The following is a 72,089-nucleotide window of genomic DNA, read 5'->3' on the forward strand; positions in this document are numbered from 1 at the left end:
TGAGAGAATTCAAAGCTGCCCATGTGATTGCAATGGAGAATGATTAAGTGGCAACTCATACTGGATCATTCTGGATTCCACCCTCTGCACTCATTTCCTTTGCTGATTTTTATCTGTGTTCCGTCACGGTCATGTACCACAAATGTTATAGTGTATGACAAATATGCCAGAAAATTAATAAACTCAACAGATTGGAACTCACAGTACTCCTCTACTTGAATTTCTAGTTTCAAAGCCTCTAGAGAAACCTGTAGATCAACTCCAAAGATTTATGCTGATCTATCAGGCAACATGTGTATAAATCTGGAGTAAACATTGATTTATATCACTAGGAAATTGTGTATACTCATCACTTCATTCCAAATAAAATTCAGGCACATTAGAAACCTTAGCTTTAGCTCAGATTACTCTTAAACAATCTGAAACAAAATTTGATGCGTGTATAGTTTATTTTCAAATGTCTTAATTAAAATAGATGTATTAATAGAGGATTAAGAAGGAACAAAATTAGTTAAAAACAGACTGGGGAGATGACTCAAAACTTAAGAGATCTTACTGCTCTTACAAAGGACCAGAGTTTGATTCTCAGCACCCATGTGAGGTTTCTTAAGATCTCCTGTGACTCCTGCCCCAGGAGGATCTGATGCCTCTGGCCTCCATGGGTATTGGCACTCAGGTGAACACATATGCATACATAAAATAAAAATAGAACATAAATATTTTATAAAAATATAGTAACTAAAAGGAAAGTGAAAACATAAAGACTGTCAAATACCAAGAGTATCTTGGTCTCGCTCATAGCTAGCCTTTTGAGGATGAATAGGAAATGTGTCTCAGAGGGGTTTCCCTGGTGATATTAGCAGAAAATACTTCCTATTAGCACCATAATTCCACTGGCAAACCCGGGGCCTTTGAGAATTAACTACCCTGTACTTCAAGGTTCCACACATGCCTCAAGAGGTCATGGGGACCTCAGAATGTGTCATTAAATAACTCTAAAACAATGAAAAGAGAGGGGGAGGACAGCTGTGAATTAGAATCGGGGTGCACAATGGACAGTTTCCAACTGAATTATCAGATGAGGAGTGCACATGGAAAACTCAGTACAATCCACCAACACGTCCCAGTAAACCCGCAAGAAATATGGTAAAGGACAGAGTGACCGGAGACAAAAGCCCCACTGAGTAGCAGATCTGTGACTAAGTTCCTTAAAGGTAGTTTGTGAGGAAAGAACCTGCACTCAATTTTAAATGAAACCAATTGATACCAGAGACTGAAATTTGGGGTAATGTAGTCCTGGCACTACCCCAGAGAGAGATGGCTGGTCAGATACTAGCAGAGAGAGAAGGGATGGGGGAACACAGTTGAAAAAGCCATACCTTCTCAGCCCATTCTCTACCTATGTTATAAGACAGTGAATCAATTCCAACAATCTACCTTAAAGTAGTATGTGTTGTCTTTCCACTGATTCCTTCCTTTCTCCTCTTGTCTTCACAGTTCTTGTCCCTCCCTCCCTCCACCTGCCCACCTTTCTCTCCTCCCTGAAGCTATGGATCTATTTATAAAAAATAACAATGTACAAATGAACACCAACTATGAAAAGAGAGTCTTGGAGAATAAAGTGGCTTAGAAAAATGTGTGGAAGGACCTGAGTATTGTGACTGAGACTGGGGTAACAGGTTCATGGGATGTAACATAGAGGTAGAGTTTTGTGGATATTCAGGCTTCCTAAAGGCAATGTCTAGTAAGAGATGGCATATTGAGGGCAACTGTGCAGTAGAAACCTAAGGTTAAGTCTATTATAGTCAAAGAAAATATGTGGACTATAAGCTCACAGAATCAGAGATTTTCTTGTTTCTGTGTTACACAAGAGAAGGCTGATACCACCAGAGTGGTAGCCTTTGATATTGTTTCATACTATGATACATCTAGGTGATTGACACTGTCCACACTTAGTGACATCTATAAACCATAGTAAACATGGTGTATGTAATGAACATCACACTTGGTAGACCAAGTCAGCATACCAAGACACACAGAAATATCCAGGGCTCTCAGACTAGGTTGAAGTACTCAGCTTTCTTAGCATTCTGATGTGATTCATAGAAAGTTCACTCTGGTCTCTGCTCAAGCAAAAAGGAGGAATAAACATAATGACTAGAACACATGGTACAAAGCAGAAATAAAATAAGGAGGCAGAAGTCACAAAAACCAGTGTACAGATTTTAGTGGTGGTACAACATTCCTTCCAGCAACAACACCCAGGAAGAGATTCCAGCTAACAGCATATCACATCTGAAATGCTGATTTGGTCACTCCCAGAACACTTGGAATGGTAACTGGATTCTTCTATAGCCAGTCTCCAGGTGCAGCCTCACTCTATAACCAGTGGCCCACCCAAGAAATGAAAAGACCCTTATGATGAATTTTAACAACTAATAGGCAATTACCTGAGAGTTTTCTCCAGCCTCAGCCTCCACAGAGAGCAATTCAAGCTGGAAATAATAACAAAACTCAGGAGTTATTTTTGTCATACCAAAGAGTTTAGTCAACATTTGCCTCAGCCTTTTACAATAGTTGACCTTTTCATCCTGAGCTATGAAACCATAGCACCCCCACATAATTCCTTTTAACTGTTGGGCTCCAATAGCGGTATCATTTGGTAAAGAAATACATTCCACAGCTATTATGGCTTAAATGTGAACTATCCCTTGATGCCCATTTGTTGATCACTGGGTTCTGAAATGGAAGCTATCTTCAAAGACTATGGAGCCTTTTGGACATTGAGCCTAGCTGGCAGTTATAGGGCCTAGAGATATATCACTTTGAGTATCACATGTGTGTCTCACTTCTGGTTTGGCTCTCTGCATCTTGATTTACTGAGATGTTGACAAACCACACCACAACACAGCAATCCTAGCTTCTGTGTCTTCTGTGCTACAATGGTATGTTTAAGAGACAAGATGCAAAATAAACCAGCCCTCCTTTAAGTCGTTTCTGTTCAGTACTTTGCCTCAGTGATAAGAATAGTAACTAATATAGTGACCCAATGGAGAAAAGACAATTTCAGTATCCAGCAGCTCTAATTACTTGCAGTGCTCAACTAGTGAAGTTTACCAGACAACTGAACAAAGCCCAGTGTTCCATCTGAGTTCAGAAGTTCATGCTACTGGAGACCCTGAAAGCAAGGAGTGCCTGGCCAAGGCATTGCCTGCTGGTCTCAGCAGAAGCTAGAATAGAATACATAGTGAGTTTCTATCAGTTTCAAAACTACCTTCAGGCTCAGAAATGTGATTGTCTCCTAAAATAAGTTACCAAAGTAAGAAACACAAAGATAATAAATCACAGCACCTTATATGTAGACAGCTATATGGCGGTCACAAAAAGTGCTAAAGCTAATAGACCAATTCTATAACAATACAAGAAATAAACTCATCATAATGTTCTACATATGTATAGCATATGTTCTATCAAAAAGAATTATAAGAACGATCCCATTTGCAATATCTATAATAATAAAATACCTCTTAATAAACTTAATAATAAGATGAAAAATACCTACAATGGATACTATGAAACACTCTTATAAGAACTTGAAAATGATACAAACTCAATGAAAGATATTCCATGACCATGGATGGTATGTATTTATCATGTTAAAATATCTAATACCTATCAAAATAGAAAAATTGGAATACCAAAAATCCTGAAATTTGTAATATCATAAAAGTCCCCCAAATAGTCAAATTGTCTAGAAAAATAAACTTAAGGCATCACAGTATTTTACTTAATGTACACTGCAAGCCTGCAGAAACTAAAACAGCATGATACTGGCATAAACCCACTCTTACTGCCCAGTGTAACAGCATAGAAAGCTCAGAAATAAACCCCATGCACTTACAACCAAGTGTACTGAGCAAAGGAGCAAAGAGCATGGCACAGCAGGGGAAGACTCCTCAATAAACAATGACCAGTTCTGGGCAAACACTTATGTATGCTGAGGAATTACACCAGACTCTCTGTCCCTCATTGGTTATAGAGGTCAACTGTGAATGGATCAAAAGAACTTAAATATGTGGTGAAAATTGCTGGAAAAAAGCATGGGAAATTCTTCATGACATTGGCCTAGGCAAACACTATTGGATATCATACAAAACATAAACAACTTTTGGAATTTCATTTATTTCTATCTTGTATATGAGTGCTTTGCATGTATACCTGCATGCCAGAGAGGGCATTTGATCCTATTATATACAGGTGTGAGCCACTACGTTGTTGGTGGGAATTGAACTCAGGACCTCTGAAAAAGCAACCAGGGCTCTTAACTGCTGACCCATCTCTACAGCCCCTTAAATTTCCTTTTGGAATTTTATTTATTTCTATTTTGTGTGACAAAAACCAGAGGCCTTGAACCAGCCAGTGACTCGTTGCAATGAACATTTGCCAGTCAAGCTGATGGGACAAAGGGGTATTCTTTTTTTAAAAATTTTTTTATTAGTTCAAGGTAAGGAGTTTCACATGTAAGTCCCTTCTCCCTCTCCCTCAAAGGGGTATTCTATATGCCACACCAAAGCCTCCAATGCCACCAGGATGGATGAAGAAGTGGAGGAGGGACAAGAGAGAAGGAGAAGCAGGGATTTTTCTGTTCCTGGTGTGGTTTTTTGTTCTCTTTTGGTTTTGGGGGGGTTTGGTTTTGCTTTTATTTGCTTGCTTTCTTACTTTGTTTTGTTTTCTTTCTTTTCAGGAATGAGAGAAGATATGGGGTGTCCAGATGGTGAAAAGAATCGAGTGTATGATGTAAAATCCCCAAATGAATGAAGAAGTTTTAAAAAATATAAAGAACACAAGCCAAAGTGGACAAATGGGATGAAATGTAACCCAAAAGCTTCTGCACTGTAAAATAAAATAAAAAAGCAGCAGTGCTAAGTGACAATTTCAGAACTGAAAAAAAATATCTTTAAACTGTATATCTGAAAGGACGTTAATAACCATACCAAATAAGGAACTAAAATCACCACTCAATAGAAAGAAATGACCTAATGACCCAATAAAACTACTGGATAAAGTACTGAATTTCTCAAGTGAGGATATGAATAACTACATTAAAAAGAAGTTCAGCCCTCCTAACCATCAGAGAAACTCAAATCAAAACTACAAGGAAATACCGCATCACCCCAGTAAAAATAACCATTATCAACAAGGCAAAAATCAACAAACTCTGGTCAGGATACAGAGGAAGAAAAGTTCATCTACACTATTCGTGGGAATGTAAGTTAGTACAGCTTTTCCAGAAACAGAAAAGGGCTGAAAGTACTATTACTTTATAACCCTGCAATCCCACCACTAGGCATGTCCCCTCAAGAAATGAACCAACATTTTAAAGAAACACTGAACTCCGAAGTTCACTGAAGCCCTATTTACAATTAATGATATGGGATACACATACACAATGGGATCATATCCGGCCACAGCGAAGGATGGAATCCTTTCATTGGTAACAATATGGATAGAACAGGGGATCATTGTGGTAAGTAAAATGGGAAAGACAAATAACACATGAGCTCGTTCATATGTAAAATCTAAAACACGTGGTTTTATGGAAACAGAAGGTAGAGTTGTGCTGATCAGAGGCTGGAAATAGTAGTAGGGATGGGGGTGTTTAATAGCACCATGGGGTAGTGAACAGCAATGCATAGCATATTTTAAAATGGCTGAGAGGATTTTTGAGTGCATTTGCCCTGAAAAGGAAACAAAAGGTCTGAAGGGCTACATGTACTGGTAGCCCTGATTTGATTTTCACACAATGTTTGCATGAAGCAAAACACCACTTTGTTTTGAGGGTGCATTATATTAGTTGGTAATCAGAAGTTTTCAATTTACAATTTTTAAAAACCAGACTGTCATTTTAAGGGTTTCCTTCACAGTGAAAAGAACTGGTTTCCAAAACTCTCATACTTTCAGCTTCTTATTTGCCCTCACCAGCAGGACTTCACTGACACATGAGTTCTTCATTGCCATTTCCCTATGACCTACCAGAAGAACTAGAAATACCTCTTTATCCACTCCAAACACCGAAAAGCTGAATTGGATTAGTGGATAGGGTTGTTTCTAGTCCAAGACATCTATCACTGCCATTTGATTTAATGCATCACCTCCAAAGAAGCCTGATCCCCATCATAGCAGCCACACCATGAGGGTGGATAATGAAGTCAGGCCAGGTGACATCACCATCAGACAGTAAGCATGAATACAATGTTAAACCACAGATTTTCATTCACAAAAGCTGGAATGAAGGCAGAGCAACTCCAAAAAATCCACTTCCTTAAGGAAGGGCTCATTTTCTGTATAAAAATCCAGCTGGCCAGAGATCTCTCAACACATCCAAGAGTCCAGAGAGCCTCATCATCTGAGGTAAGACTCCGCACTTAGAACTTTCTAACAGACACTCTGTGAAGCTGATCTTGGTTGGCAACTCTTGACAACCTAAAGGTTTGTCCTCTTTATTCTCACTGCAGATGTTTCACTTACCTCTCAAACAACAGCTGTAGAATTGAGGATCAGAAAAGGGGGGTGACCTATAAAGAACAGCATTAGGCAAACAGGAAGTTGTGGGTGACAACAGGACCAGGCATCCTCTAATCTTGTTGAGAATTTTCATCATCAAAGATACTGCTCTATACATTTTGATGCTCAAATCTTAAAATCTTCCTTGCTCCATGAACCTATAATCCATCATGAATATAATACAGGATTTACTGGAAACAAAAGAGATATGTTCTTGCTAGGATAAAGAAGGGAAGATTTGGAATCTAACAGAGGCCTCGGGTGGGAAGCCACAATGAGCTTGTGTGAACAAACAGCAGTGCAGTGAGAACACACACTAAACAAGTGTAGAGGAAAAGTGTGAATTTGGGCTCATATGTGACTCCTGCAAGCACGAGGGGTGGTTCACAGGGAGCCTTCCTATGAGAATTCCACTCTAGACGTTTTTGTCTTATGATTCTCTGAAGTGACAGAAAACCTGGGGATTCACAACAATCCTAGGCACTTACTGTTGTTTGGTTTGAGTTGTTCTGCTCTCTTTATGGTCTGTACGTAGATTTTAAAAAACACCATAGAGGAAAAAACTGTAAAAGGGCTCTAGTCACACAGATGTGAAAAAATAATAAATTCAAGAGACTAGTAAAGAGGGAGCAGTTTTTAATGTACTATTCTGCAGAAAGGGATGCCAGCAGAGAGAAAAGACAATGGTGTCCATGTGTTGGACTAATACAAGACTAGCTCTTGAGAAATTCCTGACCTTTCTTCCCTTAGGCCAAGACTTGCCCCCTCCCCAAATATCCCATACTTTTGGTTTAGGACATAGAGTCTTATGTAATGAATAATTTGCAGCTGGAGGCTGCCCCCTTTTCTGCTTGTGGGCTCAGTCACAAAGCAAATTGCCTGTAGCTATCTATTTCCAGACAAGCAGCCAGCCAGAGGAGAATGGGTTCTAATGTCTCCTGAGATCTATAATTCTGACAATGTGAAGTGTGCCTAATAATGAAATTGACTATAGCTGGGCAGCGGTGGCCCATGCCTTTAATTCTAGCACTTGGGAGAAAGAGGAAGGAGAATTTCTGTGAGTTCAAGGCCAGCCTGGTCTACAGAGTAAGTTCCAGGATAGCCAGAACTGTTCACAGAGAAATCCTATCTCAAAGAAACTGAGAGAAAGAACAAAAGAAAGAAAGAAAGAGAGAGAGAGAGAGAGAGAGAGAGAGAGAGAGAGAAAGAAAGAAAGAAAGAAAGAAAGAAAGAAAGAAAGAAAGAAAGGAATCAACTATAACCATATATTTCTTATACAGAGACCATAAAATTCCCATAATCTTTTTTCCTTAAAAATAAGTAACAACTATACAAGCAAGGTGCGATTTCCATCCAGCTCATGGAAATAGAAGCATCTTTAATTCATAGGGGAAAAGCAATAAAAAATATTGGGATTCTACCAATTCCCTCAAAACTACCCAATCAGTTGTCCTGTCTCTAGGGTCAGCAGCCTTTGAAGCATGAGTTCCTACCAGCAGAAGCAGCCCTTTGTCGCACCTCCTCAGCTTCAACAGCATCAAGTGAAGCAACCTTGTCAGCCTCCACCACAAGGACAATTTGTTCCCATAACCACCACGGAACCATGCTGCACAGATGTTCCACAACCAGGAAACACCAAGATTTCAGAGCCATGCAACACCAAATTGCCTGAGCCAAGCTACAAGGCTGTCCTTGGGCCAGATTATACCACAATGCCTGGGCCATGCTCTACCAACATCCCTGAGCCAGATTATACCACAATGCCTGGACCATGCTCTACCAACATCTCTGAGCCAGATTGTACCACGGTTCCGGGGCCATGTTCTACCAAAGCCACTGAAATAGATTATACAACAATTCCGGGGCCATGCTCTACCAACATCCCTGAACCTGGACCAGCTTGCACCATGGTTCCTGCACCATGTTCTACCAACATCCCTGAACCTGGGCCAGCTTGCACCATGGTTCCTGGGCCATGCTCTACCAACATCCCTGGACCTGGGCCAGCTTGCACCATGTTTCCTGAGCCATGTACCACCAATAACCCTGACACAGGTCATACCATGATTCCTGGGCCATGCTCTATCAATGTTTCTGAACCTGGCTATGTGAACACTTCAGAGCCCAACTATACCAAGGTCCCTGATCAGGGCTACACCAAGGTACCAGAGCCATGCCAGTCCAAGGTTACTGAGGTGTACCCTACAAATGTCACTCCAGAGCTAACTCAGCAGAAGACGAAGTAGAAGTAACATAGTCCATAGCCAGTCAGGTCCTTGAAGAGCCAACCACCTGATCCTGAACCCCTTCCTGTCTGTTTCTGTCCCCATTGTCTAGGGACCAGGTAGCAATATTTTGCCGCACTCTCTATTGCACTCTAAAAATGTGTGTCGTAGTGTCTTCCTCCAAGCCCTCCAAGATGTCTTTAGAGCCTCCGAGTTAAGCAGAATGTCTCAGTGCCTTAAATGCTCTTCGATTCCTCAGGAGCTTCTCTGAAGCAGAACTCTATGGGATTGTCTATGGGAAAAAAATGCATCTTTTCTGCTTTGCCCCATTAAATTGCTTTTATCTCCACTTTTGTCTCTGTGTGATACGTGCTGCATATTTCTCCTTCCTTTACCTCCCTTTGTGAGTCAAGATCTATATACTGGTAAGAATCCATAAAGATGCAGTCTCACTGGTATTAACTCTGTCACAGCGCACACCCAAGAGGTTGTGAGGACACATTAGGAGGCTCCCATGGAAGAGTGTTCAGATATTGTTTACTGGCACTCAAAGCCTGTAACTTTGGAAAACTAGTTTGAACAAGGTCTTTCTTCTGTATTTGACTGAGCCATACCTAACCACTTTCTCTGCCCTAAGCCACTTCCTCTCATCCTATTGTACGTAGAAGTCAAGATTTCCTGTGTGCACTTCAGTTTTCCTCTTTGTTCTTTCATTTCCCCTTTTAGTTAGCCCTGATACGTATCAGTTCACTCTTTCTCTGCACATCTCTACATACTCTCATGACCAGCTACACAAATTCTACCCTCATTAACTTAGGCAATGTTCCCTTTCTCCAGACACCTAGCACATAAGGAAACTGCATCTGGAGACACGGGAGAAAAGAATGCTTAGTGCATACCTTGAAGAGATCTGTTTCCCCTAGAGATCATGATATTCTATGTCCTTGTCATGCAAACATGCACACACTATGTCCTTCCTCTGCATATCCTGCACTCCTTCTTAATAGTCTTATCCATTCAGGAGTAATGCACAGAACATTTTATCCATTGATTAAAACAGGGGGCGAGTTTTAAGCAATGGAATGGACTCCACAATCCAGATGAGGGAATAAGTATGTACTAAGCTAGGAAAGTGCAGGTCACTGAGCTGTGAAGTCTCAGGAGTGAACGCGGGACTAGAAGTACTCTAAGTACAGCTGCTCCATGGTTCCATGAAAGAAGATAAACATGCCTTTGCCTCACACCTAGAGCTTAGAGTCCCAGCTCCCAGCAGTCATCTACAATGCTATCTTGGTTTCAGGGATGACAAACAGATGAGTCTGTGTGCAGAGGATGAGGTAAAGGAGATCCATCTCCAGAAGCAGACAAGACATAAATTTTAGAAAAACTGCAGCAGTCTCCCGGGAACAGGCTGTGTTTTGGGAAAATTCCACCACATCAGAGGTATGAGTCAGGCGACAAGCAGAAGCAGCTTGTTAGACAAGCACTTCAAGTAGGTTTCACAAGAGTTCCCTAGACATATGGAAGCTCAAGGAGAAAACTCACCCTCCAAATCATCACAAGGGGATGAGAAGTCGTTAGGTAGGAGAGGACATCACCCCTCACACCTGTTAGGTACATACGTGCTGAGGTGGCTTCACATCACGACTGGTTTCAATGGTGGAAAAGTCTAGAGATGAGTGTAGGATGAGTCACTATTAAGTAAGATAATGCTAAGTGCCGATGCACAATGTGTGCTATGCAGCTGTTGTGAATATAGAACAATGTACTTTTATTGATCATATCATTTGGAGCTTTTCAAAACTTTTCAAAACATATCATTCAAAAAATGTTACCTGTTAAGGTAAAGTGTACAGTTCTGTGGCATCAACTCAATTTGCAGTGTGTACCTTTGTTAAAATGCATGCAGATGAGTTTAAGAAACATGAAAATCCCTAATGCTAAATTCAGCAAAATATAAATGGTAGTCACTCCTGTCAGTTCTTTGTTAATGCTCATTTTTGTCTGTCTTTCAGACAATTTTCATCATGTGATGCTATCTTGTACTTATTTTCCGACTTTTATTGTGGTACTATTATATAAGCCCACTGAGTTAGCAATTAGCTAAAGGACACACATGTGTTCTGCCCTTTAGAAACCACTTAGCACAGATCCCCTATAAGGAGCTCAAGCACCCTTCTGGAGTCCTTACTGAAAGAGTCCCTGGTAGCTTTCCTTTCCACACACCCTTTCAGTTATTACATTTTATTTGTTGTCTGTGTATATGCATGTGGATGTATGAGCCCCACACAGTGTGTGGAGGTCAAAGGACAACCTTCAGAAACAGGTTCTCTTCTTCTACAATCCGGAAATCAAACTCAGATTATCTGCCTTGGTGACACTGAGCTTCTCCCTGGGCGTCCTTCCATCTGTATGTCTCCGTCTTCTCTTGTGGAACCGGGAGGATCCACAGCCACTGAGACAACAGCCCCAGAATTTCCAGCTCAACCAGCTGGTCAGGCTATTTCTATAAAGCTCCTTCATTTCTATTAAACTGTAACAATTATGTAGCTAAAGCGATTATGCATCTCTGGATTCTTGCCTTCTCTGCCCAATTAACCCCCCAATGGCCAGGGAAGATGTTTATCCATCAACTATCATTCTTTAACTGACTACTCCCTGGTTACCCCAGCACTGACCAACTACAAACCAAAAGGGGGAATTTCCAATCTCCTTCCCAGATCACTTCCTGTGAAAACAGGGAAAAGGGACCCTACTACGCCACAGGGGCTTGAATTCTCCTCAGAGCTCACCCCTTCCTCCCACTGTGCTGCTGTCCGTCTGTCTGTGACATTAATACTCTTCTCATAACCTTCTTACTCCAAAGGATAACCTCTCCTCCGTGTCCCCTAAGAACTCCAAAATCAAATCTTTCAGGCTTGTTCCCTCCCACCAGGCTTTTCTTCTGTGGTTAGCAGACTCGCTCCTGCCCCCAGTGTTAGGCTAATGTTTGAAGGGCAAAGTGCTGCTTCTACGTGGAAACCCTGAACTTCAAGCCAGCCATGTGTACACAATTTGGCAAATTTCAGGTTGACATTTCAGATCACTGGATCACTATCTTATTCTACATATAAATAAATGACAGGTGCCCCCCCACCGTGGCTCTGCTTTGTTCTCTACATCTTTCTTTCCTCCTCCTTCTGGGCCCATAATCTCTATGGCTGATTTTTTTAAGTCTATTTTTTGGTTCAGGTAAAAATAGTTGTTGAAGCAATTTCCAGTGCATCTGTATTTCTGACTGAGAAAATCTTTAGGTGGGTCTAGATCAACTACTCTCCCAAACTTATCCCCAGCTCAATTTTCCAGGTTCCACCCTCTCTCCCCTGCTGTGTTCCATTGTGCTCTAGAGTTGATCTCCTGCCTCATATTTACCGTCTCATAAACTTCAAAAAAGGCAACCACTTAGCCTAAGTAATTGATCAAATGTGCCACAACCTATAGCAAACTACTTATACATCTCACACTGCCTTCACCAAACTTATTCCTAGATTCACATTGGATCTCTCCTGGCTTGCAGCCCATAAAGCCAGGGATCTTTGCTATCTAGCTCAGGACTCCTCTGTCAACTAAGAGCCCAATCCACCACCCAACAAATGGCTGGGTCATTTAACATTGGGTGAAGTGGTGAGAGGTTTATCCCTTTGCTGAATAATGTAGTGGATTTGATGACAGTGTCTGCACTACTTTCTTCTATACTGGCCCCTCCTATACTGAGAACGCCCTGGGGCCTGATTCTTCCCAGCCTCACCACTCACTCTCCTCCCCAATCCTAAATTACTTTTCTTTGGGAGTGACAAAATGTATGCAAAAGCAACTCAATACCCACCTCTCAAAACCCTTCCTCACCTCTCTCTCTTTCTAATACACACACACACACACACACACACACACACACACACACACACACTTTTAATTAAAAAAAAAAGACAAAAAAACAAAAAACAAAATAGGGCTAGCCTGGCTTGTAACCAAGCCCAACAAGCCTGATAGATTGAGTTTGATCTCTGGAACCCAAAACTGAAAGAAGAAAAGAAGCAACTCCTGCATGTTGTCATCTGATTTCCACATGGACACCATGGCACATGTGCACACACACAAAAAAAAAGAAATATTTTTTTTTTTTAAATTTGGGATTTATTTTCATTTTTATGTCTGTATAGTATGTGTGTGTGTGTGTGTGTGGCGTGTGCTCAAGTGGCGTCACTTGATGTCAAATGAGGGTGTTAAATCCCTTGCAGCCACAGTTACAGGTGGTTATCAGCTGCCTGGTGTGGGTTCTGGGAACCAAACACATGTGCTCCGGAAAAGCAGTAAGTGTTCTTAACCATGGAGGCATCCCCCCAGCCCCAAAATTTTTTTAAAGGAACTTAATAGGAGAAGTTTATTTGGATCGTGATTTCAGAAGGTATAGTGCATCATAGTGGGTTGGTTCCATTGTGGCAGGAGCATGTGACAAAGCCCCTGATGTGGCAGCAAGAGTAGGAAGTAAAGAGATAGAACATATCCAAAAGAAGATATAACCTTCAAAAACCCCTTTGGTAGCCTATGTCCTACAACTAAACCTCACATTCCAAGAGTTCTACAGTCTCCCAAAGTCATGCTACTAGCTGGGGAACAAGTGCTTAAACACTTGAAATTAGGAGTCGGGAGCCAAGTGAGGAATTATTGGACCAAAGCAAGACCAAACACCAGCCTGTCAGACTCCATGCTCTTCATCTCCATGTCTGATGTCAAAGTTCTCTTCAGATATCCAACTTCTTTTAGCTTTGTTGACTGTAACACACTTCTCTCACTTGGGCTGGTTGCACTCCCTGTTAACAGCTTTCCTCACCAGATATCCCATGGCTCTGGCATCTCCAACATCTTAGGGTCTCTCGCTTTCACCATGTTCAGTGACAAAAATAAGTTGTTCCTTTAATAATAGAGCCTTACTATTAGCCTGTGGAGAGTAACCAATACCATTGGCAATAGCCTGTGGCACCCCTTTAGCCAGTGACTCAGATATATAACCCATTCCTGGCACAGAAGGTTTTACTTGGTGGCATAAGTTGCCTAGTTGGTCCTGTGGTTAGGGGTCCCTCAGATAGACCCAGATACACAATTGTCTCCCTCATGCAGAGGGCCTAGTTCTGTCCCATGGAGGCTTTACAACTGTAGTACAAGTATCTATCCCTGGTGCATGAGCTATCTTGTTGGAGCCCATTATCTATGGTGGGATGCTATACTCAACCCTACTGCAGGGTGGAGGGATTTAGCCCTGCCTCAATTTAATGGGTCAGGATTTGTTGGACCTCCTATGGGAGCCCTTACTTTGTGGGAGGAGTGAATTGAGGGTGGACTGGGGGGAGCGAGAGGGACAGGAGGAGGGGTAGGAGAGAGAACGGTGGTTGGAATGCAAAATGAAATTTAAAAAATAAATGTAATAAAAAAGAACTAAAAAAATAAGATGCCTAGTTGGGGCACTGTCGCTCCAATTATATGCTGACTTCATTTTAATTTGTTTCATATGTGTCTGTATTTCAGGAAGCTTCTAAGTAGTAAGCTTCCATGTTGATTTTCAAAAGGCTTTTAGTGTCAGTTGCCCCTTCCCATACCCCCTCCTTTACCTTTCTTTCCCATACCTCTCTCCATTTAATCCTCCTATTCTAGTGTGTTTTTCTCTCCAAAACATTATATTATATTTTCTCTTCCTTGAAGATCACCTCTCCCTCACCCTGGTCCCTTACTAGCTACCTAACTTACGAAATTATTCAGATTGAAACACACATATCAAAAGCTTAAAAGCTAGCATGCATGTAATAAAGCAAATATTTGTCTTCTGGAGTCTGAGCTGCCTTCCTCAGCATGACTGTTTCTAGTTCTATCCATTTACCTGAAAATTTAATAATTTCATTTTCTAATCAGATGAACAATATTCCATTATATAAATGTGCCACACTTTCTTTATCTATTCATCAGTTGGTGGACAGCTAGGCTGTTTATGATTTCTAGCTGTTATGAATAGAGCAGCAATGTAGATGAGTGTCTCTGTAGTAAGATACAGAGTCTCTTGGCATATTCCCAAGAGTAGCAGAGCTGGATTTTTGAGGTCGATTGATTTTCAGCTTTTTGAGGAAACTTCACACTGATTTCCACAGTGGCCATACCAGTTTGCACTTCCACCAGCAATGAGTAAGTGTTCCCTTTCCCTCCATCTTCATTAGCGTGTGCTGTCATTTGCTTTATTTAACTTGGCCATTCTGACTGAGGTAAGCTAAAATCTCATAGTCTTGATTTGCATTTCCATAATGGTTAAGGATGTTGAACAGTTTTAAGTGTTTCTCTGCTATTTGTCTTTCTTTCTTTCTTTCTTACTTGCCTACTTTCTTTCTTTGACTTTCTATTAAGTTCTATACCCTATTCTTTTAGTTGGATTGTTTGTTTTCTTGATGTTCAGTTTTTAAGTTCTTTGTATATTGTGGACACTAACCCTTTGTCAGATGTATAATTAGTAAAGATGTGTTTCCCATTCTGTAGGCTGCTGCTCTGCTAGAGTGATGGTTTCTTTTGATATACAGGAGCTTTTTAGTTTCATGAAGTACCATTTATTAATTGTTAGTCTTAATGTGTGCTCTCTCAGTATCCTATTCAGAAAGTCATTTCCTACATCAATGAGTTCAAGCCTAACCTCCACTTTTCTACTATCAGATTGAAGGTATCTGATCTTATGTTAAGGAATTTTATCCATTTGGTGCTGTTTTGTTCAAGGTGAAAAATACAAATATATTTTTATTCTTCTACATGCAGTTGTCCAATTTGGCAAGCACCATTTGCTGAATATGTCTTTATTCAGTATATATTTTTGTTTTTTTATTAAAAACCATGTATCTGTAGATGTGGTGAATTATATCTGATCTTTATTTCTATTCCATTGATCAATGTGTCTGTTTTTATGTCAATTCCATGCTGTTTTTATTATTATAGTTCTGTAATACAACTTAAAATCTGAGATGGTATTACCTCCAACAGTTATTTTATTGTTCAGGATTGTTTTAGTTATCCTGGTATCTCTCTCTCTCTCTCTCTCTCTCTCTCTCTCTCTCTCTCTCTGTGTGTGTGTGTGTGTGTGTGTGTGTGTGTGTGTGTGTGTGTGTGATATTCTATATACAGATTTTTTCCAATTTCTATGAAGAATCGTGTTAGATTTTTGATGGGGATTGCATTGAATCTCTAGATTGGCTATTTTTTCACAATATGAACTTTCTTGAACTTTTCATTTGTCTTTTTGTTCTAGTTAAGACTTGTATACTATGTTGAATTTCAAACAATAGAAGTTCTAATTGAACCGAAATAGCAAAGAAAACAAAATAGGTGTCAGGTGACTAGTAATAAATGGTATATTTGGCCAATTCCCAAGTATTCAGCTGCCATTATACCAGCATGCCTATTTTCATCACATTTTCATATACTTGTCATACAAGATGTAACATAACTGTATTGAAAAAAGAGGATTTTTTTTTCAAAATCCATAATTCTTTGTTGAGGACTGGGCTGATCCAAGGGTTCTCCCAAGGTTCCATGTATGGAGAAGAAGCACATCTCCTCCTCTAAAGCTAGAAATAGGTTTTGCAGAACCATAATGGCCTGAGGCCTTGAGAGAGCCAGGCTTTGGATACTGAGAACCCAATTCTTGTCACCATGCTTAGCTAACATTGTTAGTCTCAAGGCCTCTGTGTGCTCCATCTATAGTATTCTTGAGATACTCTGTGTTCCCTTGTACAACATTTCATGATTTTCTTCCTTCTGACTTTATCCCATTGTATGATAGCTTCTACTGTCCCTCCCATTTCTGCCCTGGAAATAATGTATAAGATGTTGTATTTCTTAATAAGCTACCTTGTCATAAGATATAGCTTTGCAAGACCTCCTAATTCCAAACTTTCCTATCCCCTGATCTCTCTCTCTCTCTCTTTCTCTCTCTCTCTCTCTCTCTCTCTCTCTCTCTCTCTCTCTCTCTCTCTCTCTCTCTCTCTCTGTCACTGAAGGATGACCTGCTAGTCCAGGTCAATTCTATGTTTAACAAATTAAGTAACTCACTGGTCCTATTATCACATGAATACTAACTTACAAAGTTTGCTAAAAACAAATAATAGATAAACCCCCTATAGTAAAATAATTTTAGATGTGAATTTAATCTACTCGTATATGCAACTCTTTCACAATAGAGCAGAAACTCTCACAAACAAAAACAAAACATTAAGGAACATGACATTTGGGCAACTGGAGATGTTTCTTTAGCACACTCTCCTAAAGAGTGTTTAAGCATACTCATAAGGACCTGTACTGAGAATGACTGGCAGGTTCTGTTGTGGCCTCTGTCTCAGCCCTTGTGACCCTGGAGCTTGCCAGGTAGTTCCAGCATTTGCTTTGGGATTTGCTACTTGAAGGATTTGCTTCAGATAATGTCTAAATTTGAACATTCTGCCTTCAGATATTCCAGTGGCTTCAGTTTTGGGGGTTCTATCCAAATACCACCTCCTAGAAGAGTAGTTCATTACCTCCTTGATGTTTCTAATTGCTTATATTGATATCCTTTTCTTCCATAGAATTAACTATAAAGTTCTCATGCCCATCAAATTTTTTTTTGTTATTTGTAATGGATTTCTGGCTTCTCCTCTAGTGTGTGTAGTCCAAATGATTCAATATCTTTGTTGTTTTTCACTGATACATCCAAGGCCAAGAATACTACCTGATGCCCCATAGACACTCAAAACTTCTTTGAACGAATAAACTGGGTGAGTTTGTTTTTTATAGAGCTAGAGAACTCCAAAAATTTTCCATTGTCTCCCACAACCCACTATAACTACAAGAAGCATCATCAATGCCAAGTACACACCCTAGGAGGGAGGTTCCAGGACATGTCATTACCTGAAGCTCCGTAACTCACTCTTTCATAAGCCTCACATTTGGCTTGGCAGTTGCCTGATCCTGCTCAGTCTTGGGAGATTCCATGTGTCACCATTTGGTGTTGCAATCTCCCATAGCACAGAGTCTGAGGTCTTGATAGTTGAGAGCAATTCCATTGTGTTTCGAATATGACAATAGATGGGCATAAAGAAATTGGAATTTTCTTTAATGAAGTAAAAAAAGAAATAAAATGTATGTAATATATCCTTACTTCATTCTACACTAGTTTGTTTTTATGTTTTCATAGAGAGAGTTAAATAGATGTGATGAAAATGAGCAGACAGAGAATAGGCATCTTTTATCTGAGAAAGAATCCCTCCAAGTTGATTTCAAACAAGAGTCAACTAAATATGGTTGTTTGCCCCAAAGATCTTTTCTCTTACTACCAAATATTATTTGCTTACATTGAACTCCACAGTAAACAAGAGAAAAAGAATCATTTTGTGATGAAAATTTCAAAATTTTAGTCTGTAGTCCTTAACCTTTATATCAAGTTAACTGTTTTTGTTTATTATGCATTTTCTTTGAATACTGGTGTAGAAAGAGAGACTTTGTAGTTAATCATGATTTCTGGTAAGGAAAGAGGAAGTGAGATGAAGCAGCCCATGCCATAATGGTGGATATTGGATGAGATGAAACCATCTTTACAGGTTAGATAAGTGTTGTCCTAGCTTAGAAGAGAAACTGCTACCAAAGAAGAAACCTGTTTACACATCTCCCCTCTTCCTGTAAAACATGGCTGAGCTTGAGAAAAGATGCTCTGTGTGTCAGGCTCTGCTGAATTCTCTCCTATATACCCCATGTGTGCCCTTCCTAGACTTTATGACTAGGCTCTTCAAATGTCCTTCACCATGAAAGCCCACCTTGCCAATATACTGATCTCACCTCAGTTTTCATCTCCCCTGTAACCATCTGCCCAAGTATTTACTGCACTAGACAGAAAAAGTAGCTGGAATAGAAGAACCAAGTCACTTTGGACCTGAAGCCAAATTGTCCTCTTGCTTTACACAGGTCAGAGCTTCCCTTCTGTAATAGAGATTTCCAGCCTTGTGCCTTTTGTTTTTGTGACTTTTCTTGGAAAGGGGGCTCTCAAGATAAAGAGGAAAAAAAGAAAAGAAAGAAAATCACTTTAGAGTTTTTGTCTGTTTGCTTGTTTGTATTTGTTTTGTTATGTTTATCTCCCTTTTAGTTTTAAGTCCACTAAGTAATGGATAATTAGAACTGTGGCCTAAATTAACCTGAGTAGAAGAAAGTGATGACATTATGCCCATTGACTCCCAGAAGAACCAGAGTTATCTTGGTTATCCCTCACCCACCATGCCCACCATAGATCCTAATCATCCCCCAAAACTCATCTAAACTAAGGATCTACTTATGACACCCATAAGATGGAATTTCTGATACCTGGTTTCCTGGATTTCCCATAGCATCCTCCCTGTTAATATCTCATGTAAAGACGGTGGGGTGGGGGGATTCTTCAGGGTTAATGCTTAGATGGCATAATTGTCAGCATGTGAAAAAAATCACATTACTAGTTTCATCACTTAAGCTGAACCAATAAGTGGGTGAAGCACCCAGGATGAATCACGTCTGACAGGTAAGCAATGAAGATGCACTGGCCCCAAAGGCTCCCATTCCCTTGAGGCAGGGCTTGCTCTTTCTATAAAAAGCCAGTGTGAAGAGGGTGCTACACCAAATCTCAGTGACAACACTGCCTGTTTTCTGCATACCAGGTAAGCTTCTCTACTTGGATACTTTACCATTTATCTTACGCATTTATGTGACTTTTTACTGTAGCCTCAATTGAATTTGGGTGTCTATTTTCTTCTCTTAATGAAATTTAGTCATAGTTATAATGCAGGTGAATCACCTGTATTATAAACCCTAGAACTTTCTTTTAAAAGTAATCATGATTGAAGGAACTTTAAGCATAACTGATGTGACCCATCTATCCTCGCTGTGTCTGTGTCTAGGTAAGAACACAAGCCTATTGCACTTCTAGTGACATCATTTCTTTGTCTACAATTTTAATACTGAGAATTTTATTCTTTCAATAAAAACATTTGGTATTTTGGACTGTAAAGGAAAATTTAGATAAAGAAGAATTGTCTCTATAAAACTGCATCTATTTCATTCAGAAGAATAAGAACTAAAGATAATCCTGTGAGGGGTCAGTGCCAGGAGACAAGTGCAAATGTGATGGCAGTTTGGGAAGGCAAGAAAAATTTCTGTCGTGCTCGCTCTAGGAAAGCTGCCTAGAACTAGCATAGCAGGTGATCTAGCAAATCCATGGCAGCTGAGCAAATCCAAGCAAGAAGGCATGAAAGGGTCACCTGAGATGGAGGAGTGTGTGAGCCACATGTGATGGTGAGGTATTCTGGAGTGGCCACGACATTCTCCAGGACACAAAACATCTTATTTATTGCAGCTGAGCAGTGGGCTTTGAGCGTTTTATTGTTTTTATTTTCTACATGCCATCACATTTTCCATATGAGCCCATGGCATCAGTCTCATATTCCTGCTAAAGCCCACTGCTGTGGTGATAGCTGTGTCTCATGATAGGTAGGAAGAGGGGGGAGCCAAAAAGACCCTGTTTTTTTCAGAACCAAACAGATCACCTTTAAGGACCTCCACGGCGAAGTACCCTCTGTGATAGAGAGAGAAAGGAGAACCTACTTCTTTAGACATTGGAAGTGGTATTGGCAGTGGTTTCTTGCAAAGTCATTCCCTTCGTAAATCATTTATTCTGTGTCTAGGTCCAGCCATCTTTGAAGCATGAGTTCACACCAGCAGAAGCAGCCCTGCACAGAACTTCCTCAGCTGCATGAGCAGCAAGTGAAACAGCCTTGTCAGCCACCACCTCAGGAGCCATGTGTCTCCCAAATCAAGGAGCCCTGTGACACCAAAGTTCCTGAGCCCAGTCACCCTAAGGCTCCTGAGCCCAGTCACCCTAAGGCTCCTGAGCCCTGCCACCCCAAGGCTCCTGAGCCCAGCCACCCCAAGGCACCTGAGCCCTGCCACCCCAAGGCACCTGAGCCCTGCCACCCCAAGGCACCTGAGCCCTGCCACCCCAAGGCTCCTGAGCCCTGCCACCCCAAGGCTCCTGAGCCCTGCCCCTCAACTGCCACTCCAGTCCTAGCCCAACAGAAGACAAAGCAAAAGTAATATAGTCCAAAACTGTGCTTTGGAGAGCTGATCACCACATGGATGCTGAGCACCAATTTCCATTCTGTTTGAGTATACAAGGCCTTTACATCACAGTCTCACCTCTCATGTATATCTTAAAATGAAGTACTACAAAGCTTTTTTTTTACCTATAAATGTCGGACATATGCGTCTCTGAATTCAACTGAGAACTTGTTTCCTGAGATCATGTGTCTACTCAAAACACTTCTGAAGAGGGAACAAGTTAAGAGTGATTCAGTTCTGTTATGTCCCCATTAAATCTCCTTCTACTCCTAACTATATATTGTTGTCTAACTCAGTGACTTCTTCCTTTTTCCTGTGAAGCCAAAGCTATTCACAGACACAGGAGGGCAGAAGGGGATTTCCTCCAGTTGACACCTGATCCTGGCACTAACATCTGATCCTGGCACTAACATCTGATCCTGGCACTAACATCTGATCCTGGCACTGGAGGAAGGGAGGCAAGCTCCTCCCACTGAGAATGACTAGGGTGTCAAGGAAAGTTATGTAACTGCCATTAGAGGCTTTTGCCTTTAACACCAGGCCAAGAGGAGGATTCTCCTGTTAGAACTCAGTGAATCTCTCTGAAGTTTAACTAGTACCTGCCCAAGCTGACTCTGATGTATCTAACTCTGAGTGTTCTGTCCCCAAATTAGGTTTCTTGGTTTCTTTCATATTCTACTGTATCTGTTCATATCAAGAAATCTTCCAACAGAATTAAATCTTCCCCTTATTATACATTTCTTCTATGCACCTATAATTCAAACTCGCCCCAACAAACCCTAAGACTCACAGTCAACACAACTGTTATTTCTTCACTGCTAAGCCATCTCTCCAGAGTCACAATTGTTATCTCAATCAGCCCTCTTCTGTTTTCATCAGGGAGCCTCCTAGATAAATGCGCTTAACACTCCACCCCACAACCCAACACACACACACACACACACACACACACACACACACACACACACACACACACGAGAAAGAGAGAGACTCACACACAGTAACATAAACACATAAGCTCACATACTCACATATACATACACACATACACTCACATTCACACACACACACACACACACACACACACACACACACACACACACACACACACTGCAGCCCTCATACAGTAATAAACAAAACCTGATTCACCAGATACTCGGGTCAGAGTTTTATCTGAGCAGAAGTAAAACTTGTATCCTACCAGGAAACACTTCCAGGGAATCTTTTAGCTGCCCATGTAACAAGATTATTCATTTCATAGACAAGTGTCTACAACATATCTGTTGGCCCTATCAGAAACTTTTACATACTTATCAACTCTAGCTTTAGTTTCAGAAGTCTTGATGTTCTTGTTTCCTAGTCCTGAGGCATCTGAACCTTGGTTCACTTCTGAGTGGACACCTTTACAGGCAGAGTGAGGGTTTTGTCAATGTTGATCCAACTAAGAGCACTGTGGAGGTGACACTTGGAACTAGGCAAGGGGCATTTCATGAAGAGAGGCTTTCAAGACAGTCATGAATATAAACAATGTGGAATGTGATGGAATAAGACAGTAAGCACACACAAGGTACCCAGAAGGGACGCTGATGCTGTGGTGGTCCTGTCTATGTCTCAGGAAATTAAATGAAAAGCTTCCATTGAGAACATTCACAGGAAAAGCTGCCCTGCACTTTAAGTAAGTGGAAGCCCTGGTAAAGAGGTGGATCTTCATTTTTTTCATTTCCATGTATGTTTTGTCTCTCAAATACAACTGCCAGAAGTCTTCCTTTCTTTTATACCAACTCAGTCTAAATTTACGCCCCCCCACACACACACATACACCCTATATTTTCTTTCCTCATGGTATGACAGAAAATTCTTTTATTCAAGAGCAACATTTAGCATTTAATATTAGATGACTGCACAAAAGATCTCCAGAAAGGCATTATCTTTATAATGCACTGATCAATTCCCTAAAAACATTATCATCACTCTGTCCTTTTCAGAACCTAGTAGAAATGTTAACTCAGCTTCCTTAGGCTGGGCTCACACCCTACTTTCAAGGCTCTTCTAATCTGAAAACCTTAGTAATGTTGTGATTATTGTAATTTAAACTTCTGGGGGGGAGTGGTTTTGAGACAGGGTTTCTCTGTAGCTTTGGAGCCTGTCCTGGAACTTGCTCTGTAGGCCAGGCTGGCCTTGAACTCACAGGCATAGTTCAAACTTAATAGAAGATTACTTACAATCTCATTTGAATACCCAGTATCACAACATGTGAGAATTAACTGGACCAAGGAGGCTGGGCACTTGGTAACTAAACGGCATGGCAGCAGTGACTCTGCAAATCATATTAACACTGAAAACACTAGTATGCTTCAAGTATGGACTCACAAGTTTCAGGAAAGCAGTGGTGATAGGACGTGGTGCTTTGTGGGCTGTTAGAGAAAGAAGGTGGCCTGCACAGAGAGGAGACAAACCATTTCACACCTTAGAAAATAAAGTGTGCAGACTAATACATTTAAGTCATATTTTCTGTACTAGTTGCATATAAGCCACATATAAGTGATATGTACATAATGAAGGGCAGGGGCAGCTGATAACTATTTACTAAGATAATTTGTTCTCAGAAATCATGCTAACCTCATGAAAGTACTGAAAATCCTATACCTAGAACAAGTTTATGGTATACACATTGTTTCCTGAACTGGGGGAAGAGGAATTGAATTTTGGAATACTAAATTTATTCCTCAAAAGAACCAAATAATACTTGAAGGCAATAAAAGAGTTTGAAGTATCTAAAATTTATTTAGTGCGGCCTTAAATTCAGAGAAAATTGATCATCACAGTCTTGCCTATATATTCTCTGTAGTGTGACTATAAATGCCCTCCATAATATCATGTGCTTGAATCCAGAGGTTAGAACTATTTAGAATGTTGTCGGACTCAAAGTGGGTGGAGCTTTGCCAGTAACTGGGAAAGGGATTTGATGTCTTACAACATCACCCCACTTCTTGTCTGCTCTCCACTTCTTGATTGTGCATGCAATGTGACCATTCATCTGCCACCATGCCTTTATCACCATGTCTGTATCCTCTCAAACTGTAGACAAAATAAGCTCTTTCCTCCTTAAGTTGCTTCTTGTGAGTTATTTGTGTACAGGAAAAATAAAAGTAAACAATTCAGAATCAAAAGAGGGTACTCATAAGGCATTTTTTCAAAGAAATTTTCTATTCCATCACAAAAATTTTACTTTATTCAGAAATGAAACAGCAGTAGCAATTGTTTAAGTTGTATAAATCCCTGCCCAAGTGAAAGGCAGACCGGGAAGGCTCTTCTGGGGGCACCAAGGTAACACCCGCTGTTCTACCTTCTGTGTATCTGAGATACAGGGCCACAGAGAAAGGGGCATTTTCAGCAGCCCCTTGACAGTAGCAGGAGAATAGTCTCATGGAAATGCCTTCCCTAGTAAAGGCATTTGGGGTGTGGATTAAAGGTGGAGAAGATTCTTCGGCATCCATGAGAGTCTTTGAAGGGAAGATGGAGGTGTTGCTATGGTAGTAGGTGAGATGGATTTTCTTCTCTTCTCTTGGTCCTGGTGACTGTTGAAGCACTCACTTGCTCTTGGGTGGGCACTTCTGCTGACAGGATGGAGGAGGTTGCACAGGAGGGCATTTCTGCTGGCATGGCTGAGGAGGACAAGGCTCAGGACATTTGGGGGGAGGACAAGGCTCTGGGCACTTTGGAGGAGGACAAGGCTCTGGGCACTTTGGAGGAGGACAAGGCTCTGGGCACTTTGGAGGAGGACAAGGCTCTGGGCACTTTGGAGGAGGACAAGGCTCTGGGCACTTTGGAGGAGGACAAGGCTCTGGGCACTTTGGAGGAGGACAAGGCTCTGGGCACTTTGGAGGAGGACAAGGCTCTGGGCACTTTGGAGGAGGACAAGGCTCTGGGCACTTTGGAGGAGGATAAGGCTCTGGGCACTTTGGAGGAGGACAAGGCTCTGGGCACTTTGGAGGTGGACACACAGGAGGAGGCTGACAGGGCTGCTTGCACTGCTGCTGTTGGTAAGACATTGTGTTGAACTCTCGGAATCTGAAAGACATTACATAACAGTTCTCTCAAGAGGTAATTCTCATAGAGAAATCTAATTTATAGAACTCTGGTCAGTAATTCTCTCACATAAACACTGTTCTCCCCAACTCTTCTTCTTTTAGGACTCCCTGGATTTTCCCTTCCAATTCAATAATTTGTTTCATTTAACTTTGTTCTTAGGTTGCACTCCCCATGCCCAGAAACATCTCTGCTCCAAAGAGAGGTTTTGCTTGTACAAAATAACATATTCAAGAACAGCAGTCTCAATTTCTGAAACACTAAGTAATCTCAAAACCAATCCTTATCACATCAGCACCTGTGAAATCCCAGAAGATGGGTTTCATTTCAGAGGACACCTAGGAAAATTCAAGGGTCCAATGCCTGCTAAGATATAAGCTTTTGAAAAGGGTACAAAATGTAAGAAAATAAAATATACTCTGCTCTGCCACTATCTTCAAAGCAGTCCTTCCCTATTGTCTTGATTTTCCACATTGGCATCAACCACCTACACACAAGACACAAGCAAACTGACATAGTGTATCACTCTACTACATTGCTAAATTTCAGATTGGTAGCTGACATTGAACACATGACAACTTAGAATCATTAAACTGTTTTCTCTAAATTAAACCATATGAAAAGGCCATAAACAGACACCAAGTCAGGAAGTCAGACTCACCAGGTTGTCCGTAGTCTGGGGCTTGAGCTCCAAGTGTGTTGCAGTCATTCATGCTAGCACTTTTTTATAGGACTAGCTGCCCCACCCAGTAGAATGTATAGATGCTTGATGGTGGGCAGATCCAACAATTTCCCAACCAAAATGCAAATCTGGGTATAACTGGCTTAACCAGGACTCTCCAAAATAGAAAATATCCTGTTCTTGGACATAGTCACTGGGTTGATTGCAATGACTCAGAGGCCATTCTGTCTTTCTCAGTTTCAGAATTTTGTTGCAGCTGGAGAAACTAGGGGTTTCCTAGCTGGTTGTCAAAAATTATCTTTCTTGGTTTTAGATACTATCTCTTTCATCTTTTCTGGATCTACTTCAGCTGCTTGTCATTTTGTAGCACTTAGATTTATTTATTCTCATAAGACTAAGACAGTCTGCCTCTTAATTGTGGTATTTGATGAGTATTTTGCAATAAATCTCTATGTAATTAATGTGTTTGTAAGCCTTGTCTTTTCTCATTCCTTTAGTATTCTAAGAAATATGTAAATTCTAAAAATTTACATATTTACATATTTAAAGTGCTGTTTCTAGAGCCTTCTTGTTTTGATGAAGTTGTTAAAAAGGCTTCCAAAGGTCAATGTAATTGAATTTTAACTTAAAAATTAAAAGAGAATGTGAAAAATAATATCACTTAATAATTAGAGATGGAAGAATAGAATGAGGAAGATGAAACAAAGCCTTTAACTAGCCCCAGCTCTGCTCTGAGAAGCACACAGGCACTGAATCAAACTCACTGAAATGTGTCAGCTTCCTGTGACTGCTGACACTTCTGACAGTAAGGAAGGGTTTAGCCAAGAATGCCACTGTTCATGTCCCTAGAGGGAAAGAGTCATCAGTTCAGCACCTGAGGCTAGGTAACCCCACTAGTGGATGACTCACAACACAGGCTAGTGCACATACCACAGGACAAAGTCAATAGAATTCACTCAGTATGTCACTTACTGCTCTCCATATCCTCAATCACATCTAAAGCATCATCTGAGGAAAATATTTGATTTCTGATAACCAAAATTAGAAAATTATCTGGCCAGCTGGGATTGTAGTGTCACATAGTATCATTTGAGTTATTCTTGAGGCTCTTGTTCTAGATACATCACAACAAAGGGAATAAAGGGCTAAAGGGGGACAGTGAAATATGAAGGGTTAAATTGGAATGGCAAGTCAGGATAAAGGAAGAAATATGGAGAGAGATGACTAATGTTAAAGTTGATAAAACCATTTGGATACCTACTGCTATAGAAGCTTCCAAAAACATACACCTATACATACACATACACATACACATACACATACACATACACATACACATACACATACACTCACTCACACACACACACACACACACACACACACACAGATACACAAACATGCACATACACTTACATATACACACACACATACACATATGCATAAAGAGTTTTAATAGTGTTATCTCACAATGAGTGCACAAATACTGTAACTTGACACCTTATACTAGCAAATAAAAATACCAGTATCAGGAAAGAATTATCTCTTTTGAATTGTTGGTCAGCAGAGTCCCATAGACCACCAAGCATTTTAGGCTATTGACAATACTCTTTGTTACCTTCCAGAATTCCATTGTTTGACCCTCTATCACTGAAGATACCACATGCTTGAGTCACAGAATAAGGAGAGATAAAGCAGATACTCAGCTGGAAACCTTGTCCCTACTAGCTAGCTTTCATGATTCTGGAATTTCATGTGCATGCAAACAGAGTATAAAAGCAATCATCAGTCTCACCCATCTGTGAAACTTATGAGTTACAATGACTGGCCTGGCAAAATATGCCCACTGGTGCAACAGTGTCATAAATGTTATGGGAGTAACCAACTGCTTTCTGATTATATCTAAAGACTTGCTCAATGAGAAGGAACCCATGCTTGTTTTTGGTCCTGTTAATGCAGCCAAGAACCTGTGGCTCAGTAGGTCATAGGACTTAGGGGAGAATACATAATTATTTTTCTGCTAAATGGGCATAAAATCAAAATGATTCCATATGGATTAGTACTATAGTCATAGATCAGTGTTTTATTTCTTCTGCATCAGAGAACTTTCTTCTTGCAATATGGTAATTAACACAGAGCTCCTCAACTGATCAATGTACAGAGAATAGCAGTCTTGGGAGTCCTCAGTATTTTTGTTGGATTGAGTGGGAAGATTAGGAGAATCAGAAATTGTGGATAGCATCAAGGAAACAGTTTTCCCAAACACGATATTACAGTTCTACATTTGAACCACAGCAACTGGGGCGGGGGCGGCATGGACAAAATATATGCAAGCTAAAGTCAGACAAAAACTGAACATGAAGAGATAAAGGTAACCATGAAATCTCACCACTAGCTGATGAGCTATTTGCATTTGATAACTTTTGTGAGAGAGCTGTTTTCCTTCAATCAGGTGACCACACTCAAGGATAGGTCATACTGCCAAGGCTCCTTCAGCACAACAACATGGACTTGATAGACAGGCGGAGGAAAACTCCAACTTACATCAGTAGTAAGAGGACAGTGTCAAGAGTGTTGATAGAGGAGTTGGTGGATGAGGGGATTAAGGTAAAACCACACAATCTGAAATTATCAAAGAATTAATAAAATATTATTTAAAAGAAATAATATTAAGAGAAATAAGCAAATATCCAAAAGACAAGTGTCATGTTTTTCCCAGATGTTGAATGTAGGGGTGATGATTAATATGCTTTATTTGCCTATACTAAAACATCATGATGAAAACTTCACTCTCTACAATGATGCATACTAATATACTAATCCTGACAGCACTGTCACAGGAGTCAGAGCAGCTGGATATCTTTCCAGGCTGAGACACTCAAGATGAGTTCCTTCCACTGAAGCTCCATGAACAGCAGCCACAGATGAACAAATAGCATGGACATTTTCTCCAAGTCTGAACCTTCAAGACAGAGACATGGAACACATGTGTCCACACACATGAATACTCACACATTGGTGATTTTGAGATAAATATTAGATTCTCTTAGTTTTATGACCTTTTAAGGTCAGATAACCACGAGTTCCTCCTGCATATATTATTCTGGATTTTTAAAGAATTTTTATGAGTCAAATGACAGGACTGAATATGAAGTTCTGATGTTTTGCTAGTTCTTCATTTTATTTGGTATTTTATGATATAATCTACAGCATTTAGGAAAAAGTCCCTGGAAAAAATCAAGATTATAAATTAGCATATGATAGAAATAATATCAAGCAATAGGAGGGTCCACATTGCTACACTGAGCAATGATTTACTTGTTTTTGTTTTAGGTTGACAATGATGTTGGTATGCTGGAGATGATGGGCATGGAAATAGTAATGGGCATGGATATGGTGCTCTTAGTGGGTAGTGAGGGTGGCAATAATTTAGGGAGGCAGTGGCAGCTGGTGTGATAGCTTGTAGTGGGTATGAAAATGATGGTGGTATTTGTCCCGCGCTAACCGCCTCGCCAGCAAAAACGACACGCGGACACGCCTCAGGATCCTTCTGCAGTAAAGCTTTAATGCCTCTTGAGAGGAAGGGCATTAGCTTACAAAATGGAGACCCTGAACGCCCGAAAACCCCTCCTTATATAGGCTGGCAACCGTCGCCTCAGAAGTGTTACATTCTGACTGGCTGAAACCCTCGGACCATGTAACGTCAGCTGATCGAACCATATGACGTCACGGGAGGGGTGGAGACTAAGGGCAGGAAAGTTACAAAGTTACCCATTGCGCATGCGCACAGCTTCCAATGGCTCCTTACATACGCACCGGCTCCTAACATATCCCCCTTTTTTATTAATTAATGATAAGGCTTCATATTTTTACAAGCAAGTAGGTCACCCATACATTGAGGGATAGAGGCAGAGGTTGTACTTCCCAAATCATACAATAAGACTGTGTATGAGAGTCGCCCCTAGGCTGTTAGCTTGACCCGAGCTCTCAACCTGTCTTCCGCCGTTTTTCTGGGAAAGGGAAACTGGGGCAGGCAACCCTTATGCAGGACAACATGCCTCCCAGAGAAGCCTGCATATTAGGCAACTCTCTGTGCGATGCTTTGCTCGACATCCCTCATGGGCTGCTCAAGCCAGACACTCTACCCTGTGCAATGAGCCTAGGCTCCGGGTGTGCAAGAGCTGTCTGACTGGCGGCCTATTGCTTAAAAATTGTTAACCAAATTTTAGTGGAAGCCCCTTGTTCCAAGGCTACAAGCACTTGGGTGATCTTAGTTTGAGCCCTGAGCCTACAGACCAGCCAGAGAAGCAACACCAATCCGAAGCAAACGGTTGTGCCAGACATTCCCACCCCCACCCATTCTTTTGAAGTAGGAAACAGCTGAGGTGACCCATGACGACAGTCCCTCGGTCAGTGACAGATCGATAGCGTCTGCTCAAATTCAAAGGTTCAATTCTGCAATATAAACTGAAAAAGGCTTTTAGACAAATTAGCTGCTTTGGTAAAATTCTCATATTGGGTGGAGGTAACACATAGGCCAGGGAGCTTCTGCTCACAGCCTCTGCTCAAATTCAAAGGTCCAGTTGTTATTGACACATAGGCCTTGGTCAGCTACTGAGAAACAGAGACTTCCCTTAAGGGAAATAGTCCTATTTTCACAAAGCTCTGTTCATCCTCAGGCAGAAAAGGTAAGCCCAGCTCTTTATTGGTGGCAAAGAGTCAGGGAAAAACCTGTGCATTATACATCACCAGCATCGGAAGTGGGAACGTTGACGTGATTCCCCAACGTGGTTCCCCCTAGGGAACCATCTGTGTATACCACTAACCCGTCTTTTACTAATATTATTAAATTCCAATTTTTGGGTAATGCAGAAAGCACGGGAAGACCTCTTTGCACTGCACCAAGGGAAGACATTTGCTCATTAATAGCTCTTAAATCATAGAGCAAACACCATTTACCTGATTTCTTTTTGATGACAAAAATTGGAGAATTCCAAGGGGAGGTTCTATGTGCCCCAAAGCCAATTGTTCCACATCTAAAGTAAGTTTTTTTTTTAAATTTTATTTATTTATTATGTATACAACATTCTGCTTCCAGATATATATATCTGCACACCAGAAGAGGGCACTAGATCTCATAACGGATGGTTGTGAGTCAGCATGTGGTTGCTGGGAATTGAACTCAGAAACTCTGGAAAAGCAGTCAGTGCTCTTAACCTCTGAGCCATCTCTCCAGCCCAAGAACAAATTCTTAACATCAAAGCTTTTAAAGACCCAAAGCCCACCCCCAGTGACACACTTCCTCCACCAGAGCCACACCTCCTATTCCTCATAATCCTTTCAAACAGTTTCATTCCCTGGTGACTTGAGCCTTTGAGGGCCATTTTTTTTTCCGTCTGCCCTCAAAGACAGGAAAAGCCAGCTTTCTTTTTATCTTCTTATAGGGAGGGGGTGCTTTAGGAGCATCCTGCAAAAGCGCCGTTTGGAGCTGCCTTCTTCGAGGTTTTTTGTTACTTTGTATATGGTCATCCAGATAGTATCTTTCTTTTTCACCTAGCTGAGCTGCTTCCTCAAAATCTAAAACTTCATCTCCTGAGCTTTCAGAGTCATCAGAACTATTAAGATTTAAAGCTTCAAACTTATTTACAGAATCATTTAACAAATTACTCACTCCCTTGTCATTAGACACCCCGGGAGGTCCTTTTTCCTTATACGTTGCAGTTTCTCTTCTTACACACACTCCCATGTCACTAGACACCCCGGGAGGTCCTTTTTCCTTATAGGATGCAGTTTCTCTTCTTACACACACTCCCATGTCACTAGACACCCCGGGAGGTCCTTTTTCCTTATATTTTATTGGGCGCGCCCCACCTCTCACTACATTCGGTTTCTGACATGTAATTCTGGACTGCTTTAAGATTGCTACAACCGTGAGAAAGGTCAAGATGGCTCCTAGTACTAGTAAAAGCACAGAAGCCTCTACACTAACCTCCCAAAATGGCAACATTCCCAAGCTAAAGTCCAGACATGCCTCTCCGAATCGTACCTCCCTGCAGTTCTGAATCCTCCTTGTTGCCAAGGGGTCTCCTATGGTGCTGACGATGACGAGGTCAATTTTCCGGGTTTCGGCACCAGATGTCCCGCGCTAACCGCCTCGCCAGCAAAAACGACATGCGGACACGCCTCAGGATCCTTCTGCAGTAAAGCTTTAATGCCTCTTGAAAGGAAGGGCATTAGCTTACAAAATGGAGACCCTGAACGCCCGAAAACCCCTCCTTATATAGGCTGGCAACCGTCGCCTCAGAAGTGTTACATTCTGACTGGCTGAAACCCTCGGACCATGTAACGTCAGCTGATCGAACCATATGACGTCACAAAAGGGGTGGAGACTAAGGGCAGGAAAGTTACAAAGTTACCCATTGCGCATGCGCACAGCTTCCAATGGCTCCTTACATACGCACCGGCTCCGTGGTGATAATGATAGGATGTGGCCGATGGAAATGGGTATGGTAGTGAGGACACCAGAAAGATGCAAATAGCAGCTTCTAAACTATCACTTGCTTTTTTCTAATTAGGTGCCTCAGATTGTGCCAATCAAATGTTATGCATTAGTTCAATGTGACCAAAGACAAGACTTTGGCATACTTAGGCGTTACCACAAATAACAGTAACAAAATGTTCAACATATTTAGCCATTAGAGAACTGAAAATCAAACATATACCACAGGTATAAACACAGGTACAATCAAAATAAGAAACAAGTCCTGGCAGAGGAATGAAGGAAAAAGAACAAAAACCCTCAGGCTGTGAGAGAATAGAATACCCCATCAAATAAGGAAATCAGTGTGGGGTTTCCTCCAGTGAAAAACACTTAAGCAGAATTATCATGTGATTCAGCAGCATCACTTGGGTTCACAAGAAAAGAAGTCAACTAAAGCATACAAGAGATATTCTGCATTACTGTCTATATTTCAGAACTGCTACCAATGTTAAAGTATCTTTAATAGTAAAATAGTTAGTCTAGCTGATCACCAGTGAAAGAGAGGTTTAAAAAATGTGGCACTTACATATACTGGGGTAGTACTGAGTCACAAAGAACTATTCAAACTAATAAATGAAACTGTGTATCGTCGTGTTAAGAAACATAAATACTAAGTAATCTTTGCTGTGACTCAAAATTCATTCAAGACCTGATTACAGAAGAATAACCTGGGGATCAAAGAATAAAAACAATGCAACAGGAGCATATCAGGCAGGTAACAGAGTGAATTTTAGAAAACAAGAACACATGAATAGCATCAACCAGATTGTGCTTTATTCAGGAAATGAAACCATGGTGGAAACAACCCAACCAAGATGACTGAGAGTTTTGGAAACATCCTCTGAGTGCACAGGGTGAAAAGCTGCTGCTCTTCACTCTGAGCCTCTGGACACTGAACCAGTGAGGAAGGATCACTCTCAGCAGCCCCTTGACAGCAGAAGCAGCACAACCTCAGGGGAATGCCTTCCTTATCAGGGTGACCACAGACACATGGAGGGCAAGGGTGGAGAAGATTCTTCTGCATCCATAACAGGCTTTGAAGTGAAGATGGAAATGTTTCTAAGGAAGTGGGTGAGATAGATGTTCTTCTCTTCTCTTGGTCCTGATGAGTGCTGAAGCCTTTACATACTCTTGGGTGGGCACTTCTGCTGACAGGGTGGAGGAGGTTGCACAGGAGGGCTTTTCTGCTGGCATGGCTGAGGAGGACAAGGCTCAGGGCACTGTGGAGGATGACAAGGCTCTGGGCACTTTGGAGGAGGACAAGGCTCTGGACACTTTGGGGGAGGACAAGGCTCTGGACACTTTGGGGGAGGACAAGGCTCTGGGCACTTTGGGGGAGGGCACACAGGAGGAGGCTGGCAGGGCTGCTTGCACTGCTGCTGTTGGTAAGACATCGTGCTGAAGTATCAAGATCTGAAAGACAGTACAAGAGAGTGTTCAGGGCCGATCCACAGAGAGAAGACTGAGGGAGGCATGGAACATTAGAGCCATTTATGCACATATCCCCCAAATCCTGTTTTAAGGCATCCTTGATTTTCCCTTTCCTTTCAGCATCCTGTGGCACTGGCCTTGGGAAATTTTGTTCAATACATTCCCTTTCCAGGAGAAAATATTTTGTTTCAATAAAATAAATGAGGCTGTTTTCACACAAAGGTATCTTTGAGTCAGTTTCAGGCTCTAATGCTCTGAGCAATCTGAGACCCATCCCTTGTGATATCCCTGCAGGTTGTCTGTAGTTTAGAGTAGAGGAGGGCTCATGAAAGTTCCAGGTTCTAATACTTACTAAGGTGGAAGGCTATGAAAAGCACACCAAAAGATGTATATGAAAGAGAAACACATTGTGATCAACAGCATACCAATTAAAAGGTAAAGCCACTGCATTTAGTCCCTCAAAATTTACTGCAGCACAAAACACCATAAAGACAGGCCAAATCAATAAATGTCACTCACCAGGTTCTCCAAAGTAGCCCAAGACTTGAGTACTAGCAGTCTACAGTCATGCAGCCAAGGACCTTTTTATAGGACTGGCTGCCCAGCCCAGTGGAAGTACAGGTGAATGACAGTAAGCATGTCCAAGAATTTCCCAACCAAAATGCAAATCCATGCATGACTGGCTTGACTGGGACTCTACAAAATAGGAAATATCCTCTTCCTGGACATCATCACTATAGAGTACTGTGACTCAGTGGGCCCTCCTGTCTTTTCAGTTTCAGTAAGCCCTGCCTGGTTGTCTGAGTTCTCTTTCTTGATTGAAGACATTATTTCTTTTCTCTGTTAAACCTCTCCAGTGTCCTACCTTACATACCCTATTTGTTCTGCCTCAGCTTGTTGGTGGTCTATGGTGCATAAACCCATTTGTATGCCTTGCCAAATGACATACCTAGGGTACATATTGAGACGCACCTCTGAAGATGACCACAAAACTACTTTCATGACATTTGTCTTTGTTAGGGTTACTATTGCTACAGTGAAACACCATGACCAAAGAGCATGTTGGGGAGGAAAGTGTTCATTTGGCTTACAGCTCCAAATTATAGTTCAACCATGAGGAAGCTAGAACAGGAACTCAAACAGTACAGGAACCTGGTGGCGGGAGCTAATGCAGAGACCATGGAGGAGTGCTGCTTAATGGATTGTTCCCCATTGTTTGTTCAGCCTGCATTCTTATAGAAGGCAGGACCACCAGCCTTGGGATGGCACAACCCACAATGGGCTGAGTACTATGCTTCAGTCACTAATTTGGAAAAAGTTCTACATGCTGAAATCATATGAAAGTATTTTCTCAACCCAGGTTTCCTCCTCTCAGGTGACTATATTTTGCGTCAATTAACATAAATTTACCCCACACAACTATAGACAACACTTTATCATATGTGCCCTAAACATGTTCTTTCTTAGGGGCTTAACATGATGACTCAAAATCTCACATAGTTCACTTATTTAAAGAGCTGATAAGACCACAGAACAACTGAAGTTCCTATGGGCACAGTGCCACTGAATCTTTTCAATACAGCACACACACACACACACACACACACACACTCACAGAAGAGGGTGGGTGAGAGTAAGGGAAGGAGATCATCTTATGGGTTATTCTGCAACCTAGCTGCGTATGTCAGCTACTAATTCTGTGAGGCATAAATAGTGAATCATTACTGTAAAAACTTACAGAATGAATGAAAACTTTAGTATATTTATAATTCCTAATTAGGTTTTCTCATATTTTACCATATACATAATACACTATTAGAAAAAGCATTCTTGACAATACAGTATTTTACAACACTATCATATAAATCATATGGCACATGCATTTTTGTTTTTTCTTTTTAATTTAAATTAAAAACAATCTTATTTTACATACCAATGCCAGCTCCCTCACCCTCCAGTCCTCCCATGCCTCCTTCCAACCCCACTTCCCACCCCCATCCACTCCCCAGGGAGGATGAGGCCTCCCATGGGGAATCAGAAAACTCCTTCACATCATTTTGGGCAGGACCTAGTGTAAAGATAAATCTTTCTGCCAGCCGCCCGAGGCCCACTGCCACATGGCCACCCAAAATAACATACAGAGATTAATATTAGGTACAATGCTTCTGGCCAATCACTAGGACTTTTTATATGCTAACTCGGTCTTAATTATCAACCATAACTACTAATCTTTATATTTTATAAGACTTATCTTAGGAGGGCACCAGTGGAATGTGTCCCATCTTCCTGGGATCACATGGTGGCTCCACAGAGAGGAGGAGGGAGAGAGCCACTTCCTGCTTGTCCCTTCTTATATTCTCAGGCTACCTGCTATGTCACTTCCTGCCTGGAACAAGACTCTACTACATTTCCCAGAATCCTCCTCAATTCCTAGTCCCACCTGTCTTGCTTTCCTATTGGCCAACAGTACTTTATCAATCAATAAGACAAACATATACACAGATTTTTCCCCATCACCCAAAGCCCTCCCCCACTTATCTAGGCTGAGTAGGTATCCCTCCATAGGGAATGGGCTCCCAAGTCCATGCACTAGCAATAAACAGTGGTTCCACTGCCAGAGGCCCCACAGACTGCCCTGTCCTCCCAACTGACACCCATGTTCAGGGGGCCTGGTTCATTCCCACGCTGGTTCCCCAGCCGTCAGACTGAGGTCCATGCCTTCCCACTTGCTCAGGTCAGCTGTTTCTGTGGGTTTCACCAGCATAGTCTTGACCCCTTTGCTCATCACTCTTCCCTCTCTACAGCTGGATTCCAGGAGTTCAGCTCAATGTTTAGCTGTGGATCTCTGCTTCTGCTTCCATCATCTACTGGGTGAAAGCTCTAGGATGGCATTAAGGGTAGTCATAAATCTCATTATAGAGGAAAGGCATCTCCACTATTTCTCAGATTCATAGCTGGGGTCATCCTTATGGATCCCTGGACATTTTCCTAGTACCAGATTTCTCTTTAAACCCATAATGGCTCCCTCTATTTTGCTATCTCTTTTCTTGCTCTCTTTCTTTATTTTTCCCTTGCCTTGATCTTCCTGATCCCTCATGTTCTCCTCCTCCCTCCACTGCCTCATATCTCCCTCCCCCGGCTCCCCGTGCTCCCAAATTTGCTCAGGGGATCTTGTCTCTTTCCCCTTCTCCAGATGTTGATGTATGTCTCTCTTAGGGTCCTCCTTGCTTCCTAGATTCTCTGGGGTTGTGTATTGTGGGCTGGTTATCCTTTCCTCTATGTCTAATATCCACTTATGTGTAAGTATATACCATGTTTGTCTTTCTGGGTCTGGGTTACCTCACTCAGCATGGTTTCTTCAAGTTTCATCCATTTGCCTGCAAATTTCAAGATTTCATTGTTGTTTTTTCCCACTGACTAGTACTCAATAGTGTAAATGTACTACATTTTCTTTATCCATTCTTTGATTGAGAAGCTTTGAGGTTGTTTCCAGGTTCTGGCTATTGCAAATAATGCTTCTATGAACATAGTTGAACAGATGTCCTTGTGGTATGAATGTACAACCTTTGGATATATGCCTAAGTGTGGAATTGTTGGGTCTTGAGGTAGACTGATTCCCATTTTTCTGAGGAGCCGCCATACTGATTTTCAAAATAGCTGTACAAGTTTGCACTCCCACCAGCAATGAAGGAGTGTTTCACTTACTCCACATCCTCTCAAGCATAAGCTATCATCAGAGTTTTTCATTTTGGCCATTCTGAAAGGTTTAAGTTGGTATCTCACCTCTTGTTTTGATTTGTATTTCTCTGATGATTAAGGATGTTAGGAATTTCCTTAAGTATCTTTTAGCCATTTGAGATTGCTCTGTTGAGAGTTCTCTGTTTAGATCTGCAGCCCATTTTTATTGGATTATTTTGTCTTTTGATGTCTAGTTTCTTGAGTTCTTTGTATATTTTCAAGATCAGCACTCTGTCAGATGTGGGGTTAGTGAAGATCTTTTCCCATTCTGTGGGCTGCCTTTTTGTCTTGTTGACTGTGTCCTTTGCCTTACAGAAGCTTCTCAGTTTCAGGAGGGCCCATTTATTAATTGTCAATCTCAGAGTCTGTCCACTGGTGTTATGTTCAGGAAGTGGTGTCCTGAACCAATTCATTCAAGGGTATTTCCCACTTTCTCTTCTAAGAGGTTCAGTGTGGCTTGATTTACATGTTAAGGTCTTTCATACTTTTGGACTTAAGTTTTGTGCAGACACGTGTATTTTCATTTTAAGGACATTGTTGTAAATATCTGAATTTGTATTCAACACCATCAAAAAATTTAAAGTGCAATAAAAATATATTTCAGCATGATAACAATTTCATTTTTCAGTATATTCTTAAAAGGATAGGACATGAACACAGAAGTTTTCTAAATGTTTCTTTTGTTTTCTAATTTATGTCATAAATACTTTCCATGTAGATGTCCATCAACTGATGGCTAATTAACACTAACACACATCATTAGTGTTTTAAAATTGAACTATTTAATTTTCAATTAATACACGCAGAAGAATGAAAATCCTCTGTAATTTCACTTATATTTTGACACTAAGAAGTTGATATCACCAAGATGGGTAGGAAAATGATGGTTTCCATGTGAACCGTGTGGATGAGAGATGGAGATGGAGAGTTGAATGAAACTACAATAAACTACAGTTGGATGCAAAAATAAGTTTCATGATGTATTTTTCATTGTAAAAAAATCTACAAGAAAGAATTATAAGTGTTTCACCATAAAAATGGAAAGTATTTTAGGTGAGAAATATAATGACCTTGGTTTGAATGTTCAGCAATGTTTGCATGCATCATGGTATCGCTCATTATGCACAGCATGATAAAAATTATACTCAAAAATTGAAAAGAAATCACCAATTGAAAGGTTTCAGATGACTATTTTGGTTTTTTAAAATACCTTTAAACACAACGATATATACAGATAGAAGTGAAGACTGAAAAATGATACTCCGATGAAATCAGAAGCATATTTGAGTAGGTGACCAACATCAGCAACAGAAACCCTAAAGCCAAACACGGAGGAGCTAAGGAGTGTCACTATTAGTAAACAAAGGAAACAATGCATTGGAAGGTGCAGCTGTGAATATATCTTCTGGGTGCTGGTTCACAAAATTTCATTAAATAAGCATTGAGAGACATGAAGAGAGAGATTCACCCATGTACAAGAATAAGTCTCTTGTGTACCAAACTGGTCACCCATAGATAATCTTCCAGACAAAAGCACAAAAGGGGCAACAACAAAAAACATTGAGAATTAAACTGTGTAATAGATGTCATTTATGTAACAAACATCTACAGAATAAGCTACACAAAAACTGTAAATTGTGTGGTTTTATCAGGAACTTGTATAATTCCCCCTAAGATAAATCATATTTTAGGTCACAGAGCAAAACAAACATAAAATTTGCTTTCTGTGTTTTTTTCATTCTATAATGAAAAAATAGAAAGCAACAGGAAGAGGAATACTTTAAAATTATACAAAAACATGGCAATTAACAATTCACTTTTAAATGATTAAAGATCAAAGGAAAGGATACAACTTTAAGTTTCTAGAATTTAACCTACCAGAACACATAGCAAAGGAGTTTATTATTCGATGTGCCTACAACAGCCAATGAGGGATTAATATCTAAAAAATACAAAGAGCAACAAAAACAACAACAACAAACCCTTAAGTGCCTGGAGAGCTGGCTGAGTGGTTAACAGCTTTTAACTGCTCATGTAGGCACCCAGGTTCACCTCCCAACATGAACATCTATCTACTAGATGGTTACTTGCTAGTCTCCATCACAGGTATCTGGCACTCTCTTCTGGCAACCATAAGAACTTCACTCACATGCCTAAAACCACTGGGACACATATACAGATGCACATAATTAATGGTCTAATAGAGAATTATCATTGACTGGGGAAGAGATGGGGAAGTCAATATAGAAGGAGAAGGAGGGAAAAGGCACAACCCCCCCCCTGAGGATTTGTATAAACTCACAAGGAATCATATATTACTTTGTACTACACATGGTATATGTACACAGACTCTCTCCTCCCTCTCTGTGTGCATGAGTGCGTGTGTGCGTGTGTGTGTGTGTGTGTGTGTGTGTGTGTGTGTGTGTGTGTGTGTGTGAATTATACACCAAGAACACAAGAGTATCAAGTCTCCAGGTGTCTCTGACCTGAAATCCTCTATCCTACTGTCTAGATTTCATGGTTCCAGGAAATATGCAAGTTGCCAATTCACCAGTCCTACACTCCTGTGCCGTCTGTGAATCACAAAATCACATATGCATAAAGGTGCAATCACTGGTGCTCGCTCACATGTTTGGAGCACTAAACAAGTGGACGTAGTTCTCACTCAAAAATAAGGAATTCATGACAGATACTGGAAATCTACCCAGATTCCAGGGCTTCTGATATAATTTACTAAAGAAAACAATCTACCTAAAATAATTTGACCACTGTCACTTTGCTACACAAACATAGATCTTAACTACATGCAAGATTTCATCCTTACACACACAGATAAATGTGGCTACCACCCATCATCAAAGAAGACTTTCCACAGAAAACCACAATTGGACACAACACAGAGATCAACAGATTGTGAGGAATCTGGCATCAATCAATGCAGCATAACTCCTGCTCAGGAATCATCACTGGAGAGGGCCTGAAAGATTGTCACAGCCAGAATACCAGGAAGTGTGCAGTGAACAGCCTTTCCTGGAAATGTCTGCAAAAACAGGACTGAACAACAAAATCCAATGAGATATTAAGGAGAAATGGGGGATATTCATGGGATTCCATCTGAGACAAAGAACTACAGCCAACTAATGACTCCTGGGAGGAGGAGAATTAGCCTCTCCCAGGGATGATCCCTCTTATTTGCTGTCCAATGCAATGAACAGCTTGAAATCATCTGCATAATAATGAGAAAAATGTACTTAACAGGCTGCATTCACATGTAATTATGCACACACCACACACAGACACAAACACACAAACATACACATATAAACATACACACACATACACACAACAAGGATAATGAAAAAGAAGTTATTAATTTAAAAGAGTGGGGCAGACATGGGAGGGTTCTAGGGATTGATACTTGGAACATCTGGGGGGAAGTAAGGAATATGGGGAGTGGTGTAATTATATTACAATTAAAACATAATTTTAAAAATAAATTAAGCCGGGCGGCAGTGGCACATGCCTTTAATCCCAGCACTTGGGAGGCAGAGGCAGGTGGATCACTGTGAGTTCGAGACTAGCCTGGTCTACAAGAGCTAGTTCCAGGACAGCCTCCAATGCCACAGGGAAACCCTATCTCGAAAAACAAAAACAAAAAACAAAAATAAAAAAATAAAAATAAATTAAAATAAAGTATCATTAATAAAACAAAACAATCAAATCAATAAACAAACTAAAGACCAAAAATTTTCAAAAAAAGAAATAGTAATGACTGACACTTTTAATAAGTGATCAGCATACTTGATTATATGTGAAATGAAAATTTAAATTATTTTGAGATTCCATGTCACTCTAAACAGAATGACTGTCAAAAGATGAATGGCAAAAAATGCTAGGAACAAAAGAACTATTAGTCTCTGTTTGTGATTGTGCAAACTGGTGCAATCACTTTGAAAATCATTGTGAAAAGTCCCCAAAAGGTAGGAATTAGAAATAACCTATGATTCAGACCTGACACTCCTGGCCATACAGTCGAACAGGTTTTACTTATCTCATAATACATCACAGTGATTCACCAAGTCTCCACCTCTCCCAGCCCTCTCAACCAGTTCTCCTCTCCCCATATCCACTTCTCCTGTGTTTCCCTTCAGAAAGAGCAGGCCTCCCAGGGATTTCAAGCAAACATGGCATAACAATGTACCATAAGTCTAGGCACAAACCCTTGTATCAAGGCTGGACTAGGCAACCCAATAGGAAGAAAAGGGTCCCAAGAGCAGGCAAAAGAGACAGAGACAGCCCCCATTCCCAGTTAGGAATTCCACAAAAACACCTAGTTGCATAACCATAACATTTACTCAGAGGACCTATAATAGACCCATGTACACTCTGATTATCACTTCAGTTTCTGTGAGCTTCTATGGGCCCTGCTTAGTTGATTGTGTGGGCCGTGTTCTCCTGGTGTCCTTGACCCCCATCTACCACAATCCTTTCTCTCTCTCTTCCATAGGGTTGCCCAAGCTCCACCAAAGAACTTTACAACTGACTACAAAGATACTTGTGGCCTGTGGCCTGCTAGAGAGAGGTCTGCACTCTGAATCCCAGAAAGGAAAGCCTCATACCAGTGCAGAACACAGTGCCTCAAGGGAGCCTGGTGCTGCTTTGCTTGAGCCCCTTGCTCCTCCCTGTCCATCTGAAGCAACAATGGAAAGAATCCATTCAGACTTTGCACTATGAGACAGATTAGAATGAGGACTTGGGCAAAATTATTTCAGTTGTCTTTTCAGAACATGTTCTGCTGGATTCACTGGCATAAGCTCCAGGAAGATGCTCTGCAAACTGAGCAACTCAAAGAGCATGGTTTATTTCTCACAGCTCTGAGGGACACACATGTGAAAGCATGTTTAAATGCTCTCTTCTGCACTATGGCCCAGTGATGGCCATCTTCTTTTTGTCTCTCCATTTGTGCCTCATGTCCCTACCTCTGCCTTGCCTTTCTCAGGAGGACACAAGTCCAGCAGGAGGAGGAAGACCTATCCATGTGACATCACGCCATATTAATCTGGTCTCTGAAGACCATGTCTCTAAGTACAGGCACTTCTAGAGTTCTGGGGGATAGAACCTCAATGTGTAAATATCTGGTGCACACATGTCATTCCACAAGAAATATATATCCCTTCGTTTCAATAATGTAGTTACAACTGAGTATATCAAGAGTGTTTTGGAAAATGCTACAAGGTTTCCATGTTGAGAATAATGATGAGCTCCTTCAGCTAGTGCAGGATCAACTACTGAGCACTTCTGCATGCATGAAGGTCTGACAGTGAATTGTCAATACATAATAATTCAATATATACTTAAGTAAACTCCCCCATAACAAACCAGGATCACAAAACAGGTCCAAGTCTTCAAGCAACCTTGGAATTCTGAAAAGCAGCCAACCTGCACTTTGTGCCCTATAACCAGTAGTTTGCAAAATAAAGGCCATCTGATACCTCTCTTATCTTGCAGTTTATCCAAGAAAAAGCTATTTCTGGGCCTGCTGAACTCAAACTCTTCCCCCTTCCTACTGTCCACTATTAAAATTGATTTTCAGAAACTGCACTTTTGTGTACCCTCAAATACTGAGCCTTGTGGTATAGGGGCCCTGATAAAAATCTTCTTTCAACAGTTTGAAGTCCAACTGAATCTATTCTCTTATTTTTCATACTAGTTTAGATCTTAAATATCAGAAGAAATGATTATAATAGATAACACTTAGTATAGATTATAAACATGTGACAAATGATGGAAGGACAGGCAGATAATGGACGTAGTTAGACAGACATATGGAATGACAGACATACTGATGACAGTGTTTTCTATCCTATACAAGAAAAAATAACATTTTAAGCAATGAGGGTAACTTGTCTTCAAAACAACTAAGTCTTAATATAGTCAAAAACATAAAATTGAAATAATATAGAATGTAGTTTTTGATATGCCTCAGTTCAGAGAACACTAAATTATATTTAAATTTTTTCTTCCATGGGATTATAAGTAAACCAAAAGAGAAAAACAACATCAATAAAGCAGTTTGTCACAGAAAAAGTGTTTATCACATCAGCAAAAATGTACTTTATTCTGCAAGTGAAACAACATTGAGAGCTGCCCTGCCCAGACGACAGACAAATTGAGAATGCTCCTGTAAGGCACTGGGCTTACAGGTGCTGCTCTTCTATCTGATCATCTGGTATACTGAAACACTGAGGAAGGACATTCATTTCTTATAATTTATTTTTTAATTTCATTTTACATTCCAACCACAGTTATTCCTACCACCTTTCCTCCCCCACCCCTTTGCCTCCCACAAAGCCCACCCCCAGTCCACTCCTCCTCATGGGTAAAGGCTACCATGAAGAGTCAACAAAGTCTCACACAAAATTTTGGGGCAGGGCCAAACCCCTCTCCCATGCACTAAGGCTGAGCACGGCATCCCACCACAGCGATTGGACTCCAACAAGCTGGCTCACATATCAGGTTTGTATCATGGTCCTACTTCCAGGGGCCCCTCTGATAGTTCAAATTTCACAACTGGTTCCCACATACAGAGGGTCTAGTTCAGTTTCCTGGAGACTCCAAAGTCGTCGGTCTAGAGTTCATGAGTTTCCACAAGCTTGTCTCTGTAGATTTCTCCATCACCATCCTGACCTCCCTTGTTCATATATTCCCTCTTCCTCTCTTTAAATAGATCCTAGAGCTCGGCCTGGTGCTTGGTGGTGGATCTCTGTGTCTGGTTCCATTCATTATTGAATGTAAGCTCTATTATGGTAGTAGGGATATTCATCAGTATGATTACATGGGTAGACCAGTTCTGGAATCGTCTCCACTATTGCTAAGAGTCTTAGCTGAAGTCATCTCTTTGGATTCTTGGGAATTACCCTAGCACCAGGTTTTCCCCTAAGCCCATAGTGTCTCTCTCTATTAAGATATCTCTTTCATTGCTCTTCTACTGTGTTTCCGCCAGCCTCAACTAACCTATCCCTCATGCTCTTATCCCCCTTCCCCTCTCCCTTACCACCTCTCCTGTCCCCAGTTTACCCAGTAGATATCATCTAATCCCCTTAGGGTGATCCATGTGTCCATCTTATGGTCCTCCTTGTTAGTTAACGTCTCTGGATCTGTGGATTGTAGTCTGGTTATCCTTTGGTTATATGTAATATCCACTTGTGAGTGAATGCATGCTGTGTTTGTCTTTCTGAATCTGGGTTACCTCACTCAGGATTTTTTTTTCTAGTTCCAATTTGCCTTCAAATTTCATAAGGTCATTTTTACAGCTAAGTAGTATTCCATTGTGTAAATTTATCACATTTTCCTTATCCATTCTTCCATTAAGAGTCATCTAGGTTGTTTCCAGGCTCTGGATATTACAAATAATGCTGCTATGAACATTGTTGAGAAAGTGTCCTTGTGGTATGATTGAGCATCCTTTGGGTATATGCCCAAGAGTGGTAATGCAGGTCTTGAGATAGATTGACTCCCAATTTTCTGAGAAACTGCCATACTGATTTCCAAAGTGGCTTACAAGTTTGCACTCCCACCAGCAGCAGTGGAGGAGTGTTCCCCTTACTTCACATCCTCTCCAACATATGCTGTCCTCAATATTTTTTACCTTAGCCATTCTGGAAGGTGTAAGATGATATTTCAGAGTTGTTTTGATTTGAATTTCCCTGATGGCTAAGGATATTGAACAATCCCTTAAATGTCTTTCAGCCATTTGACTATTTTCTGTTGAAAATTCTCTGTTTATATCTGTACCCCATTTTTCAATTGGGTTATTTTATATTTTGATGATTTTGGAGATCAGTCCTCTGTTAGATGTGGGGTTGGTGAAGATCTTTTCCCATTCTGTAGCCTCTTGTTTTGTCTTATTGACAATGTCCTTTGCCTTACAGAAGTTTTTCAGTTTCAGGAGGTTCCATTTTTTGATTGTTGCTTTTAGTGTCTATGATACTGGTGTTATGTTCAGGAAGCGAACTCTTGTGCCAATGCATTCAAGGGTACTTCCCACTTTCTCTTCTTTTTTTGTTCTTTTTATTTAAATTAGAAACAATCTTATTTTATATATCAATCCCAGTTCCCTCTCCCTCCCATCCTCCCATGACCCCCCACTGACTGCCCCCATCCCATATTCCTTTTCCTCCCCAGGGAGGGTGACGGATTTTAATGATCCCCCACTTTCTCTTCTATCAGGTTCAATGCAGCTGGATTTATGTTGAGGTCCTTGATCCATTTGGATTTGAGTTTTGTACATGGCAATAGGTATGGATCTATTTGGAGTCTTCTACATGTTGACATCCAGTTATGCCAGAGACATTTATTAAAGATGCTTTCCTTTTTCCATTGTACAATTTTGGCTTCTTTGTAAAAAAAATCAGGTGTTCTTCAGTGTGTAGATTAATGTCAGAGTCTTTGATTCTATTCCATGATCCACCTGTCTGTTTTTATGTCAATACAAAGCTTTTTTATTACTATAGCTCTATAATAGAGTTTGAAGTAAAAAATGGTGGTACCTCTGGAAGTTCCTTTATTAAACAGGATTGTTTCAGCTATTTTGGGTTTTTTTTTCTATATGAAGGTGGGTATTATTCTTTCAAGGTCTGTGAAGAATTGTGTTGGGATTTTCATGGGGATTGCATTGAGTCTGTAGATTGCCTTTAGTAGGATTGGCATTTTTATTATGTCAATCCTAACTATACAAGAGCATGGTAGATCTTTTCATTTTCTGATATTCTCTCCATTTCTTTCTTTAGGGACTTAACATTCTTGTCATACAGGTCTTTTATTTATTTGGTTAGTGTTATCCCAAGATATTTTATATTTGTGGCTACTGTAATGGGTGATGTTTCTCTTTCCTTCTCAGCCCATTTATCACTTGTACATATGATGGTTACTGATTCTTTTGAGTTAGCCTTGTATCCTACCACATTACTAAAGGTGTTGATAAGTGTAGGAGCAACTGGATAGAGTTTTGGTTGGTCATTTATGTATATTATAGCATTTGCCAATAGTGATAGTTTGACTTCCTTCTTCCCAATTTGCATTACTTTAATCTCCTTTTGTTGTCTTATCACTCTAGCTAGAACTTTGAGTACTATATTGAATACACATGGAAAGAGTGAATAGCCTTGGGAAAGACCATTATTAACACCCCTATTGACCTGCTTCAGCTGTTTGTCATTTTTTAACATGAAGACATATTTACTCTCATTGTTGCATCTCTTATACAATTTCTCAGTATGCTAGAAGAGGGAAAAGTCAGCAGAAACCTCACTTATGATCCTAGTACCATATCTCAAAGGCTGGTTATTTTTCTTCCCTGAATTTAAATCTTTTTCCAGAACAGAAGAAATAATAAAACAACAACTGGTTCACACAATGGCAGGTACTAGCATTATTAAGCCATCTCTCTACTGAGTTTGAGCCTGACAGTTTCTGCACTTCTTCCTTTCATACACAGAATCTCAGAGTTGGCCTGTGTGCTTGGCATCATGAGTACTCTCCTCTTACCACTCAGATAGCAGTGATGCCTCTCATGAGAGACTATGATCTCAGAGTGACTTCCAAGCCCTTCAGCAATTGTTCTTCCCTACCCTCAGGGAGATATGCTTCTATGCTTTTAATATTTACATTAATCACCACATGAACAAAATGTAGGATAGTAAATGAATATCACAAGTATTTATTCAAAATTGAATTACAAATTCATAAATCTGCAGTCCTTTGTGAGGCCCTACATTGCCAGGAACATGTGTAGATGATTCAGAGTAGGTCTGGGGGACAGAGAGCTTCAGAGTAGGAAAAGTCTCAGATGAACAGGAACAGAGATATGTATTTAATCAGTTGTTATTGATAGTTTCATGTCATTCTTTGTACAAATAGATATTTAAGTTTGGAAGAGAGTATTTTTAAAATCTGTCACCATAGAGGGTAACACTATTTTTCTCAATAAGCTCCTCATCTTTCAACAACACATGAGAGATTTCATAGACTAAGACATGATGTGCCTCTTATCTGAGTAATTGAGTAGAAATTTCTCACTGAAGACATGTTACCAGTACATGTGTGGGCCTTGTCTTTTCATGTCTCTTCTGCCTTCTTTCAGTCAGGGGCCTGGTTGAATATAGCATAGTAGATTTTTAAAGTGATATTAGATACTAGAGCTTCTTCACCTTGACAAAGCAACTGTGAATGCTTCCTGGGAAGTTACTTTATACTTGGAGATGAAAGAATAAAATGAGAAAGATGGAATAAAGCCTTTGAGTAACCCCAGCTCTGCTCTGAGAGGAACACAGACACTGAATCAACATCAGTGAAGCATGTCAGCTTCCTGTGACTGTTGATGCTTCTGACAATAAGGAAGACTTGAGCTGAGAATGTCATTGTCCCTGTCCCTAAAGGGAAAGAGTCATCACAGTTCAGCAACTGAGACTAGATATTGACAAATTCACCACCAGTAGATGACTCAAAAAAGTTAGTACACATACTACCAGTCCAGGCCAGTAAATGACTTACTACTCTCCATATTTGCATATCATACATAAAGGATCATCTTAGGTCATGTCTGGCTTCTGTTGTGCCAAATTACACAATTTCGTAATTGTACAGACCTGGCATGCCAGTATAACACAGTGTCAGTTAAAGCTGAGGTTCTTCTTCTGAATATGAACCACTTAGAGGGGCACAAATGATTAAAGGGAAATAATGCAAAGAGAAGACTTGATGGTAATGGGTCATGGGAGGGCAGGTTACATCAGGGCATACAGAGAGAGATGATTAACATTTAAGAAAATTTGAGATAAGTCCTCTGTCAGATGTAGAGTTGGTAAAGTTCTTTCCCATTGTAGGTTTCTGTTTTGTCTTATTGACAGTGTCCTTTGCATTACAGAAGTTTCTCAGTTTCAAGAGGTCCCATTTATTCATTGTTACTCTTAGTGTCTGTGCTACTGGTGTGTTAAAGGCTACTCTCCACATTCTCTTCTAAGAGGCTCAGAGTGTTTCATTTTATGTTGAAGTCTTTGATCCATTTGGATTTGAGTTTTGTGCATGGCAATAGATATGGATCTATTTTTATTCTTCTACATGTTTACAGCCAGCTATGTTTGCACCATTTGTTGAAGAGGCTTTCTATTTCCCACCTTATAATTTTAGCTTCTTTGTCAAAAATCAGGTGTTCATAGGTGTGTGGATTGATATTAGAGTCTTCCATTCAATTCCATTGCATCTGACAGAGGTCTGATTTTGAAAACATACAAAGAATTCAAGAAACTAGACATCAACAGACAAAATAATCCAATAAAAATGAGGTACTGGTCTAAACAGAAAACTCTCAAGAGAGCAATCGCAAATGGCTAAAAGACACTAGAGGAAATGCTCAACATCTTTAGTCATCAGAGAAATGCAAATCAAAACAAGAGGTAAGATACCATCTTACACCTGTCAGAATGGCTAAGATCAAAAACTATGATGACTGCTTATGCTGGAGAGGATGTGGAGTAAGGGGAGCACTCCTCCATTGTTGGTAAGAATGCAAACTTGTATAGATACTTTGGAAATCAATATGGTGGATTCTCAGAAAATTGGGAAACAATCTATCTTAAGACCCAGCATTTCCACTCTTGGGCATATACCCAAAGGATACACACTCATACCACAAGAACATCTGTTCACCTATGTCCATAACAGCATTATTCATAATAGCAAGAACCTGGAAACAACCTAGATAACCCTAAGCCTCAACCAAAGAATGAATAAGAAAAATGTGATATACTTACACAATGGAGTAATACTCAGCAGTAAAAAAGCAATGACATCTTGAAATTTGCAAGCAAATGGATGGACCTAGAAAAAAAAATCCTGAATGAAGTAGCCCAGTCCTAGAAAGACAAATATAATATATACTCACTCATGAGTGAATATTAAACATAAAGCAAAGAACAACTAGCCTACAGGCCACAACCCCAGAGAACCTAAGTAACAAAGAGGACCACAAGATACACAGACAGGTATCTGCATAGGAAGGGGAAAAACAAGATCTTCTGAGTGATTGGGAGCATTGGGGTCATGAGGAGAATGGAAGGGGAGAGAGGAGGAAGAAAGGGGAGTGGGGGGGGAAGTATAGCTCAATTAAAAATGAAAAAGTGGTATGGAAATCTACTACTCTAAAAGCTTACTAGAGCTGGGCATGGTGATGCAAACCTTTAATCCCAGCAATTGGGAGGCAGAGGCAGGTGGATCTCTGTGAGTTTGAAGCCAGCCTATTCTACAGACTGAGTTCCAGGACAGGTTCCAAGGCAATGTAGAGAAGCCCTATCTAGAGAAACGGAAAAAAGCTTACTAGAAAAGCTTACTAGAATGAACACACACACACACACACACACACACACACACACACACACACACACACACACACATATATATATATTATATATATATATATATATATATATATCTTGGAGTTACCTTACATCTGGAAGGGTACAATATCACAAGTAGATACTTCAAACTAGCTAATACAAACTTAATACCTTACCTCTTTTTAGTTGCTAGACAGTAGAGTCAAATATACTAACTCTACTACCTTACAGACTATTGCCTGTAACTTGTCCACCTTCCAAAACTTCATGGTAAAACCCCATTTCTGTAGACATCAATACTTAAATCAGAGAACTTAGAGAAATCTAGGCAGTACTTTCCTGAACACTTCATCCCTACTGGCCAGCCCATATGATATGGTAAGGTGCTATGTGCACTGCTAAAGGAGAAAAGCACTCACCAGACTCTCCCAGTTCTGAATTCAAAGTACTACAAAGACTGACTTGACAGGACATGTCTGCTGGTATGACAATGGCACAACTGTATGGAAGCAACCAACCACTTTCTTTTTTGATTTAAGATCTTTCTCCATGAGATAAAGTGGATACCTAGCACTGATGAAAGGGATAGGATTTATAGCTAGATAGGACATAGGCCCTGGATGATAATCTAATCAATATTATTATTCTGCTATATGGACAAATCAAACCAGCAATTCCTAATGAGTTATTCCTATACTCACATTTATATCTATAGATATAGGTATCATTTCTCATCAAGAAGCTTCTCATTGCAATAGATTATTAACACAGAGAACCTCACCTGATCTATAGTAAATAGAATGAAAGATTTGTGTATGTTTGGCCTTACTCTCACAGAAAAGTTGGCAGAAAGATTATAAGGGCTAGATGTAGGAACTCTTTTCTTCACATAAATGGGCTATTAAATGTTTGAACTCATAACAATTTACACAGCATGCACAAGTCATGTAAAAGCCTAAACCAGGCCAAATCTCATCAAATAAGAGAAGGGAAGTATGAGATCTCACCACCAGTTGAGAGCTTGTAAGAGGAGTGAGTTTTCTTAATGATGTCATCTTTGCTGTATTGACCACATGCTAGGATAGGCCTACTACTGTGTAGAGTAGTTAGACTACACAAACAGGAAATGGTGGGAGCATGGAGAAGCAAATAGAAAAGAAATCAAAGTTGGGTGGGAAGAGAAAAAGAGGCACAGTAGGTGGACAAGGACACTTGTTGGTAAGCCACTGAGTGAATATCATTGAAATGCTTTGTATGAAATTATCAAAGAATTAGTATAGATAATATTTCAAAGATGACATCATATTAAAGGACACAAGCAAGTCTCCAATAACAAGTATCACATGTTTGCTCTATTATGTTGAATACAGTGGATGAGGGCAAATACACTATTATCTGCATATATTTAAATATCATGATTAAACTCTTCACCTTTTATAATGATATATACTAATTTCTTATTTTCAAAATAGAGTTTACTAATTCTGTCTGCACTTGCTCCAGAGTCAGAGCAGCTGAATCTCTTTCCAGGCTGAGACACTTAAGATGAGTTCTTTCCACTAAAACTCCATGAAGAGCAGCCACAGATGAGCAGGTCACACAGACATTTTCTCCAAGTCTGAGCCTTCAAGACGAGAGACATGGAACACATGTGCTCACACACACGAATACTCACACAATGGTCCTTCCAAGCTGCCAGCAATTATTGAGCTAAACAACTTATTCTCTTAGTTTTATGATCTTTTAAGATCAGATCACCACGAGTTCAACCGGCGTATTTTTATCCTAATTTTCTATTAATTTTTAAGAGTCAGATGACAGACCTCAAAAAAAGTTATAATACTGTTATAGTTCTTCACTTAATTTAATATTTTACTGGAATATAACATGCTATTAAGGAAATGTTTCTGAAAAAAACAAGATTCTGTATTAACATATGAAAGAAGCAATAACAAGCAGCAGAAGGTTTAATGCAGGGCTCAGATTCCTTGGCTAGAAACCCTTTCACACAAATTCTTACATTTAACAATGTTTTGCTTGTGTTTTGATGATGTTGCTGGTTCTGAAGACAATAGTCGTGGAAATGGTGATGGACATGCATATGGTCCTCTTAGTGGGGTACCAGTCGAGAGGGTGCCGATGATAATGGGGATAAACAGTACTAGCTGGTGAGATAGCCTGTAGTGGTTGTGAAATAATTCTGGTATTGGTGATGATGATGATGGGGATGTTGCAGATGGAAATGGGGATAGTAGTGAAGGTAGTGAAAATGATGTGGATCAGGAGCTTCTAAACACATCGCTTACTTAGTACTAATTATGTGCCTCAGATTGTGGCAATCAAAAAGCATGCATTATCCGTTATGACCAAAGACAAGACTTTCCACAAGAAACAATAACAAGAAAATGTTCAACATATTTAGCCATTAGAGACATGGAAACCAAACATACACCAGAAGAACATTCTACACATGTAAGAATGAGTACAAACAAAATAACAAGTTCTGACAGAGGAATGCAGGGAAAAGAACACAAACTCTCAGACTGTGAGACAGTAGATTACCCTCATCAAATATGGAAATCAGGGTGGGGTTTCCTCCAATGAAAACCACTAAAGCAGAACTATCATGTGATTCAGCAGCATCACTTCAGTTCATATGAAAAGAAGTCAAATACAGTGTAAAATAGAGATTCCTGCATATTCATCTATATTTCAGAATTGCTCCTAATACGTAATGTAAATACAACAGTATAGCTGCTCACAAGTGGGTAAATGGGATAAGAAAATGTGGCACTTTGTGTACTGAGTAATAATCATTCATAAAGAACAAAGATATCATGTACTCTTCAGACAAATACACATAACTGTATATCATCATGTTAATAAAATAAATACACTTTTAAATACAATGTAGTCATGGATGTTTCAAATATTAAAAGAGAAAACATAGCAATGATAGGTTGATGTATTTGTGTGACTATTACATCATATGAGGGGACAAGTAAGAGCAAAATGCATGGGGTGCAAGGAGAAAATGTGTCCTAAGTAGCACATGCATATATGAATATACCAGAACCTTCTTAACATAGTGTTGCTAAGAGATTGGAGTTGCACAAAATGAAGTGATATTTCCCTCAAGCAAACAAACACTAAGTAATCTTTGTTATGACACAAAATTCAGCCAAAAATGGTTACAGAATAATAATCTGGGAAACCAGCATGGGACTGATCCAGACCCCCTGAATGTGGGTGTCAGTGAGGAGACCTCAGAAATCTATGGGGCCCCGTGTAGTGGACCAGTACTTATCCCTAGCATAGGAATGGACTTTGGGTGTCCATCCCACACGGAGGGATATTCCCTGAGCCTAGACACAAGGGGGTTGGCCTAGGCCCTATCCCAAAGGATATGACAGACTCTGAAGACCCCCTATAGAAGGCCTCCCACTCCCTGGGGAGCAGAAAGGGTATGGGATATGTAGGTGTTAGTTGGGGGACAGGGGAGGAGAGGAGGGAGAGGGAACTGGGATTGACATGTAAAATAATCTTTCTAATTCAAAAAATTATAAAAAAATTCTCAAGTTTATGAAATAGCAGGAATATTCCTCAACACCAACTTCTCCTCAAGATTTCCTAATTTCCCTTCCATATCACCATGTTTGTTTCAGTAACCTGGAAAACCAGCATTTTCTGCACATTTTCTGTGAGAAAACACACCTTTCTTCCAAAAAATAGAGTAACTGAACTTGCAGAATACATCATCTCCAAGAAAGGCAGGCTGAAATTTAAGTTCTAAAATGCTGAGAAATCTCAATGGTGACAGTAATCACTGCCATTATTATCACTTGTGATGTCACAGGACGTTGATAGGGTTAAAAAAAAGCCAAAATTAAAGAATCTGGAACCTCCTAAGAGGGTGAACAAAAGAATACAGAAAAGAGAAAAATATTCCCTTTGGTCCTGGAAAATTGTGGGTTTTTTAAAGGATTAAAAGAGAAAGAAGAAGATGAAAAGAGCCATTAACTAGACACAGCTCTTCTCTGAGAAGCACACAGGAAATGAATCAACCTCAGTGAAGCATGTCAGGTTCCTGTGACTGTCAGTGCTTCTGACAGTAAGGAAGGTTTTAACTGAGAATGTCACTGTCCATGTCCCTTAAGGGACATCATCATTATACACCTGAGGCCATGTGCCAAGAACTGTACTCTTCTCCATTAGACAAAGTGTATACCTAGTTCTGGTAAAGGAGAGAGAATCTGTACTTAGACTGGAAATAGGCCCTGGGGGATAATCCAATTAGTACTATTATTCTGCCAAATATATAAATCAAAACAGAAATGCCTAGTGATTTATTGCTATACTCATTTCAATATATCTCACATTCCTTATCTCAGAAGCTATTCCTAGCAGTAGATTATTAACAAAGAGATATGTGATTAATAAATGGTGCTTAGAGTAAGAAACTAGTGTATGCTCATAATCACCCTCACAGAAGGGTTGGCAGAAAGATTACAATAACTAGAAGTAGAACCGTTTTCTTCACACAAGCAGGGAATTGAAAGGTTGAACTCATAACTATTAACTCAGCATGCACAAGTCATGTGAAAACTTAAGCCAGACCAAACTCCTCATTCAAGAAAAAGGAAGTGTGAAGTCCCACCACTAGCTAAGGAGCTATTAGCAGTTGACAGCTTCTGAGAGAAGGAACAGCAGTTTTCTTCAATGATGTACCCCTAGCTACGTTGACCATACCCCAGAGTAGACCCCACTGTCTAGAATAACTGAGTATATGAACTGGAAAAGATGGGAGCAAAGAGAAGTAAATAGAAATGAAATCCAAGTTGTATGGGAAGAAAGGGGAGGCACAGTAGGTGGATAAAGACAGTTGTTTGTAACCAACTGAGTAAATATCATTGAAAGGCATTTTATGACATTCTCAAAGAATTAATGAAGATGATATCTTAAAGAAGGCCTCATATAAAATGAAACAAGCAAGTCTCAAAGACATGTATCACATGTTTTCTCTCCTACATTGAGACAGTGGATACACCTTATCTACATATATTTAAATATTGTGATGAAACACCTCACTTTTTACAATGTATATGCTAATTATATAATTTTCAGAAAGAGGCTTCTTATTCTACCAACACTGGCACCAGACTCAGAACATCCAAATCTCTTTCCAGCCTGACACACTCAAGATGAGTTCCTTCCACTGAAGCTCCGTGAAGAACAGCCGCAGATGAAGAGGTCCCACAGACAATTTCTCCAGGTGTGAACCTTCAAGACCAAAGACATGGAACACATGTGTGCATACACATGAATATTCACACAATGGTGAATTTAAGATGTCGTCTACCATTGAGCTAAACATTTGATTCCCTTAGATTTACAATCTTTTAAGATCAGATGACCCTGAGTTCAACCTGCATATTTTACCAAATTTCTATGGAATTTTATGAGTCAATGAAAGACCTGAATATGTACTTCTAATGTTTTTTTAGTTCTACATTGGATTTAATATATTACTATGATATAATCTATGCCATTAAGAAAAAGTCCCTGAAAAAATAAAGATTCTATATTAACAGATGAAAGAAACACTCACAAGCAACAGGAAGATCCATGCAGGGCTCATATTCCTTAGCCTGAAATCCCTTCCCAACACATTCCTACATTTAAAATATTTTACTTGTTTTTTTATGTTATTGTTTATGCTGAATACATTGGTCGTGGAAATGGTGATGGAAATGGATGTGGTGCTCTCAGTGTGGTAATAGCCAAGACAGGTGGCAATGATAGTTGAGAAAGGCAGTGCTGGCTGGTGTGATAGTTGCAGTGGTTGTGATAATAATGATGGTATTGGTGATGAAGATGGGGATGTTGCAGATGGAAGTGGGGAGGGTAGCAGAAATGATTCAGACCAGCATATTCTAACTATCATTTACTTAATGCTAATTAGGTACCTCAGATTGTGCCACTGAATCCAATTATGACCAAACACAAGTCTGGCATACTTATGAGTTTCCACAAGTAACATTAACAAGAAAATGTTCAACATCTTTAGCCATTAGAAAACTGGAAACCAAGTCTACACCAGAAGACCATTCCACCCATGTAAGAATGAGTACCATCAGAACAATAACAAGTCCTGGCAGAGGAGTGGAGGAAAAAGAACAAAAACTGTCAGACTGTGGGAGAATAGTAAAACCCATCAAATATGGACATCAGCGTGGGGTTTCCTCCAAAGAAATAATACCAAAGCAGAACTATCATGTGATTCAGCAGCACCACTTGAGTTCATGTGAAAGGAAGTCAAATATAGTGTAAAATAAAGATCCCTGCATATCCATCGATATTTCAGAATTACTCCTACTATATAATGTAAATAAAACAGATTAACTGCTCACAAGTGAATGAATGGCTTAGGAAAATGTTGCCTTATGTACTGGAGTAGTAATAAGTCATAAAGAACTATGAAGTCATGTTGTATTCAATATAATAAATGAAACTGTATATCATCATGCTAACAAATATAAATACACTCCTAAATATAGTTCAAACATTAAAAGAAAAACATAACAAAGATAGATTAACATAAATGTGTAATATTGCATCAGATGAAGGGGGCAAGTGAGAGCAAAATACATGGGCATGTAGGCAGGATATATGTCCTTAGTGGCACCTGCATATCTGAGTATACTGTAATCTTCTTAAGATATCAAGCAGTAAAAGAGAGGTTGCAGTGGCAAAAAATGAAATTATGTTTCAGCTAAGCAAACAATCACTAAGCAATCTTTGTTATAACCCAAAATTCAGGGAAAACTGGTTATAGAAGAATATCCTGTAGATCAAATAATAAAAGCTAGGGAACGGGAGCATATCATGATTATAATAGAGTGAGTATTAGAAAACAAGATCACGTGAATATTATCAACCAGATAGCACTTTATTCAGGAAATGAAACCACAGTGGAAACAACCCCAGCCAAGGTGACTGACAGTTTTGGACACATCCTCTGAGTGCACAGGGTGGAAAGCCACTGCTCTTCACTCTGAGTCTCTGAGACACTGAACCAGTGAGGAAGGATCACTCTCAGCAACCCCTTGACAGAAGAAGCAGAACAATCTTAGGGGAATGCCTTCCTTATCAGGGTGACCACAGACACTGGGTGGTGAAGGGTGGAGAAGATTCTTCTGCATCCATGATGGGCTTTGAAATTAAGATTGAAGTGTTTCTTTGGAAATGTGGAAAATGGATTCCCTTTTCATCTCTTCATCCTGGTAACTGCTGAAGGATGCTCACATGTACTTGGGTGGGCACTTCTGCTGGCAGGGTGGAGGAGTTTGCACAGGAGGGCATTTTTGCTGGCATGGCTGAGGGGGGCATGGCTCAGGGCATTTTGGAGGAGGACAAGGCTCTGGGCACTTTGGAGGAGGACAAGGCTCTGGGCACTTTGGAGGAGGACATGGCTCAGGGCACTTTGGAGGAGGACAAGGCTCTGGGCACTTTGGGGGTTGGCACACAGGAGGAGGCTGGCAGGGCTGCTTGCACTGCTGTTGTTGGTAAGACATCGTGCTGAAGCCTCAGGATCTGAAAGACATCACAAGAGAGTGTTCAGGGCTGATCCACACAGAGAAGACCGATGGAGACATGGAATATCAGATCCATCTCTCACTCCAGGCATGCACATATTCCAGAACTTCTGTTTTAAGACAGTCTGGCTTTTCCCTTTCCTGTCAGCAATTTGTGTCACTAGTCTTAGGACTAGCCCTTTGTTGCATGACTTTTTCCAGAACAAAGTATTTCTGCCAATGAAACAAGCATGGCTATTATCACACAAAAATATGATAAAAACAGAAAGTCTCAAGTTCTGGAACCCTAAGAAATCTGAGGCCCTATCATTTTCTCCCTTGTCACTGTGACATCCCAGCAGTTTGTCTGTTTTACATAGTAGAGGACAGCTCAGGAAACCCAGATTCTAATACTTGCTAAGGGATATGCCTATGAAAAGACAACAAAAGATGCATATGAAACAGAAATATATGGTGTTCAGCTAAATTTCAAGTAAAAGGAAATTCCACCATGCAGTACCTATCACGTGACTGCAGCATAAAAGAAGACCACAAAGACAGACCAACTCAAGAAATGACACTCACCAGGTTCTCCAAAGTAGTCCAGGACTTGAGTACCAGGAGTCTGTAGTCATGCAGTCAAGGACCTCTTTATAGGACTGGTAGCCCAGCCCTGTAGAAGTAGAGCTGACTGACAGTGGGCAGGTCCAAGAATTTCCCAACCAAAATGCAAATCCATGCATGACTGGCTTGACTGGGACTCCACAAAGTAGGAAATGTCCTCTTCCTGGACATCATCGCTGTAGAGTGCTGTGACTCAGTGGGCCCTCCTGTCTTTTCAGTTTCAGTAAGACCTCCCTGGTTGAGTTTTCTTTCTTGATTGAAGACAATATTTATTTTCTCTGTCTTCACTCTCTTGTATCCTGTTTGTTTTGTTTCAGCTCATTGATATTCTTTGGTGCCTTGGCAATTTATATTCCTGGTTTCTAGGCAGGATTTGCCTCTATGCTGAAAGAAGAAAAGTAATACAGAGGACGTTAGCTGTGGTTTCAGGTTCATCTTTGACAACCCTGGGGCTGGAGACAGATCATATGTCCTGTATAGGTTTTATACTTTGCTGTAAACTGTAGAAAAACTAATATGCTGCTCATAACAGGGCTGATGGACTTCAGCTTTATCCTGACCCTTCTCAGCACTGCCATCTCAAACAACATATTTAAGTGTATATTTAGACTGCCCTGTGATGATGACCATAGGACTGCTTATCATGACAGAAGATGAGCTAAAAACTCACACCTGCCCTAAGCATCTTCTTGCTTAGGTGGTCACCCTGAAGACTCACAATCTCCACACTTCTCTTATGAGAAGATCTGTTGAGACCACTTCTGGCTATAGGACATCCTAAATGAAGTTTCTATGAGAATTTCCAAAACACATAATATCCATCACACACAATACATGTGCTCACTCTTGCACATGCACACAGGCATGCAGAAAGTCTCACAGACAGATAAACAGAGCATCAGAATTACATATTTACCTGCCACATAGCACATTTATAACTTCCAATTTTCTAATGCATATTTATTTTTCATTGTTGCATGAAAGCTGACAAAATGAATTGAATTGGGTGTCTTGTAATTCTTGAATGACACTTGAACACTTTGAGGGAGTCCACATCTCTGGGCACTTTGGGAGATGACAAGGCTGAGAGACTTTGATAGCGGACAAGGCTTTGGGCACTTTGGGGATGGGCACATAGGAGGAAGCTGGCAGGGCTGCTTGCACTGCTGCTGTTGGTAAGACATCATGATGAAGTCTCAGGATCCGAAAGAAATTATGTGACAATTCTCACAAGAGATGATCCTCACAGAGAAAGAATCTCAAGTTCATGAAGTATTAGACTATTCCTCAGCACCAACTTTTCTTCAAGACTTCCTGACATTCCCTTTTGTATTATCATTTGTTTCAGTAACCTAGAAACCATTCTTATACTTCACATTCTTTGTGAGAAAACACATTTTGTCAAAGGACAGAGTAAGGTGCTTGCAGAAAAAAAAGAAAGGCAGTCTGAAGTTTGGGTTCTGAAACACTGAGTTACCTAAATAATGGCATTAACTGATGCCATTATTATCATTTTCCTGTCCCAGGATGTTTACTATAGTATAAAACAAAGCCCAGAAGAATTCAAGAATCTAGAACCTCATAAGAGAAAGAATATAGAATTTTAGAAAAAAGAAAAATACTCTCTTTGGTTTGGAAATTTGCTTTATATTTGGAGGAGACAGAATAGAACAAGGAAGATGAAACAAAGCCATTAACTCATAATAGCTCTGGTATGAGAAGCACACAGGACTGAATCAATCTCAGTGGAGCATGTAAGCTTCCTGTGACTCTCAATGCCTTTGACATTGAAGGGTTTAGCGGAGAATGCCATTGTCCATGTCCCCTGAGGGAAATCATCACCATACAGCTGAGGCCATGTGCCAAATAATGTACAGTAGTTGGTGGCTCGTTAAGTTAGTACACACACACAGGTCAGTAGGAGACTTACTACTCTCGTATTTGCATATTACACCTAAAAATCATATTAGGAAATGCCTGGCTTCTTCCATCCCATATTACAAAACTGCATGCTGAGCAGGGATGCCAACATAACAGAGTCAGTTACACCTGCGTTTCTTCTTCTGAATATAGCCCACTCTAAAGGGTATAAAGAATTAAAGGGTCGTAATGCAAAGTGAAGACTAACATTGTGATGGCATATGAGAGGACATGGTAGATCCCAACATGTAGAGAATGACTTTAAAGAGTCAAATGTAAGGCCTGAACACTAAAGATGCTCTTAAAACACCATATCAAAATTCAGTACTCTAAAAGCTTATTAATGTATATATACATTATAATATATATATAATGTTTTAATGAGTTACATTACAACTGGAAGGGTTCTATATAAGTAGATACCTTATATTAATGAATGGAAAACCCAGTAGCAGTGATCACTTAGCTCCTTATACTTGTTAGCCAGTGGAGTCCCGTAGAATATCAAAATAATAGCAGCCAGTTCTGGCAGAGGAGTAGAGGTAGAGAACAGAAACTCACAGACTGTAAGACAGCAGAATAATCCATCAAATATGGAAATCAGTGTGGGGCTTCCTCCAAAGAATAAACACTACAAAAGAACTATCATATAATTCAGCAGCATCACATGGACTCTGATAAAAACAAGTCATAGATATTCCTGAATTATCATCTATATTCCAGAACTACTCTTAATATTAAATATTTTTAAATAGTTTATACTTAGTCTAGCTGATTACTAGTGAACTAATAATGGGTTAAGAAAATGTGACACTGTGTTACTAGATTTATGATCAGTCATAAGTAACAATGATTTCATGTCCTTTTCGGGATATGATACAGCATATCATCATGTTAAGAAAAATAAATACCTAATGAATACAAGGTTGAAATGGATGTTTCAAATATTGAAGGAAAAAATGCAAGGATAGGTTGATGTTGATGTGAAACTACTATGTCAGATGAAGAGGATGAGTGAGAGAAAAAAATACATGATGTCAACTGAGAATATATCAAAGTGGTACATGAATATGTGATATAATCTTAAGTTGGCATGTTCTAAAGGAGAGTTTGTAGTCATGTGTCTCTCAAGCATACAGACACTAAATAATCTCTGTTATGACCCAAAATTCAGTTGAAACGTGATTAATAGAGTCAATTTTAGTAAAAAACAAAAAAAGGAAGTCATGAATAGTATCAACCAGATTGCATTTTATTCAAGAATGACATCACAGTGGAAACAACCCAGCCAAGGCAACTGACATTTTTGGAAACATCCTCAGAGTGCACAGAGTGGAAGACAGCTGCTCTTCACTCTGAGCCTCTGGGACACTGAACCAGTGAGGAAGGATCACTCTCAGCAGCCCCTTAACAGCAGAAGCAGCACAACCTGAGGGGAATCCCTTCCCTATCAGGGTGACCACAGACACAGGGTGGTGAAGGGTGGAGAAGATTCTTCTGCATCCAAGACATGCTTTGAAGTGAAGACCGAAGTTTTTCTATGGAAGTATAAGAAGTAGATTTCCATGTCTTTCCTTGGTCTCATGACTGTTGAAGCACTTACTTGCTCTTGGGTGGGCACTTCTCCTGAAAGGGTGGAGGAGGTTGCACATGAGGGCATTTCTGCTGGCATGGCTGAGGGGGACATGGCTCATGGGACTGTGGAGGAGGACAAGGCTCTGAGCATTTGGGGGGAGGACAAGGCTCTGGGCACTGAGGAGGAGGACAAGGCTCTGGGCACTTTAGGGGAGAACAAGGCTCTGGGCACTTTGGGGGAGGACAAGGCTCTGGGCACTTTGGAGGTGGGCACACAGGAGGATGCTGACAGGGCTGCTTGCACTGCTGCTGTTGGTAAGACATTTTGCTATAATCTCAGGATCTGAAAGACACTATGTGACAATCCTCACAAGAGGTGATTCCCCACAGACTGCCTGAATTTCCCTTCGATGTCACCATTTTCATTCATTAACCATCCTTTTTTCTTCACATTTACTATGAGAAAACATCTTTCTTCAAAGGACAGAGTAATGGTCCTTGCATAAAATATTATCTTCAAGACAGGCAGCCTGAATTTTAAGTTCTAAAATACCAAATTCTCAGTAGTGACAGAAACTGCTGTCATTGTTAACACATGTGAAGTCTAATGTACTTGACTAGGTTATAAAGCAAAATTCAGGAAAATTCAAGATTTAGAAGCCAATAGAAGGGAGAACAGAAGATCTCCAAAAAGAGAAAAATATTCTCATTGGTCATAAAAACTTGCTTTATAATTGGAGGAGAAAGAATAAAATGAGGAAGATGAAAGAAAGCCATCATCCAGTCTCTGCTCTGAGAAGCACACGATACTGAATCAACGTCAGTGTATCATGTCAGCTTTCTGTGAGTGTCAGTGCCTTTGACAGTGAGTAAGAGTTTAGCTGAGAATGTCATTGTCCATCTTCCTGAAAGGAAAGAGTCATAAGTTCTACACCCAAAGCCAGGTGACAAGAAACACACCACCAGTGGATGGCTCATCAAGGCTAGTACACATACCATAGTGCCAGGTCAGTAGGAGACTTACTACTCTCCATATTTGCATATCACACACAAAGAATCATCTTAGGTAATAAATGCCTTCTGCTGTGCCAAATTACAAGTTGCCTACAGCCCTGTAATGCCAATATTACACAGAGTCAGTTAAACCTGAGGTTCTTATTTTGAATGTTGCCCCCACAGAAGGGTTCAAAGGTTTAAAGTTAAGCGATGCAAAGGGAAGACTTACATTATGATGAGACATGGGAAGGCAGGATGGATCAGGGATTATATACAGAGATGATTACCATTTAAAACATTTTGAAAGAGCCATATGGAAATTTACTACTCTAAAGACTTACTAAAATACATGCAAATAAAAATGTTTTAATAGTTACCTTTAAAATGTATGGGGGTGCAATACCTCAAATAGACAACTCATCTTGCACCTCACCTCTATTTTATTGATAGGTAGTAGGGTCCCATCGACTAATTTCACTACCTTACAGACTAGTTCATATAAGTTATCTACCCTCCAGAACTTCATGGTAAAACCTTATTTCTGTAGCCATCAATGCTGAAGTCCGAGAACATGGAGAAATCTAGGAGGTACAAAGCCAGACATTTCCTCCCTAATGGCCAGTCTTCATGATATAGAAAGGTGCTATGCACATGGCTGAAGAGGAAAAGTACTCACCAGCCTCACCCAGTTATGAGCTCTGCAAACTACAACAATAACGGCCTTGACAAAATACGCCCAATGGTATGATAGGGGCACAAATGTATGGGAGCTACCAACCACTTTCTGTTTTGATTTAGATCTTTCTCCATGAGCCAAAGTGCATACCTGGCACTAGTGAAAGGGAGAGAATCTGAAGCTAGATAGAATATAGGCCCTGGGGGATAATCCAATCAAAACTATTACTCTGCTAAATAAATCAACAAAGCAATTTCTAGTGACATTGTTAGACTCATATAACTATATCTATCATTCCTCACCTGAGAAGATTCTCCTTGCAGTAGACATTTAACATAGAGACTTGCAACTGATAAGTATGCAAAGAATAATAGACTGGTGTATGCTTAGCATTATATCACAGAAGAGGTAGAAACTGCTTATTCATATAACCAGACCATTAAACATTTGAAATCATGACTATTCACACAGCATTCACAAGTCAGGTGACAGCCTAATCCAGACCAAACTCATCATACAAGAGAAGGGAAGTAGTATGAAATCCCCCCACTAGCTGAGGAACTATGGGCAGTTGGTAGCTTCTGAGGAAAGAGTGTGTCAGTTTTCATAAGATGTGATCTTTGCTATGTTGAGCAAACCTCAGCATAGGCCCTACTGTCTAGATAGATGGACTACACAAACTGGAAATGATACCTGCTTTCTTACAGAATTCCGGACCACCAACCTAGGGATGGAACTGCCCACAATGAGCTGAGCCCTACCCCTCCAATCACCAATTTGAAAAATTATTTAAATGCTGGCCTTAGCCTTATTTTATGGGGGTATTCTCTCAATCCAGGTTTCCTCCTCTCAGGTGACTATAGTTAGTGTCAATTGACATAAATCTAGCCAGCACAACTGTATAGGACCCTTTATTGTATCTGCCCTAAAAGTATTCTTTCTTAGGTGCTTACTATGAAGACACAAAGTGGGAGGGGGTGTTGGGAGTGAGGAAGGGAGGTCATCAGTCTTACACTTTATTGTGCCACCTAGCTATGTATATCAATTACTGATTGTCTGATGCATCTATAATGAATCATATCTGATTAGAAACTGACAGAATGAGTGAAAAGTTTAGCATATTTATAATTCTTAATTGGCTTTTTCTCATATTTTTCCATACATATCATATACTATTAGAAAAAAATTCTTGACAATATAAAATTTTAGAACGATAACATAAAAAAATCACATGACACATGCATTTTCATTTTAAAGGGATTGTGGAAAATATCTGAATTTGTATTCAATGCCATCAAAAACTTTAAAAAATGTAATAAAATATATCTCAGCATGATAACAATTTTATTTTTCAGTATATTCTTGAAAGGATAAGACATGTACACAGAAATTTTCTAAAAGTTACTTTTTTTCTAATTTCTGTCATAAATACTCTCCATGTAAATGTCCATCAACAGATGGCTAATTTACACTAATGCACATCTTGTGCTGCTACTTGGCCATTTAAAATGGAACTATTTAATTTTTAATTAATAAATGCAAGAGGATGAAAAGTTATTAGGAAGGAAGGGGAAGGGAATTCCTTGTAATTTTACTAATATTTTGACACTAAGAAATTGATATCACAAAGATGGATAGGGAAATGGTGGTATCCATGGGAACAGTAAGGGTGAGAAACAGATTTGGAGAGTTTACTGAAAGCTACATTTGGATGCCAAAATAAGTTCCATGATGTATTTTCCATTGTAAGAAAATTTACAAGAAAGAATTGTAAGTATTTTCACCATAAAAGATAGAAAATAATATAGGTGAGAAATATAATGACCTTTGCTTGAATGTTCAGCAATGTTTGTATGCATCATGGTATTTCTCATTATGTGCAATATGATAAAATTATACTCAAAAAGTGAAAGGAAAACATCAATTAAAAGGTTTCAGATGTCTATTTTGATATTTTTAAAGGACCTTTAAACACAATGATAGAAGTGAAAGAGTGAAAAAAATGATACTCAAATGGAATCAGAAGGCACCCCTGAGTAGGGGAACAACATCATCAAACACAGAGGAGTGAAGGAGTGTCACTATTAGTAAATGAATGAAACAATGCATTGAGAAGGTGCTGCTGTGAATATATCTTCTGGCTGCTGGTTACAAAACTTTCATTAAAGAAGCACTGGTAGACATGAAGAGATTCATGTAGGTACAAGAATAAGTTTCTTGAATATCCCACTGTCATCCATAGACAAAAACACAAAAGAAGCAACAACAAAAATCATTCAGAATTCAACTGTGTAATGGATCTCATTTATGTAAAAAAAAAACATCAGCAAAATAGGCTATGAAACAACTGTAAAATGCATGGCCTTATCAGGATCCCATATAATTTTGCTAAGATACATAATATTTTAGGACATGGAGCAAAATTTAGCAAACATAAAAATCAATATTTTCAATGTTTTATCATTCCATAATGGAAGAAAATGAAAGCAACAGGAAGAGGAATTTGAAATTACACAAACACATGGTGATTGACAATTCACTTTTAAGTGATTAAAGATCAAAGGAAAGGATAAAACTGTAAGTTCCTAGAAATGAACCTACCAGAACACATAGCAAAGGGAATTTATTTTTAGATATACCTATAATGTCCAATGAGAGATTAATATCTAAAATACACAGAGAACAGCAGAAACAACACCAAAGAAACCCTCAAGTGTCTAGAAAGATGGCTGAGTGGAAAAAGAAAAAAAAAAGATGGCTGAGTGGTTAAGAGCCTTTAACTGCTGAAGTGGGCACCCAGGTTCACCTCCCAGCATGTACATCTACTAGATGACAACTTGCTATTCTCCATCACAGAAATTTGGCACCCTCATCTGGCACCCTTGGGAACTTTACTCACATGCCTGAAACCACTCAGAGACATACACAGATACACATAATTAATGGTCTAATAGAGAAATATCACTGACTGGGGAATAGAGAGGGAGGTCAATCTAGACGGAGAAGGAGGGACAAGAGACAAACAACACCGAGGATTTTTATAAACCCTCAAGGAATAATAACAGTCTGTACTACACATAGTACATATCCTCTCTCTCTCTCTCTCTCTCTCTCTCTCTCTCTCTCTCTCTCTCTCTCTCTCTCTCTCTTTCTCTCTCTCAGTGTACCATGATATCTTGGGGTAACACTAACCAAAAAAGTGAAAGACCTGTACAGTAAGAACTTTGAGACTTTAAAGAAAGAAATTAAAGAAGATACCAGGAAATGGAAAGATTTTCCATGCTCTTGGATAGGTAGAATCAACATAGTAAAAATGGCAATCTTGCCAAAAGTAATCTACAGAGTCAATGCAATCCCCATCAAAATCCCAACACAGTTCTTCACAGACCTTGCAAGAACATTATTCAACTTTATATGGAAAAAGAAAAAAACCAGGATAGCCAAAACAACTCTGTACAATAAAGGATCTTCTGGTGTCATCACCATCCCTGACTTCAAGCTCTATTATAGAGCAAGAGTTCTGAAAACAGCTTGGTATTGGCACAAAAAATGGACAGATAGAGCAATGGAATCTAATTGAAAACCCTGATATTAACCCACACACCTACAAACACCTTATTTTTGACAAAGATGCTAAATCTATACAATGGAAAAAACGATAGCATCTTCAACAAATGGTGCTGGCACAACTGGATTCAGGCATGCAGAAGACTGCAAATAGATCCATATCTGTCACCATGCACAAAATTTAAGTGCAAATGGATCAAAGAACTCAACATAAATCCAGCTACACTGAATCTTCTAGAAGAGAAAGTGGGAGATACCCTCGAACAAATTGGCACAGGAGACTGCTTCCTGAACATTATGTGAGTAGCACAGACATTGAGATCTGCAATTAATAAATGGGACCTCCTGAAACAGAGAAGCTTCTGCAAGGCAAAGGACACAGCCAGTAAGACAAAACGACCGCCCACAGAATGGGAAAAGATCTTCACCGACCCCACATCTGACAGAGGACTGATTTCCAAAATATACAAGGATCTCAAGAAGCTAGCCACCAAAACAGCAAACAATGAAATTAAAAAGTGAGGTGCAGAACTAAATAGAGAATTCTCAACAGAGGAATATGAAATGGCTGAAAGACACTTAAGAAAGTGCTCAAAGTCCTTGGCCATCAGAGAAATGCAACTCAAAACAACTCTGAGATACCACCTCACACATGTCAGAATGGCTTGTAGGGGAAGCTGTAGCCACGCCCACTTAGGGGCTGGCTACAGGTGTGTCTGACCACCACTGGGAGGGCATGGTCAGGGTGATGTAGAGTGAGAGGTGGTCAGGTGGCTGGGCACTTTCGGTTTTCCTTTTCGGCTTACTGTGCAGACTGCTGCTGTGCCAGCTGGCTAGGTCACTTTGTAAGTAAGGCTTTTCCCTATTAAATACCCTTGTATTTCTATCTAACTCCGTTTTGGTAATTTCCCACATTATCTGGTTGTCAGGAGAGGGATCTTGTAAACCTAGGCTCCAATTGGGACAGCCTGCAGGTCCCATGGGGACTGCAGGCCTAGGCCGGAAAAGCACCCTCTCTCCACAGGTGCTTCCAGCTCGCAGCCAACATGCTGCCACACACAAGGGCTTTCTGACTGCCATTGAGCTGCTCAGAACAGTCTGCCCAGCTGAGAGATTTCCACAGACCTCCCCAATGGTTACTGTCACAGTTTCTAGCTGCAGGCATGGGACGGCTCTGACTGCACCCTAACTGCACCCTGAGGCCTCCTGGCCTAGAGCAGAGTAGGCCTCAGCTTTCATCGGTGGCTTCCCCTGGCCACTGCTGCGTAAAGCTGCATCTTTTTCAGTGGTTGCAGCCGCAAGGCCATATACTCTCTAAGATAAGTGCAGCCACTTTTGTGACCTCTCTCCACCACTGTCACCATCTTGCCTGACCAACTGCTGCCAAATGGTAATATTGGTAATATTTTTGCTTATTACGTGAATTCAATGTTTGAGGAGGATGCTAATCTGGCAATTACCGGCCTATATGCCGTAATGGCAGTTAGCTTGCTGGTACAAATAATATTACTAGCCAGAAGATGCAGGAACAGGGATAAGGATAACCTCACCACCTACTTACAGGAAATAACAGCTTTACACAATGAGGTTTTGGAGAACAGATTAGGTCAGACCACAATTGTGCAGCAAGTGGAACAGAAATTGGATGATAAGCTTGGCACTGTGTCCAATACACTAAAGACAGAGCTGTCTGTTACCCAAGATGAGATGCAGTGAATTTATGATAAGATAAACACAGAGCGATCCTCCATGTCTGAGGCCTTAGAGGTGAGGCTGTCAGAAGACCGTGATGAGCCTAAGAATATCTGTAGCCAGACAGAAACTATTAAATAGATAGGCACTGTTACCCAGAAACTATTGCAAAGGTGCAAAATACCCAGGATAGGGTTGAAGAATTGGACAATGCCATTCAATCAATTATTGAAGCATCTAAGGTAGCAGATCACAAATTTGAGTCTAGATTTGAATGTTTGGAAGATAATTTACAGTACAGGGCTGACAGATTACATAGGTCCATACGGTTGATTGCTGAGGACTCAAAATCAGCAATTCATGACCTCGAATGTAGACTCCAATACCTAGAAGGCAGTTTCCAAACCATCCAGATGCTATCTAAGGACGACCATATTAAAAACCTAGAAAAACATGTGGAGGAGCAGTTAGAGCAATTTACAGATTCACTAACATGCTTGAAATCTTTTATGATTAAGGAGATTGAAACTTTTCATAAGGATATCATTACTAGGCTTAAAGATCATTGGGATGCCTCAGAGACAGAATCACTCCAATCGGAGGCAACTACTCCACCCAGGTACATGACTATTCTTCTAAGGTTGTTACTCGTACACCATTAGTGTACCAAGCTACCATGGTAGAAAAACCAACTTCTAAGAAACACCCTCATAGACAGATGGCTTATGAATGGCAACCTATACAGCTGAGGGATCTTAAGAATATTAAAGAATCAGTTGTCTCATATGGTCTCCATAGCCCATACGTAAAACAGCTATTACATTCATGGGCAACCTTTAACAGGATGACATCGACAGATTGGGAATGATTGGTAGCAGCTGTACTTGAGAATTTATGCCAAATCCAGTGGAGGGCATTATTCAGGGAAGAGGCAAAGCTCCTTGAGCATCAAGGCATAAAGGAAGATTTTGAAGCCCCCCTAGATAAGATTCTTGGTGAGGGTATTTATGCTAACCCACAGGTTCAGGCTGAGTATGATGACCATTTACTGTCCCTATGCAGGAAAACAGCATTAAATGCCTGGGATAAGGTTCGTGAGCCAGGAGAACACCTAGAAACTTATACCAGAATAGAACAGGGACCTACAGAACAGTTCCAGGACTTCTTACTGGTTCACTAGGGCAGTAGAATTACAGGTAACAGATACAGAAACAAAACAATCAATTATATATACAATAGCTTATGAAAATACAAACCCAATATGCAAAAGAATACTTTTGCCTTTAAAGATGAGATCAGCTCCGCTAGAAGAATGGGTTTTATATGTAGCCAACACTGATTATAATGTGCAAGATATTGGAGCTTGGGTAGGAGAAGCCATCTCCAAAGGTTTAAAAAGGTAACAGGAAATTAAAAGTTCTAGAGGTGAGGATGCAAGGGCTTGGGAAAGAGAAGCACCTTACAGAGGTCAACATAGGTACCAAGAGGCTAGAGGTTACTACTACTATGAACCAGAACCTTGGGTAGGAAGAGCCTTCCCCAGGAGACCACGAAGGTGCCAGGAACCTAGATGTTTCAGCTGTGGTAGAATGTGACATACTAAGAGAAACTGTAGACAAACGAATTCTAACAAGGCCTCATATGGAAGGCCACTGCCTTCTGGATTGTGTGGAAGATGTGGTAAGGGCAGGCACTGGACCAATGAATGTAGATCAACCAGGGACATGCATGGAAACCTGTTAAGGCCGGGGAAAACCTGAGGGGTCCTCAAGAAGGTCCCCACATCGAGAAAGGTCCGGTCATTCCCAGTAGCAGTGGGAGACAATCTCTCACAGGACAAATAGATAGTTATTTGCCTATTGTGAAAAATGATACTGCTCTAGATGGTAGTTTGAATAGTGATGAAGAATCAAATGTGACTGGACATAATGAGAAACTCATATTTTGGCAAGCTTCTATTAATGATAAAAGGCCTCAGTTGAAAATGAAAATTAATAATAAAGTTATTACTGGCTTAGTAGGCACTGGGGCGGATGTAACTATTATTACCCAAAAGTCTTGGCCTCAGAAATGGCCTCTTAGAGAGGCAAATCTACAATTTTTAGGAATTGGAACTCTATCTAGAGTTCGACAGAGTGTTAACTCAGTGGTCTGCATTGGACTGGAAGGACAGAAAGGGATACTGAAACCATACGTGGCAGATATAGCTATAAATCTCTGGGGTCATGGTTTCTTACAGCAACGGAATACACAGATTAATATTCCTCCAATGTTGGATACAAATTGTGTACAATCTTTAGATAGTAGAAAAGATCTGATAAGATGCTATGGAAAACGGTTACCAACCATCCATGCTGTACAGAAACTAGGTACAAATGATGGACCTTCAGAGAAGCCAAAGGCCCTGCCATTGAAGTGGCTTACAGATGAACCAGTTTGGGTAGGACAATGGCCTATGACCTCTGAGAAGCTAGAGGCTTTAGAAAAGTTAGTACAGGAACAGCTGGATGCTGGACATGTAGAGGAATCTACCAGTCCTTGGAATTCTCCTGTATTTGTTATCAAAAAGAAGTCAGGAAAGTGGAGAATGCTGACAGACCTGAGAGCCATAAATAAGGTAATTCAACCAATGGGCTCTCTGCAACCTGGATGTCATTGCCTTCCTTAATACCTAAAGGATGGCCTATCATAATCATTGATCTAAAAGACTGTTTTTTCACAATACCATTACAGGAAAATGATAGAGAAAAATTTGCATTTACTGTACCAACTCTTAATAATTCACAGCCAGTTAGGAGATATCAGTGGAGGGTTTTGCCACAAGGAATGCTAAATAGTCCTACTTTGTGTCAACACTTTGTACAGCAACCTTTGGAAATAATTCGTAAGAAATTTTCACAATCTTTTGTATCATTACATGGATGGCATTCTTTTATTAGATTCTAATAAGGAAACTTTGGAATGTATGTTTGAAATGGTGAAGGAAGTTCTGCCTCATTGGGGGTTACAGATTGCCCCCAGAAAAGATACAAAGAGGAGATTCTATTAATTATTTAGGTTACAAGATAGACTTACAAAGAATCAGACCTCAAAAGGTACAAATTAGAAGGGATCGATATCAAACTCTTAATAGTCTTCAGAGGCTGCTAGGGGAAATTTCTCAGCTACCTACAATTATTGATGTAGAAGGACATGACTTAAAGCATTTATAAATGCACCTTAAAGGTGATAAGGACCTAAACAGTCTGAGAATATTATCTGCTGAGACAGAAAAAGAATTACAATGGGTAGAAAACAGAATATTGGATGTGTATGTAGATTGGATAAATCTTGATTTAGACTGTATTCTGCTTATCTTGCCATCCAGAGAATACCCTTCTGGAATTCTGATGCAAAGGGAAGACATCATATTCGAGTGGATATTTCTGCCACATAAACAGAATAAAAAGTTAAAGACATATATAGAAAAGATTTCTGATTTGATTTTAAAAGGAAAATTAAGACTTTATCAACTGACTGGAAAAGATCCAGCAGAAATTATAGTACCTTTAACTAATGAATAAATTTCCTTCTTGAGGAAGGATAATGAATATTGGCAAATAGCTCTTACTGACTTTTTGGGAACGATTAGC

General features: G+C 40.1%; 5 protein-coding genes and 1 pseudogene across 5 annotated transcripts; 2 read left to right on the plus strand and 4 right to left on the minus strand.

The window, feature by feature from the left end:
- The first annotated feature begins 7,941 nt into the window (after nucleotides 1-7,941).
- Nucleotides 7,942-9,131, plus strand: LOC100755232 (small proline-rich protein 3). The gene has a single exon (XM_035451610.1). It carries the CDS (start codon nucleotides 8,046-8,048, stop codon nucleotides 8,808-8,810), a length of 765 nt encoding a protein of 254 aa, XP_035307501.1. The 5' UTR covers nucleotides 7,942-8,045; the 3' UTR covers nucleotides 8,811-9,131.
- Nucleotides 9,132-20,064: 10,933 nt separating this feature from the next.
- Nucleotides 20,065-21,227, plus strand: LOC103160046 (cornifin-B). The gene has a single exon (XM_027392876.2). It carries the CDS (start codon nucleotides 20,550-20,552, stop codon nucleotides 20,937-20,939), a length of 390 nt encoding a protein of 129 aa, XP_027248677.1. The 5' UTR covers nucleotides 20,065-20,549; the 3' UTR covers nucleotides 20,940-21,227.
- A 2,924-nt stretch (nucleotides 21,228-24,151) lies between these two features.
- Nucleotides 24,152-26,482, minus strand: LOC100754646 (small proline-rich protein 2H). The gene is made up of 2 exons (XM_027393387.2): nucleotides 25,714-26,482; nucleotides 24,152-25,034 (listed from the first exon to the last, which is right to left on the minus strand). The coding sequence occupies exon 2, from the start codon at nucleotides 25,013-25,015 to the stop codon at nucleotides 24,554-24,556; it is 462 nt and encodes a 153-aa protein (XP_027249188.1). The 5' UTR covers nucleotides 25,016-25,034; nucleotides 25,714-26,482; the 3' UTR covers nucleotides 24,152-24,553.
- Nucleotides 26,483-33,261: 6,779 nt separating this feature from the next.
- LOC113833091 (small proline-rich protein 2D) lies at nucleotides 33,262-33,666 on the minus strand. Its single transcript, XM_035450661.1, has one exon. It carries the CDS (start codon nucleotides 33,664-33,666, stop codon nucleotides 33,394-33,396), a length of 273 nt encoding a protein of 90 aa, XP_035306552.1. The 3' UTR covers nucleotides 33,262-33,393.
- Nucleotides 33,667-57,134: 23,468 nt separating this feature from the next.
- On the minus strand, nucleotides 57,135-57,407 carry LOC103160048 (small proline-rich protein 2D). The gene has a single exon (XM_027392861.1). It carries the CDS (start codon nucleotides 57,405-57,407, stop codon nucleotides 57,135-57,137), a length of 273 nt encoding a protein of 90 aa, XP_027248662.1.
- A 4,143-nt stretch (nucleotides 57,408-61,550) lies between these two features.
- On the minus strand, nucleotides 61,551-61,850 carry LOC103160045 (annotated as a pseudogene).
- Nucleotides 61,851-72,089: the final 10,239 nt, after the last annotated feature.

This window comes from Cricetulus griseus (assembly GCF_003668045.3).
Source record: "Cricetulus griseus strain 17A/GY chromosome 1 unlocalized genomic scaffold, alternate assembly CriGri-PICRH-1.0 chr1_0, whole genome shotgun sequence".
NCBI lineage: Eukaryota > Metazoa > Chordata > Mammalia > Rodentia > Cricetidae > Cricetulus > Cricetulus griseus.

What these genes read in the sequence shown, in the direction of transcription:
- LOC100755232 (XM_035451610.1), top strand. Translation starts at nt 8,046, where the DNA reads ATGAGTTCCTACCAGCAGAAGCAGCCCTTTGTCGCACCTCCTCAGCTT.
- LOC103160046 (XM_027392876.2), top strand. Translation starts at nt 20,550, where the DNA reads ATGAGTTCACACCAGCAGAAGCAGCCCTGCACAGAACTTCCTCAGCTG.
- LOC100754646 (XM_027393387.2), bottom strand. Translation starts at nt 25,015, where the DNA reads ATGTCTTACCAACAGCAGCAGTGCAAGCAGCCCTGTCAGCCTCCTCCT.
- LOC113833091 (XM_035450661.1), bottom strand. Translation starts at nt 33,666, where the DNA reads ATGTCTTACCAACAGCAGCAGTGCAAGCAGCCCTGCCAGCCTCCTCCT.
- LOC103160048 (XM_027392861.1), bottom strand. Translation starts at nt 57,407, where the DNA reads ATGTCTTACCAACAACAGCAGTGCAAGCAGCCCTGCCAGCCTCCTCCT.